Raw genomic sequence first — 72,089 nt, forward strand, 5'->3', positions numbered from 1 at the left:
GGCGCAAAAAATGAGTCCTCATACTGCCCTGTACACGTAAAATTTAAAAAGTTATAGGGGTCAGAAGACAATTTTAAACGTATAAATTTTCCTGCATGTAGTTATGATTTTTCCAGAAGTGCGACAAAATCAAACCGATATAAGTAGGGTATCATTTTAATGGTATGGACCTACAGAATAAAGAAAAAGTGTCATTTTTACCGAAAAATTTACTGCGTATAAACGGAAGCCCCCCAAACTCACAAAATGGTGTTTTTTCTTCAATTTTGTCGCACAATGATTCTTTCTTTGGTTTCGCCGTAGATTTTTGGTTAAAATGTATGATGTCATTACAAAGTAGAATTTAAGCCATCATATGGATTTTTAGGTGCAGAATTGAAAGGGTTATGATTTTTAAAAGTAAGGAGGAAAAAAACGAAAGTGCAAACAACGAAAAAACCCTGCATCCTTAAGGGGTTAAGCATATTTTCTTAGAAAAAATATTTTGTTTAAAGTAGTGAAATAAAACAAAATCTATATGAATTGTTATTGTTGTAATCGCATTGACCTACAGAATAAAGATAATGGCCCAGATTTATCTAAGTGTTTGAGAGAAAAAATTTAGGAATTTTCCCACAACAACCAATCACAGCTCAGCTAACAAGCTCTGGTTAAGTGAAAGCTGAGCTGTAATTGGCTGCTGTGGGAAAATCCCTCTATTTTTTCTCTCACACAGTTGGATAAATCTGGGCCAATGTGTAATTTTATAGTAGATTGCACTGGGTAGAAACCGCCAAACTTTGAAAAACTGTGTTTTTTTTATGTCTCTCCATAAATAATTTTTTTAGGGCTTCACCTTAGATTCTGAGGTAAAATTAGTGATGTCATTACAAGACACAATTTGCATCACATAAAACAAACCCTTCTATGGCCAGGTAGGTGGAAAATTGAAAGAGTTATGGCTATTAAAAGGCAAGGAGGGAAAAAAAATGGAAAAATAAATCATTTAAAAACCGTGTGTCCTCAAAGGGTATAGGCTATGTTTAGAGAATGTAAAAATCTGTTGTGGAATCCACGGAAGAAACTTGAGGCATAACGAATATCTGATATGGATTTAAACCCTTAATGTAGAAAACATCTAGCCACAAGGAGATTTATCAAAAGCTGTCCAGAAGAAAAGTTGCTCAGTTGCCCATAGCAACCAATCAGATTGATCATTGATCATTTTTAACAAGGCCTCTGCAAAATGAAAGAAGCGATTGGATTGGTTGCTATGGGCAACTGGTAACTTTTCCTTTGCACAGGTTTTAATAAATCTCCCCCTATGGCTCTAAAAACACTGGAATGCAGAATCCACATGAAAAAAGCTCTGTATGAACATACCTTAACAATCTCCATTTAATCTCCCGGCTCTTGGTAAGTCTGCCCCAATGCATTACCTATTCTACTCCTTCTATGAGTAGGTGGTCGTTCATTTAGTACAAAATAGGTGCACATCCATCATTCCCTGTACCAGTGCTGTGGAAATATTGTACATGTTGTTTGCCCAATCCCTATCTTTGCACAAAAATTCATACATTTTGCAGCTCTGCGCTGGTATGAGGAATTATAAATTCCCCCTCCATGTTCATTTTATAAATATTGATCAATGTTTTATCATCTGTGCAGCCTAACAGTTCAGGATTATTTGTCAGACACCACAAGGCTCATGACTTCACAGATACACAATGAATGCAACTATTAACTGATAACATATCCTATATAACATATCCTGAATAAATGACCTTTAACCCCTTAAGGACGCAGGACGTAAATGTACGTCCTGGTGAGGTGGTACTTAACGCACCAGGACGTACATTTACGTCCTAAGCATAACCGCGGGCATCGGAGCGATGCCCGTGTCATGCGCGGCTGATCCCGGCTGCTAATCGCAGCCAGGGACCCGCCGGCAATGGCCGACGCCCGCGATCTCGCGGGCGTCCGCCATTAACCCCTCAGGTGCCGGGATCAATACAGATCCCGGCATCTGCGGCGGTTCGCGATTTAAATGAACGATCGGATCGCCCGCAGCGCTGCTGCGGGGATCCGATCATTCATAACGCCGCACGGAGGTCCCCTCTCCTTCCTCCGTGCGGCTCCCGGCGTCTCCTGCTCTGGTCTGTGATCGAGCAGACCAGAGCAGAAGATGACCGATAATACTGATCTGTTCTATGTCCTATACATAGAACAGATCAGTATTAGCAATCATGGTATTGCTATGAATAATCCCCTATGGGGACTATTCAAGTGTAAAAAAAAATGTAAAAAAATGTAAAAGTAAAAGTAAAAAAAAAGTGAAAAATCCCCTCCCCCAATAAAAAAGTAAAACGTCCGTTTTTTCCTATTTTACCCCCAAAAAGCGTAAAAAACATTTTTTATAGACATATTTGGTATCGCCGCGTGCGTAAATGTCCGAACTATTAAAATAAAATGTTAATGATCCCGTACGGTGAACGGCGTGAACGAAAAAAAATTTAAAAAGCCCAAAATTCCTACTTTTTTAATACATTTTATTTAAAAAAAAATGATAAAAAATGTATTAAAAGTTTTTTATATGCAAATGTGGTATCAAAAAAAAGTACAGATCATGGCGCAAAAAATGAGCCCCCATACCGCCACTTATACGGAAAAATAAAAAAGTTAGAGGTCATCAAAATAAAGGGATTATAAACGTACTAATTTGGTTAAAAAGTTTGTGATTTTTTTTAAGCGCAACAATAATAGAAAAGTATATAATAATGGGTATCATTTTAATCGTATTGACCCTCAGAATAAAGAACACACGTCACTTTTACCATTAATTGTACGGCGTGAAAACAAAACCTTCCAAAATTAGCAAAATTGCGTTTTTCGTTTTAATTTCCCCACAAAAATAGTGTTTTTTGGTTGCGCCATACATTTTATGATATAATGAGTTATGTCATTACAAAGGACAACTGGTCGCGCAAAAAACAAGCCCTCATACTAGTCTGTGGATGAAAATATAAAAGAGTTATGATTTTTAGAAGGCGAGGAGGAAAAAATGAAAACGTAAAAATTAAATTGTCTGAGTCCTTAAGGCCAAAATGGGCTGAGTCCTTAAGGGGTTAAGGGGGAACTTCGGTGGAAAATAACTGTCTTCAAATCAACTGGTGCAAGAAAGTTAAACAGATTTGTAAATCACTTCTATTTAAAAATCTTAACCCTTCCAGTACTTATCAGCTGCTGTATACTACAGATATACTACAGAGACATTTGTGAAGTTATTTTCTGTCTGACAACAGTGCTCTCTGCTGACACCTCTGTCCATGTCAGGAACTGTCCAGAGCAGGAGAGGTTTTCTATGGGGATATGATTCTAATCTGGACAGTTCCTGACACGGACAGAGGTGTCAGCAGAGAGCACTGTTGTCAGACTTCAAAGAAATTCACAAATGTATCTGTTTAATATAACAGCTAATAAGTACTGGAAGGATTAAGATTTTTTAATAGAAGTCATTTACAAATATGTTTAACTTTCTGGCACCAGTTGATTTGAAAACATTTGATTTTGACTTGTTTCCACCGGAGTTCCCCTTTAACCTACTCAGCATTTATTGAGATTGCACTAGCTGTTTAGTAACACAATCCTCTGACTGCAATAAACATCTTGTAGGCTTCTCCACTGTAGATAGTTTCGGGTAGAGTTGCCAGAGTAACCAATTAGAATTCTTTACAAGCTCCTTTGTGTACTCCTGAGGCTGGCGCATCAGAGTCAGCAGGCACCTGGGATCTATTCAAATTATGTGTGCACGGCGAGGGAGAGAAACCTAGGCAATAGGAGAATTGGACCTTACTGTGTTATCATTTTTGGAAGCTAGTTTTATATCTACTGTTTCTATGCTTTTTTAATTGAAGCTATTTTTCTTCTCAGTCAACATTGTGCTGCACATTGCACTGGATAGCTTGGTTGTGCTGTTTCGAAATTAGTTTACATTTTTCTAGTTTAACAAAACAAATAATTCTGATTTGTTCATTATTACTAAACATGTTGACAAAAACAACATACCCAAACTTTCAAGTGTTAAAATTACAGTAAACTTCTGATGATTCTTTACTGGCAAGACTTGGCAGGTGTTTGATTATGAGAAAGCTAGAATTAAAATAAAGTCACGTTTTCTAAATCAATTTTTCATAATCATACATTTTTTTAACCCTTTCCCAACCCATGACATACATGTACATCATGGGTAGGGTGGGCTGTCAGCAGCTGACATCTGCCGGTAATGATGGACATCGGAGATCGCTCCAATGTCCGACATTTAACTGGTTAAATACTGTGATCTATTCCCTGGTATTCCCTAGTAATCACGGGAGGCTATAGGTTGTTAGGGAAGCCCGAGGCCTTACCTTGTCCTCAGCGTCTTCCCTGGCTCTGTGATTGCTTAAAGGGGTAATGGGACGGCCGTCATGCCCCCTCCCATAGACTTGCATTGAAAGGGTGGGGCATAATGTCACACGCGGGCGGAGTCGTGACATCACGATAATCCGTCTCCGTGGTCGGGAGGCAAAAGATTGAGAACCTCAAGCGCTTCCGGCAGTACTTACAGGTGGGTGGTGCATGCTAGATTGCGGGGGTCCCCAGCGGCGGGACCCCCGCGATCAGACATCTTATCCCCTATCCTTTGGGATACTGCTTTAAGACTCCCTTTGGCAGATTTCATGGATCAATGTAAAGCAGTAGCATTACATTGATCTATGTTAGCTATCTAATGATGGCTTATGATAGGCCCCTAGGGGTGCCAAAAAGTAAAAAAAGTTTTTTAAAAAATTTAAAAATATAAGCGAGTTGTTCTGTTCATAATGGATTAATCCATGCCATATTTTGCCCATTGGGATAGGGATTTCTTAGGGGGTACCTGGGATCACAGAAAAGGGCCAACGATTCTTCCCAAGGCAATTTTGCTCCAAATGTTCTCCTCAACTACTGCTTTATGCAAAAAACGGAACTAGAATTCTTAACCAAGTACAACCTGAGCCGGAGATCTCAGGGACTGAGAAACCATACATAAAACCACAGAAAATGTAATTAGCTTAGCACTCTGGGTCTGGGTAAACTTCCAGCCATGGAAGCATTCTTTGCAAGCACACCGAAGTCAGTGCCTTTGTTAACAAGTTCCCTGACAATAGTTAGCTGCCCTGTCTGGCTGGCTCTATTAAAACACTTGGCCATTGGATGTGTTCCTCAGCAAAAGGCACATTTGTGTTTGTAAGTGCAAAATTGGAGAGGCTCTTGTCACACTTATCACCAAATAGACCTAAGACGCCCAGCTGACACCTATACCCACGGTGTCTTAGAAAAATGCAGATTATGAAGTAAGAATCTGGGGCTCAAGGTCTCGGATATTCAGGAAAATATTTTATTTCGGTAAAATTTTAACAACAGTGGTACATTATGACTATGACTGATTATGACTATTAGGGGTGGAAAAGAGTAATAATTAGGGGAATACATTAAAGGGGTTATACAGCGGGAGGAGGATTGTTTTTTCAGAATTACAGAGAACATTTAAATGCAAACTATAGACTATAAACTAAATGTTTGTGTGTGCTCCAGAAAATGTTTTATATGGATTGTCAGATAAAAAAAACATACCAAGTTCTAAAACACAAAGGTTTTGTATTTTGAATTGAAATATATTGCAAAGTTTACCACAATAAAGTAAAGAATATTCATATAAGACAGGTCTCCTTTAAGAGGTGTGATTTTTTTGAATTATGTATGGTTTTCAATATATCAGATCGCATCTATCAATAGCACTGTAGAAGGCAGGATGTGTTGACACAACAGAGCATCTGATAGAAAAACCTGCAAGAACGTGCACAGACTAAGCAAGGAGCGTCATCCTTCTGTGCCATAAATATTTCTGTATAAACACTTAATGAGACCAGAGATCTCCTGGTTGCTGTTATTCATTATAATAAAGGTGGTAAAAGACTGATGGATCATTAGAGGTGTCATCTATGCAGATTGCTTGCAAAGCTGGGTAATAAACTAAGCATTATGACGTTGTGTAGTAACTATCTTGGTGATTTGCCACGCTCCTCTAAGCAAGACAAATAATACGGGTAGGCTATTTGGATGACTTCATGGAAAAACCCATTACACAATGCAAAACATTTATGAATACTGGGGCAAGCAATATTATATCGAATATTATTTCACAATGTGATTGGTTGGTACATACCAATGTATTAAAACATGTAAAGCTGCATTAAAACGTTATGTTCATGGCTGCTAACAGTCAAAGTTATATATATATATATATATATATATATATATATATATATATATGGTAAAATGATGGCAGTGGCATAGCTAGGGTTGGTGTCACCTGTTGTGGTAGAAAATGGTGTCACCCCAAAATGCCCCCTGTGCTCCTATATAAAAAAATAATGCCCCAATGTGACCCCATACAGTGATAATACCCTCCTGATACAGTAAAAATGCACCGTTGATATATTAATAAGGCCCCCTGATAAAGTTATAATGCCCCCTAGATATACAATAATGCCTCCCTCATATATAATGCCTCCGAAATATAATAATGTCCCCATGCCCCCTAAATGCTTATAATGTCCCATTACAACAACAACAAACAAAAGGTCCAAGTGCCCACGGTGTATGGAGCAACACCTCTCTTCTCTTCAGGTCGGCATACTATGAGCCGCAGGGCAGGAATCCCGAGGGGGATCTTGTAGTAACGGCTCATATGCTGCAGACTGTATGGTGATCTGTCAGCTCTATATCATGCTCAGAGCTGCGGGCAGATAGCTAATAGGGAGACAAAACAAAGAAAACTCAAGGCTGATTTCAAAGTTATAAAATGATGTTTTACTTCTAAGTGCTAGAGTCATTACCCTGTGCTGAGCTGCAGTATAGAGTCAAACCCTGTGCATCAATCATTCAGGGCAGGAAGGGGCAGGGATAGGAGGAGGCATGCATGCTGCAGCTCAGCACTGCCTCTATGACACTTACGCTAGAATTTGATAATTTTGCAAACAGCCATCAGATATAATCAGTTTTATCAGCTGTCTGCCCATGTGTGATATAGACAGATTCGCTTTAAAGACAGCGGGGGGAGGTTTATCAAAACCTGTGTAGAGGAAGATTGGCACAGTCATCCATAGCAACCAATCAGATTGCTTTTTTTCGTTTTTTAAAAAGGCCTCTAAAGAAGGAATGAAGCGATCTGATCGGTTGATATGGGAACCTCTCTTCCCTTTACACAGGTTTTGATAAATCTTATCCTGCTACTTTTCTCATATTAACCTTAAGATCTATTGGCTCACAAGGGTACAAGCAGGGTGAGAAAACACATGGGGCATACATACCAACCAGTGTGGACACCAGCAATAGCATGGAAAGCCCAAGTCTTGGTTTATGGATTAGTGTTTTCTTTTCATAAGTGTCCTTTATTGATCACATTATTCAAAATTGATAATTCTCATCCGTAAACATAGCTTCACATCATTTCAAAATTTAAAGAACAAGTAATTGAAAAAGAATCTTGAGATGTGGATGGAGAATACAGGACTGGAACCATCTATTGAGAAACCATTCAGCTGCACTACAACGAGTCTCCATGTGTTTTCCCTGGGGCCACACGTTGCATGTCTTAGGCTGGGTTCACACTACGTTTTGTCCCATACGGGAGCGCATACGGCAGGGGGGAGCTAAAAGCTCGCGCTCCCGTATGTGACCGTATGCGCTCCCGTATGCGCTTTTACAACCGGACCTAAAACCGTGGTTGACCACAGTTTTAGGTCCGGTTGTAAAAGCGCATACGGCGCAAAAATGAGCCGACCGGACCGAACGTTTCACTCCGGTCGGCTCATTGAAATGAATGACATACGGGAGCGCATACGGTCACATACGGGAGCGTGAGTTTTTAGCTCCCCCCTGCCGTATGCGCTCCCGTATGGGACAAAACGTAGTGTGAACCCAGCCTTATTTCCATGAATAGAAAGTTGGATGAAGTGTTCAGAAACATCTGCCCGTGGCTCTCCTTGACAGTGTGCTAACCAGCAAGTTCAATAATTGAATCAATATGATTCTTAGTTGATTAGGAATAAGATGTTTTCACAAACATGTCTGCGATTTTCACTGATGTTTTATTAAAGTCTATAGTGAAATATAAAACAAGCTCCATTCATTGCTTTTTTTCTGAGAATTTTTTCAAAATGCAACCTGCTCTAGATACTGAGTTTTTTTCGGGGATGTTTCCTGTTCAATTGTAAAAAAAAATGCTATCAAAATTAATATAACAAATAAACTGGAAAAATGCCACCAATAAAGCTAGGAAAAATACAATAAGAAAACACATGAAATTCCTGGCTTTTTTTCCTTTCAAGGAAGGCATAGGCCAAAGGTGGATTATGTTTAAATTAGATTTTACAGCTTAAATGGTCACTAACTTTTGAGCAAACTTTTTAGGATAAGCTGTCGTGCGCATTTTGTAGCACCATATCTGGTCTTTATATAATTTTTATATGGCAATTCTCACCAGATTTGTACTCTGCAGGATTTATATCTATTTTTCATTTGGGAATGAACTAGTGGGTGGAGCCTCTATGATGTCTCCCATACACTGCAGACACTTAGAAGATGGGATTGGGGGCCTTTGTCAGGCCCCAGGAGCCATGGTAAGGACCATCATCCCGTATTTACGGAGTGGGGTGCTGAAAATAGAGGCAGCCAACTTTGATCTTGGCAGTGTAGCAGGGGCCCAGCTGTGTGTGAAAGCTGAGCTCCTGCCACAATCTTGTGGGTACAATGGGAAGTACCCATGAGGTCATCAGGAGTACCGTATATCTCGGCGTATAAGACAACTTTTTAACCCCGATTTTTCTTCTGAAAAGTCGGGGGTCGTCTTATAAGCGGGATATTGGGGTCCGGCATAGGAATACTTAAGATTATCTGCCCGGGCCGGCTCCTGTGTGCGGCTGCAGGAGGGGGCTGGCCAGAGCATGTAAAAAACTAATAACTGTATACTTAAAAACCAGGGTGCCTCCAGCTGTTGTGAAACTACAACTCCCAGCATGCCCCGACCGGCAAAGGCTGTCCGGGCATACTGGTAGTTGTAGTTTCCCAACAGCTGGAGGCACCCTGGTTTTTAGTATACATGAACTAGTTTTTACATGCTCTGGCCGGCCCCCGACTGCAGCTGCACACAGGAGCCGGGCGGGCAGATAATCATAAATATTCCTATGCTGGACATCCCTGTGTCCCGAAAAATCTTTTCGGGACATAAGGATGTCCGCGGTTCACTAACCATTCCCCGGCTGCCGCCCGTCCTCCTCCAGTCCTCCTGCGCTTCTCCACCTCTCTATGGTTGTACGCATGGGACGTCAATGACGTCCCATGCGTACAACCATAGAGGCGCAGGAGGACCGCAGGAGGACGAGCGCCGGCCGGGGCCTGGTGAGTGACCGGCGGCACGTCATCTACAGTGTTCCGATCACCGCTCCTCCGGTCCCGAGACTGCTGCTATGGTTTATAGGCCATAGCAGTAGATTGTGACCCCGGGCCGGAGGAGCGGTGACCGGAACACTGTGGGAGGCAGTACACAGACATAAAGCCTCCAGCCATACACAAAAATGAAAATAAACCATCTCTCACCTTCCTGGGTTCCTGCAGATCACCACTTCAGCTTATCGGTCCTCCGGTCCATCTCCTTTATACTTCTGTGTGAACGAAGAGTCACATGGCGCTCAGCCTATCGCCGGCTGCCGCGATGTTCAGCCTCGGCCCATAATAGGCTGAGCGCCATGTGACGCTTCGTTCACACGGAAGTATGAAGGAGATGGACCGGAGGACCGATCAGCTGTAGTGGCGCTCCGCGGGAACCCAGGAAGGTGAGAAATGGTTTATTTTCATTTTTTTGCATCCCGGAGAGGAATACTCTGCACCAGAGTACTCCTTTAACCCCTTAAAGACCAGGCCATTTTACACCTTAGGACCAGATCTGACCACTGTCACTTTAAACATTAATAACTCTGGAATGCTTTTAGTTATCATTCTGATTCCGAGATTCTTTTTTCATGACATATTCTACTTTAACATAGTGGTAAATTTTTGTGGTAACTTGCATCCTTTCTTGGTGAAAAATCCCCAAATTTGATGAAAAAATTGAAAATTTAGCATTTTTCTAACTTTGAAGCTCTTTGCTTGTAAGGAAAATGGATATTCCAAATACATTTTGTTTTATTCACATATACGATATGTCTACTTTATGTTTGCATCATAAAATCGACAAGTTTTTACTTTTGGAAGACATCAGAGGGCTTCAAAGTTTAGCAGCAATTTTCCAATTTTTCACAAAATTTTCAAACTCATTATTTTTCAGGGACCAGTTCAGGTTTGAAGTGGATTTGAAGGGTCTTCATACTAGAAATACCCCAAAAAAGACCCCATTATAAAAACTGCACCCCCCAAAGTATTCAAAATGACATTCAGTCAGTGTTTTAACCCTTTAAGTGTTTCACAGGAATAGCAGCAAAGTGAAGGAGAAAATTCACAATCTTCAATTTTTACACTTGCATGTTCTTGTAGACTCAATTTTTGAATTTTTACAAGGGGTAAAAGGAGAAAATGTATACTATATTTGTAGCCCAATTTGTCTCGAGTAAGCACATACCTCATATGTCTATGTAAAGTGTTCGGCGGGCGCAGTAGAGGGCTCAGAAGCGAAGTAGCAACAAGGGGATTTTGGAGAGTACGTTTTTCTGAAATGGTTTTTGGGGGGCATGTTGCATTTAGGAAGCCCCTATGGTGCCAGAACAGCAAAAACCCACACATGGCATACCATTTTGGAAACTAGACCCCTTGAGGAACGTAACAAGGAATTAAGTGAGCCTTAATACCCCACAGGTGTTTCACGACTTTTGCATATGTAAAAAACAAAAAAAAAATGCTCACTAAAATGTGTGTTTCCCCCCAAATTTCACATTTTTGCAAGGGTTAATAGCAGAAAATACCCCCCCAAAATTTGTAACCCCATCTCTTCTGAGTATGGAGGTACCCCATAAGTTGACCTGAAGTGCACTACGGGCAAACTACAATGCTCAGAAGAGAAGGAGTCATATTTGGCTTTTTGAGAGCAAATTTTGCTCGGGGGGCATGTCGCATTTAGGAAGCCCCTATGGTGCTAGAACAGAAAAAAACAAAACACATGGCATACCATTTTGGAAACTAGACCCCTTGAGGAACGTAAAAAGGAATAAAGTGAGCCTTAATACCCCACAGGGGTTTCACAACTTTTGCATATGTAAAAAAAAATATATATATATTTTTCACTAAAATGTGTTTCCCCCCAAATTTCACATTTTTGCAAGGGTTAATAGCAGAAAATACCCCCCCAAAATTTGTAACCCCATTTCTTCTGAGTATGGAAATACCCCATGTGTGGACGTCAAGTGCCCTGCGGTCGAACTACAATGCTCAGAAGTGGAGGAGCGCCATTGAGCTTTTGAAGAGTGAATTTGTTTGGAATGGTAGTCAGGAGCCATGTGCGTTTACAAAGCCCCCCGTGGTGCCAGAACAGTGGACCCCCCCACATGTGACCGCATTTTGGAAACTACACCCCTCACAGAATTTATTAAGGGGTGCAGTGAGTATTTACACCCCACTGGCATTTGACAGATCTTTGGAACAGTGGGCTGAGCAAATGAAAAATGAAATTTTTCATTTTCACGGACCACTGTTCCAAAAATCTGTCAGACACCTGTGGGGCGTAAATGCTCACTGTACCCCTTATTACATTAGTTGAGGGGTGTAGTTTCCAAAATGGGGTCACATATGGGGGGGGTCCATTGTTCTGGCACTATGGGGGCTTAGTAAACACACGTGGCCTTCAATTCCGGACACATTTTCTCTTCAAAATCCCAATGGTGCTCCTTCTGTTCTGTCGTTCGCCCGCCGAGCACTTTACATCCACATTTGGGGTATTTTTACTCAGAAGAAATGGGGTTACAAATTTTGGGGGTCTTTTTTCCTATTTTCCCTTGTGAAAATGAAAAATTTTGGGTAACACCAGCATTTTAGTGAAAATTTTTTTTTTTTTTCATTTTACCATCCAACTTTAACGAAAATTCGTCAAACACCAGTGGGGTGTTCAGGCTCACTATACCCCTTGTTACATTCCGTGAAGGGTGTAGTTTCCAAAATGGGGTCACATGTCGGTATTTATTTTTTTGCGTTTATGTCAGAACCGCTGTAAAACTAGCCACCCCTGTGCAAATCACCAATTAAGGCTTCAAATGTACATAGTGCGCTCTCACTCCTGAGCCTTGTTGTGCGTCTGCAGAGCATTTTACGCCTACATATGGGGTATTTCCATACTCAGGAGAAATTGCGTTACAAATTTTGGGGGTCTTTTTTTCCTTTTACCTCTTGTGAAAATAAAAAGTAATGGGCAACACCAGCATGTTAGTGTAAAAAAAATATTAGGCTGGTGTAGACCCCAACTTTTCCTTTTCATAAGGGGTAAAAGCAGAAAAGGCCCCCGAAAATTTGTAGTGTAATTTCTCCTGAGTATGGAGATACCCCATATGTGGCCATAAACTGTTTCCTTGAAATACGACAGGGCTCCGAAGTGAGAGAGCGCCATGCGCATTTGAGGACTAAATTAGGGATTGCATAGGGATGGACATAGGGGTATTCTACGCCAGTGATTCCCAAACAGGGTGCCTCTAGCTGTTGCTAAACTCCCAGCATGCCTGGACAGTCAGTGGCTGTCCAGAAATGCTGGGAGTTGTTGTTTTGCAGAGGGTGTATATGTAGTGTTTTACCCTTTATTATGTGTTAGTGTAGTGTAGTGTACTGTTTTTAGGGTACATTCACACTGGCGGAGGTTTACAGTGAGTTCCCTGCTAGGAGTTTGCGCTGCGGCGAAAAATTTGCCGCAGCTCATACTTGAAGCAGAAAACTTACTGTAAGCCTGCCTGTGTGAATGTACCCTGTACGTTCACATGGGGGGGGGGGGGGGCAAACCTCCAGCTGTTTAAAAACTACAACTCCCAGCATGTACTGACAGACCGTGCATGCTGGGAGTTGTACTTTTGCAACAGCTGGAGGCACACTGGTTGGAAAACCTTCAGTTAGGTTCTGTTATCTAACTCAATATTTTCCAACCAGTGTGCCTCCAGCTGTTGCAAAACTACAACTCCCAGCATGTACTGATCACCGAAGGGCATGCTGGGAGATGTAGATATGCAACACCTAGAGGGATCGCAACTACAACTCCCAGCATGCTGGGATTTGCAGTTTTGCAACATCTGGAGAGCTACAGTATAGAGACCACTGCAAACTGTCGCCCTCCAGATGCTGCAAAACTACAAATCTCAGCATGCCCAGACAGCAAACAGTTGTGTGGGCATGCTAGGAGTTGTAGTTTTGCAAGATCTGGAGGGCTATAGTTCAGAGACTACCACATAGTGGTCTCAAACTGTAGCCCTCCAGCTGTTGCAAAACTACAACTCCCAGCATGCCCAAACAGCTGTCTGGGCATGCTGGGAGTTGTAGTTTTGCAACATATGGAGTGCTACAGTATAGAGACCACTATGTAGAGGTCTCGGACTGCAGACCTCCAGATGTTGCTAGGCAACTTACCAGCTTGCTGCACGACATCGCCGCCCACCGATCTCCGACGCCCATCGTCGCCCGCAGCCTCCGCAGATCGGTAAGTGGACTCCGGCGCCAGTCATTTCCCCGTTCTTCCCCGCCTATTGTGGGTGGGCAGAACGGGGGAAAACGAAAGTTAACCCCCCCGCCCCCGATCTGCTATTGGTGGTCGCGTCTAGACCACCAATAGCAGGGATAGGAGGGGTGGCACCCCTGCCACCTCACTCCTATCTCTTCAGGGGGATTGTGGGTGTCTTAGACACCCGCGATCCCCCTTATATTCTGGGTCACCATAGACCCGTAATCGCGCAAATCGCAAGTGTGAATTCACTTGTGATTTGCTCTGATCGCCGACATGGGGGGGTCTGATGACCCCCCCTGGGCATTTGCGCGGGGTGCCTGCTGATAGATATCAGCAGTCACCCCGGTCCGGTCCCCGCCTGGCGCGCGGCGTGGACCGAAATTCCCATGGGCGTACAGGTACGCCCTTGGTCCTTAAGTACCAGGGAGCAAAGGCGTACCTGTACGCCCTTGGTCCTTAAGGGGTTAAGGCCAAAATGGGCCTGGTCGTTAAGGGGTTAAAGGACATCTGTAGTGCAAGATAACTTATCCCCTATCCCTATCCCCGGGATCTCCTTTACGGGGCCGCAGCAGTATTCTGGAAAGGGGGCTTTCCGTCCCCGCATGATGCGCCGGCCGACTCGCCCCCTCCATGTACCCCATAGAGATACATAGAGGGGGCGTGTCTGTCACTTCTTTCTGCTGGGGATGAAACTTCACTTCCTGCAGACTGCCGTGGCTCTGTCCAGGAGATCCTGGGGGGCCCCAGCGCTCAGACCCCCCGCAATCTATAACTTATCCCCTATCCTTTGGATAGGGGATATGTTATTTTGAGCTGGAATACTCCTTTAAGGACATTACATCAAATTTGGATCAGCCTATAGTGTGGTTTTCCACTTTGATTTTGAGTGTGACTCCATATCCAGACCTCCATGGGTTGATAAATTTGATTTCCATTGATAAGTTTTGTGTGATTTTGTTATTAGCACATTCAACTATGTAAAGATGAAAGTATTTCATACGATTAGTTCATTCATTCAGATCTAGGATGCGTTATCTTAGTGTTCCCTTTATTTTTTTTAAGAAGTGTAGTAGAATCAAACACCCACTCCTGACTGATATACCTGTCATGAGACATTAAGGATGGTTATCATATGAAATCATTTATTATCATATAGTTGTTTGGCTGCCTTTAAATCATAATGATCCACACAAATGGCCCTGAATAAAAACTGTTTTAAAGGGGTGCTCTGGTGGAAAACAAATGTTTTCAAATTAAATGGCCCCAGAAAGTTAAACAGATTAGTAAATTACTTCTATTTAAAAATCGTAACCTTTCCAGTACTTATCAGCTGCTGTATACTAGAGAGGAAGTTGCGTAGTTCTTTCCAGACTGAAAACGGTGCTCTCTGCTGACACCTCTGTCCAGAGCAGAAGTTTGCTATGGGGATTTACTTCTACTCTGGACAGTTGATAAGTACTGGAAGGATTAATATTTTTAAATAGACTTGGTTAAAGGGAAACTGTCAGCAAGTAAGAAGAATCTAACCTGCTAAGGGCTAGGTTTACACTCCTGCAGGGCTCTGTTGCTAAACCCGCTTAAAGGACAGGAAACCTGATATACCCCATTAAAGTCACTAGGATCCAGAAGTGTCAGTTGTTATATGGGTCAGTTCGGCTTACTTGTTTAACGCCTAATTGTACCTTTAATATGCCTCTCCGATGTGTAGTTCTTTTACATGGAAACTGATTTATATGTTGTGGGGCTGGTGTAAAATCTGCCACAACTCCCAGTTCAGCATATTCCGTTCCCCTATTGGCCTTGAGATGATACGTCAGTGCAGGACCTGCCCGTTCAGCCAATCACTGGCCGCAGCCATTTCCTCTCTCTGCTGGGGGCAGGTCCTACTGAAATGTCTCACACTAGAATCAGGGAGAAGAGACGAGCAGCAGGGATAGGAAGTTTAGGTGAGTTTTACTTTTATTTTTACAACATTTCCAGCAAAATATATAAACTGTTATTACCACTTTAAGGCAGGGTTCATATTTGAGTTAAATCTCAGGCTTGGAGCAATCAATTGCTGATCGGACACTCAGGAGGCAGGTAAGGGACCCTCCTCGTGCGTACTAGCTGATCGGGACACCACGGTTTCACCGCGGATGTCCCCATGAGCCCAACTAAGCACCCAGGAATGCTTTATTTTTACTTTAGACGCGGCGATCAAACTTTGATCGCCGTGTCTAAAGGGTTAATACTGGACACCACTGCAATCGGTGATGTCCGGTATTAGCCCCAGGTCTCGGCTACCATTAGCCGCCAGGACAGGCCCGATATGACGCAAGGTCATTGCGTGACCCCATTTTATATTGCGGGAGCGGGTGCAGGACATACAGATATACGCCCTGCGTCCTTAAGACCCTTTGTAACGTGGTTGCAAAGAAAACAGCTCCTGAAAATCCCAACACTATGGGTCCCCATACCTACTGGGACACCAATCAGTCCTGCAGCAGCATCAGGCTTGTCCATAAGTCATGGACAAGAGATGACTCATGGACAAGGCTGCATGAGCAGACACACCAATCACCTCCCACCAAGGAGGGACACGCCCCCTTTCCCCTGATAGGATTTCTAACACTGTGAGCTAATGAATAGAGGTATTTTTTATAATAAATATCGGTTATAGAAGCATAAAAACTAGATGTACATGGTCAGGATTAGGTACTGAGTAACATGTAATTATTATTTTTTTTGTGGGATCTGACAAGTACGCTGTAATGAGATATTCTGCCCCTAGACATATTATCCCCTATCCAAAGGATAGGTCCTGCCGCTGGGACCTGCGATTTATGGGCCGGCACTGTGGCATTTTGAACATGAAAGCTTTGGGCTTCTGTGTCCGTCATGTCAATGGGAGGGGGCTTGACGGCTAGTACATAGCCAATACTCACCCAAGGGCGATTCAATAGAACTCTTGTTTTCCCATATATCCCATAAAAGGTTATTCTTTATTAGTCCTAAACACACTAAAGGTTAAAAAAAAGACACTATAGGGGAGATTTATCAAAGGATTTATACTGTTTTTTCCCATCTAAATTTGTCGCACAGAAAGTCGCAGTCTAAATATGTGCGTCTTTTGCTTTAGAGGATTTATAGAACATGATGCATGTCACGCACCTGAATGCGGGCTGTCATGAAACTAGATGTAGATTCTGTGTGGCTGATGATTCGGACCGTATCAGGGAGCGGAGTCTAAGGTGCCGCTGGTCTTCACCAGAGCCCGCTACAAGGCAGGATGGATTTGCTGCGGCAGGCAACACCCAGCCCCCAATACGGCTCGACCACACCAGAGCCCGCTACAAGGCAGGATGGATTTGCTGCGGCAGGCAACACCCAGCCCCCAATACTGCTCGACCACACAGGTAACAAAGCAAGCAAGGTACCGGAGGAAAAAAACATAGCAGGAAGGTCTGGAAACATGGGTAGGCAAAACAGGCAATGGGAATGCTTTCTCTTAACCAATGAGCACTGAAGATCCGGCAGGGGGGCGTGGGAGGTGCAAAAACTTATAACATGGTGACAGGTGTATTAACTAATTATGGGCACACTGGCCCTTAAAAATTTCAAAGCACCGGCACGCGCGCTCTGAGGCATGGGGAAACGCGTGCCGGGGCTGAGAGGAAGCAGCAGGAGAGGAGTGAGGTAAGGGACAGGCCGGGATTCGCATGCGGGCGCGTCCCGTGATGCGGATCCCGGCCCCGCCGGGAGTCAGGGACACGGGGACGCTGCGCAGCATGTTACAGTACGCTGCGCAGCATGTTACAGTACCTCCCCCCCTTTGGTCTCCCCCTCCTTTTACGGCTCAAGAATCTTTTGAGAAGATTCTGATCCAGAATGTTATCCTGTGGCTCCCAAGACCTCTCTTCAGGACCGAATCCCTCCCAATCTACAACAAAGAAACGTCTAATGAGCTTGGAGTCCAGAATTTCCTTGACAGAATATACATCAGAGGTGCCAGAGATGGGAGAAATTTCCTTTTTAGTGAAGCGGTTATAGATGACAGGTTTCAGGAGGGAGATGTGGAAAGAATTTGGGATCCGGAGGGAGGGAGGAAGGCAGTTGTACCGAATAAGCCACTGGATTAAGACGTCTCTTGACCTTGAAAGGCGCCAAATAGCGTGGTCATAGTTTATAGCAAGGTACTCTGAAGTGGATGTATTTAGATGACAGCCATACCTTGTCCATGGGTGAAAATTCAGGAGGAGGACACCTTTTCTTGTCCGCTTGGGATTTCATATGGGTCGAGGAACGAAGAAGGGAGAGACGAGTCTTCTTCCAAATGGTGGTGAAGCTCCGTACTAGTTCATCAGCCATAGGGACTCCGAAGGAGGAAGGTAAGGGTAGAGGTGGACGAGGAAGACCAAAGACTACATAGAAGGGTGAAGTTCCTGTGGATTCTGTATCCCTATGGTTGTACGAGAACTCAGCCCAGGGTAGAAGATCAGACCAGTCGTCATGGCGGGCGGAGACAAAATGGCGAAGATAATCCCCCAAAATCTGATTCACCTTCTCAACTTGACCATTAGACTGGGGGTGATAGGCAGAGGATAAATCCAAATTAACTTGAAGTCGTGAACAGAGTGCCCTCCAGAATTTTGAGATGAACTGGACTCCTCGGTCAGAGGCAATATGTGTCGGCAATCCGTGGAGACGGAAGATATGGGAAAGGAACAGTTTGGCTAGATGTGGTGCAGATGGTAAGCCAGGCAAAGGCACAAAATGAGCCATCTTAGAAAATCGGTCCACCACTACCTAGATTACTGTATTGCTGCTAGAATTAAGATCTGTAATAAAGTCCATAGCAATGTTAGACCAGGGCAGATCAGGAACAGGCAAAGGATGCAGTAGACCGGCAGGCTTGGCACGTGGTGTTTTGTACCGGGCACAAACAGAGCAGGAACGAACAATGTCCATGACATCCCATTTCAGAGTGGGCCACCAATACTGTCGAGAAATTAGTTGTAAGGATTTACGGATACCAGCATGACCAGCCAACAAAGAAGAATTACCCCATTTCAAGATCCGTAGTCTCATACAAGGAGAAACATGTCTTCTCAGGGGGCAGATGCTGAAGACTTGCTGGTGCTGCAGAAATAAGACGATCCGGAGAGACAATATGTCGCAGATGGGGTTCCAGGTCTTGTACTTTGGAAGATCAAGAGCATCAACCTAAAAACTCTTCTCTGCAAGGCAAAAATGAATAAAAAAAGTAAAATCTGGTGAAGAACAGGGACCAGCGAGCCTGACAAGGATTGAGACAATGAGCAGACTGAAGATAAAGCAAGTTCTTGTGATCCGTATAGATGGTTATAGGATGCACAGAGCCCTCTAAGAGATGACGCCATTCTTCCAAGGCCAACTTAATAGCCAGGAGCTCTCAATCTCCTATAGTATAATTTCTCTCCGCTGGAGAGGTCTTCGAGAAGAATCCACAAGTCACAGTCTTACCCTTGAAGGATTTTTGTGTCAAGACTGCTCCTGCTCCGACAGAAGACGCATCCACCTCTAAAATAAAAGGCATGTCCGGATCAGGTCATGACAACACTGGAGCAGATGCGAAGGCAGATTTTTGAAGGCTTCTTCGGCCTCTGGACACCAGACCTTAGGATTGGCAGCTTTTTTGGTTAGAGCTACGATGGGGGCAACCCAGGTGGAGTAGTGGGGAATAAACTGTCGATAATAATTGGCATAGGAAGCGATGAATGCGGGCTATCACTAAACTGGATGTAGATCCTCTACCTGTGTGGCTAATGACTCGGACCGTATCAGGGAGCAGAGTCTAAGGTGCCGCTGATCTTCATCAGAGCCCGCCGCAAGGCAGGATGGATTTGCTGCAGCAGGCGACACCCAGGTCGCTACCCCCAATACGGCTCGACCAGACAGGTAACTGGGCAAAGCAAGTTACCGGAGGATGAGGCAGAGGCTTAGTTAACGTAGCAGAAGGTCTAGGCGGCAAAGGTTCGGAGTCCAAAAAATTTTGCAGGAAGGTCTGGAAACACGGGTAGGCAAAACAGGCAATGGGAACGTTCTCTTAGGCAATGAGCACTGAAGATCCGGGAGGGGGGCGTGGGAGGTGCAAAAATTTAAACATGGTGACAGGTGCATTAAAGGAGATGTCTGGCGCAGACTTTTTCTATTACGTCCTGCCCGGGCTGCAAAAAAGACAAAACAAACTTTCACTTACCTCCATATGTTGCCCCGGAGCTCCGCAACAGATGATCGGCCGGCCAGGTTGTTTACTTCCTACTTCCTTTAGCTCGGTACGTCACATGGCACTTCAGCCTATCACCAGCAGAGGCGGGACATCGCTGCGGCCGATGACAGGCTGAAGCGCCGTGTGACATACCGGGCTAAAGGAGGTAGGAAGCAGACAGCCAGATCAGCTGTTGCAGAGCTCCAGGAGAACATATGGAGGTAAGTGAAAGCCCGGGCAGGACGGAATAGAAAAAGTCTGCACTGGACATCTCCTTTAACTAAGTATGGGTGCACTGGCCCTTTAAATTTCAAAGCTCAGGCACGCGCGCCCCCTGAGGGACGGGGACATACGTGCCAGGGCTGAGAGGAAGCAGCAATAAACAACTTTGATAAATCTCCTCCTATCTACCTATTCCTACATGACACAATACTAATTTGCGCTTAGCCACCTGGCCTACTAAGGTCATAATGTGCTTATGATTGCCGTGCCTACACTACACGGGTATCAAGGTTGTGGGGTAGATGCGCTGAGTATCTAAAAATCTAGATCACTCCGGCCCCCTCAACGGGGGAGATTTATCAAAAACCTATGCAAAGGAAAAGTTGCCCATAGCAACCAATCAGATTGCTTCTTTCATTTTGCAGAGGCCCTGAAAAAAATGAAAGAAGTGATCTGCACAGGTTTTGATACATCTCACCCAACATGTTTCACCACCTGAGTTTGTCAAGAGGTAAGAGGGCGAGTGTGGAGGTTTTATAACTTTCTATTGTGATGTAATGGGGAGGTCTGTGTATGTTACAACCAATCACAAGCCTATCTAAGGCATTATCCAGTCAATACATACCTCTAACTCCTATCCAATCACAACACCCATCATCAGTTTGATTACTCATTGGTCCGAGGGTCGTTGACGTGTTAAGCATTTAGCACTGCACGAACACTTAGTGCCGGTGCCACAGTTAATACACATCCACTTCTTCCAATCTCTACAGCACATTAACTGTGGCATCGGCACTAAGGCTAGGTTCAGACTACGGAATCTCCGGGCAGAAAATTTCCGCCCGGAGATTCCGAGTTCCGCCTGCGCCGACTGAATTAGTCGGCGCTAGGACCGCACGGACACCGCTGTCTCCTATAGACTGCTATGTGTTCTGCTAGGATTTCCGCCTGAAGAAAGAGCAACCCCTTTCTTCAGACTGAAATTTTCTAGCGGATTTTTCATCCGGATTTTCCGCTTCACAAATTCCGAAGTGTGAATTTGTGAACGGAAAACCATTCACTACACTATGCATTATAGTAAGCGGAATTTCTGCCGGAAATTTCAAAGCGAAAATTCTGGCGGAAATTCCGTAGTCTGAACCTAGCCTAAGTGTTCATGCAGTGCTAAATGCGTAACACGTCAATGACCCTCGGACCAATGAGTGATCAGACTGATGATTGATGTTGTGAGGTAGAGGTATGTATTGACTTAGGAACACATCAATCAAACTGATTGTGATGATGATTGGCTTAGATAGGCTTGTGATTGGTTGTAACATACACAGACCTCCCCATTACATCACAATAGAAAGTTATAAAACCTCAAATCCAGTGTTTTAACACTCAGTGCCCGCTTACCTATTGACAAAGCCACTCAGATGATGAAACATGTTTAGGGGGGCTGAAGTGATCTAGGTTTTTTAGATACTCAGCACACCTACCCCACAACCTTGATACCCGTGCACTGTAGGCACGGCTATCATAAGCATGTTATCACACTAGTAGGCCAGATGACTAAGTGCAAATTAGTATTGTGTCATGTAGGAATAGGTAGACAGAGTCTTGTTTGAACCTTTTGTGTGTTTAGGACTAATAAAAGAATAACCTTTTATGGGATATATGGAAAAACAAGGGTTCTTTCGGATGCCCCTTTGGTGATCTATGAGTATTGGTTATAAATAACCCTCCATATATTGGTCTACTTTTTGTTTATTGGCTAGTACATAGCCGTCATGCCTCCTTCCATATACATGAATAGATGAGGTGTGACGGCTGTGGTCGCCAATCATCCGGCACGGAGCGGAGTTCGCTCTTTGTCCTGGATGACTGATGCCGCGCCTGAGATCGAGGAGGTCCCAGCGGCCGGACCCCCGCAATCAGAGGATAGGGGATAGGATGTCTAAGGGCACAGTAGCCCGTTAATGGGGTTTCCTGTTATTGTCTTTTTACTAGAAAACATTACAAATACTTTATGTTGAGTTTTTATGATGTTTAGTTTTTCCACGCACATATCCTAATAGAGCCTGATATAAATAATGTGTTAAAAATAAAAAGTTTCTCTCTCTCTATGCTTTAGCTGTATAGAGAGAAGCTGCTGCCGGGTTACCATGCTGCCCCTTATCTCGGCCCCGCACAATGACAGGGTCAGTGCACACGTGAGTTCCCTTCAGTTGTCAGGGGCCGGTCAGCCATTTTCTATGAGACGCTTTGTTTTCCCAGCGGCCATGTTCTGGATGGGAGGTCTCGTTGCCCTGCCCCTGTCAGGCGTGTAGATGGCAGTGTCGGCTCGGCCGTGTGTGCAGGCAGGGGCCGCGCCTCGCTCCCGGAGGAGGGGATAAAACATGAACGGTGTATGGCGCGGCGGCTTGTTCGGGCTTCATCGAGCCGCGTTTGCTTGTAGTCCCGGAAGGCCTCTGGCGTGTCGCCGCTGGCTCAGCATGCAGCACCGCTACACTACCGAGGAGCGGGGGCGGCCCAACACTGCCGAGTATCGGCTTTACTTCAGTAAGTAGGCGCGGGACCTGCAGAGGGGTGTTCTGAGCCAGAAGCCGGGCGTGCAGCTGTCACTGATCATTGGAATCCCCCTCTCCTGTTGTAGCACATGAACCCGGCGGCGGCTATAAGTCAGCCCTACCACAGTGCTGTGTGCCAGTGTGCTGCCCGCCCTGGTTGTATACGTGCTGTTTCTGTGTCACACCTGCTGCTGCGCTTATTGTAAAACGGATACAAAACGCTAGTGTGCCAAATGCTCCTCATGAAAGACTTCGAAGTCTAGTAGCATTGCCTTTGACATTGTGAAGGTGGACCTCACTCCCTCGTGCCGCCTTCCTGTCTAACCGTCTGATATAAAGCTATATTCAGCAATGTGGTGCAAAACTACAACTCCTGTCATGGTAGACAGCATTGATGATAATCTTATGGACAGTGTCTGCACCTGACGGTGACCTCTCCAGCAGTTCAATGAAAAGTATCCTGAAGTAGTGTCTCCCGAACAGTGTGCCTTCAGCTGTTGCAAAACCACAACTACCAGCATGCCCGGACAGCCAAAGGCTGCCTGGGCATGCTGGGAGTTGTAGTTTTGCAACAGCTGGTGATACACTGCTTGGGAAACACTGCTGTAATAAGCCAGACATACTACACAGTACTATGACTCATATGGTGGAGCGAACACTTCAATACCTGTTTTATCTGACCAAGACGTGTTGGTGTTGTACACGTGAACCCTCCACTATACACCTGTCCTGTTGTCCTATCCCCCTTGTATCTAATATGTTAGATCCAGTTACAGGGGAACAAGCAAGGCTCAGGTCCTGCAGGAACACATGGGAACGGAGTTTCTGCACTTTTTCCACAGCAGGATTAGGCTGGGTTCACACGACGTTTTCTCCCATACGGGAGCGCATACGGCAGGGGGGAGCTAAAAGCTCGCGCTCCCGTATGTCATTCATTTCAATGAGCCGACCGGAGTGAAACGTTCGGTCGGCTCATTTTTGCGCCGTATGCGCTTTTACAACCGGACCTAAAACCGTGGTTGACCACAGTTTTAGGTCCGGTTGTAAAAGCGCATACGGCGCAAAAATGAGCCGACCGAACGTTTCACTCCGGTCGGCTCATTGAAATGAATGACATACGGGAGCGCGAGGTTTTAGCTCCCCCCTGCCGTATGCGCTCCCGTATGGGAGAAAACGTAGTGTGAACCCAGCCTTACTTGTTCCTATTAGGAGTCCTGCAGGACCAGCCCTTGAGTGAAAATCTTGGGTGATTTCCCACACTAAACCCATACCCTCCCCCCCCCCCCCCAAAGGACTTGACCCCCTGAGAACAAGTGATTCCTTTTTTCTGACCTCTCCTCACTGCTGTTTTTGGAAGAAATTAACTCTAACTTTTTCTATTCTTGGAGAACTCCTTTAGGGTACGGTCACATGGGTGGATTATCCTTGAGTTTCCTGCTGTGTTTTGGAGTCACGGTGGGTGTTCCATGCAGTCTTTTTCACAGCAGATTACATCGACATAGTGGGGTCTGCTATGTCTTACTTGCTGTGGAAAAGCCTCAGCAGTTGAAAATCTGCAGTTGGAAACTCACAGGTAATTCACCTCTGTGAACATACGCTTAAAGCAGTGTTTCCCAACCAGAGTGCCTCCAGCTCTTGCAAAGCTACAACTCCCAGCATGCCTGGACAGCCTTTTTTACCTGTTCGGGCATGCTGGGAGTTGTAGTTTTGCAACAGCTGGGGGCACCCTGGCTGGGAAACACTGCCTTAAAGAGTACATGTCGTCAAACCATATTTTCTAAACTAATGCTTCGCTATTATATTTCCTAACTACTCCTCTAACACCCCTCCTGCCCTTAAAAAAAAATTCAGAGCTTTTAAAAGCTCTGTATCATACCTTTCCCCTTCTTCACATTGTGTGAGCTCCCGGCAGGAGAAAGGGGGCATTCCCCAGCAGGCGCAATGTCACTGAAGTATACCTCTTAGGCTCAATGTCACTTTACCTCACCATGTTCCTGACGCACTTCCTGAATTTGGTCTCCTGCCAGCCCAGGACGAAACCAAACTAACTGTTAGAATTGTAGCAGGGAACAGAACAGAGTCACCTAGTGATTGTTTTATTCATTCACATTAAAAACCTATAAAGGTTGAGAATTTTAACAGCAAGTTAATAGCAAAGTGCCTTATAATTACATAAGGAACAATATATTGAAAGTTTAGTTTGGTGACAGGTACTCTTAAAACCACATTTTAGGGTTTGTCCACAATACGGACATTCAACCAGCAGAATTCCACTACATCAATGTCTGCTTAAAGCGGGCGACGCCAAATGCTTTCAACACTAGGACTGTGCGGACATTGCAATCTCTATAAACAACAATGCTGTCCCGGTGGAATCCTTTGAGCAGACATACTTTCCACCTGTGTGATTCCGCAGCCTGAGCAAAGCAGCACTGAAAACAATGGGACTTGGCTACAAGAGTAATTTGGCCAGTAGAATGTCTGCAGCGTGGACAAGTCCTTAGTCTCCTGCCAACCCTATAGACTTTTTATCATAGGTCACTGACGGGGAGTTTGCAGTGTTCTTTTATAGAACTCTCATCCTGTCTGTAGCACCGTACGGTTTTTTGGAAAATATTTTAAGGTGGAAAACAGACAACCTAATTTTACTTTTCATTTCATAATCATGACGGCACCACCATGAGATTGTCCCCTGTAGCTCTAATAGGAACCAGAAACACAGAGGTTAAATAGGCCCCTCCCCATCTACCCCTCAGTGTTTTCTGTTCCTAGATGCATACACTGAAAGGGGAGGTTCTTACCTCTTGTGGAATGTTTTCTGCTTCGGACGGGGCTGCCAGGCAGCGGGGGTTTCGGTCACGATGAGTCTTCCTCCCTCTGTGGTGCTCCGGGTCGTGCCTCCTTAGGGTTGTTACCTGCCGGTCCCTTCCTCCACCGCGGCTTTCGTCTGGGTTTATGGGGCACGAGTCCTGTTTAGGCTGGTCTCGGAGCTCCCTAGCTGCCAGGGCGCGTGCGCATCTGACGTTGCGGACGTGAGTGCGTTCTGGCATTGGCTGGGGACCGGAAGTTCTTCTCCCAAGATGGTGGTGCCCAACGGAATGCTGGGGAAGCGTGGAGGGGTGCCACATTTGAACGGAGGGGTATAAATTGCTCCTCTGTTCCATCATGCATCCCTCTGAACCATGGATGCATCTGCCGCCCCCCGCTCTGCTCATCTGGAGCGCTCAGCATTAACTGTAAGTAGCTAGCCCTTAGGGGGTTCACTTTTATACTGCTTCTTGCTTATGTATCACTTGGTGTCTTGTATAGCAGTGGTTTCTTTGGGATTAGCACTGTATTGCTTGCAATATGCTGCTTTTTTCCCCATATATTCTAAGTAGCATATAGCTTTGATTCTTATGGGTATTCCTTTTCCCACTTAGGGAGACAAGGAGGCCCTGAAGAAATCAAAAGAAAGAGAATCCTCTAAAGAAATTTCTAAGGAAACTTAAAAAAAAAAAAAAATCCTAAACCCCTTTGTAAAGCCTGTGCTGACAACATTTTTATCTAAGAATCTTCATCCTTTATGGATGAGCTTCGTTTACTGATAAATCAACAAGTACAGTCTGGCATAGCTACTGCACTGCCTAGTTCTTCAGCTCCCGTTACTTCTGATACACCTGTGGCTGAACCTCCTCCTCATGATAGCATTAAAATGCTTATTACAGATGAGTGGCAAGCTCCGGAGAGGCGCTTGCAGATCCCTAAAGAATTTCGCAACCGTTTCCCCTTTGACCCCAATGACGTAAATCTGTGGAGTGAGCCTCCAAAAATGGATGTGCAACTTTCTAAAGTTAAGTACTGTGCTTCCATTTGAGGATGCGGCTCACCTTAGACACCTTAGACTGCAAAATTGATGGTCTTCTAAAAAGATCCTGGGAAGCCTCATTGGCTCTAATCAACCCCAATATTGCGGCTACTACTGTAGCCAGGTCTCTCTTCATTTGGTTAGAGGAGTTAGAGAGCCATTTGCTCAACAAAACATCTAGGGGAAAGTATATCTTCCATCCCAATGTTGAAACTAGCCACAGCCTTCTTGGTGGATACATCAGCTGAATCAGTTAGATTTGCAGCAAAAGCCACCGCCTTATCTAACGCTGCTAGAAGGGCCCTATAGGTTAAAAACTGGCATGGTGAATCTACCTCTAAGGTTAAACTTTTGTGCCATCCCCTTTCAGGGTAATCTTGTGTTTGGCTCAGTCCTTGAAAAAAATTCTGGAAAAGGCAGCTGACAGGAAAAAGAGTTCCCTATTTAAAAAAAACCTAAACAAAATAAAAATTTCCGTTCCTTTAATAGGATCAAAGAGTATAAAGGAAAAGGTAAAGGAGGTCACTCGAGCTATCCCAAAGGAGTAAGAAGCAAAGACTTTATCCTCAATCCCAATTCCGAAAACAAAAAACAATGACAGTCTTGTGGGAGGGAAAGGATGTCTCTATTCAGTCACCAGTGATCTCAGATCACAATAAATCCTTTCATTCTAAATTCCATATCTCAGGTATACAGAATAGTGTTTATCAGCCTTCCTCCTCCAAGATTTTGTTTTACAAATCTCTGATCAGAGACCTTAAACGAACGTCTTTTTTTCAGGCATAAAGGATCTTTTGTCTCTAGAAGCTGTCATTCCAATACCAATCTTGGAACAAGGTCTGGGTCACTATCCCATCTCTTTCTGGTGCCCAAGCCAAACGGTACCTTCAGAACAATTATAAATCTCAAAAATCTAAAGTTTATTTCTTACAAAAGGTTCAACATGGAGACCCTGCAGGCAGCTATATCTCTGATACAAAGAGACTCCTGGATGTGTACTATCGATCTAAAAGATGCCTACTTTCACCTACGAATTCATCCCTCTCCCCAAAAATCTCAGGTTTTCAATACAATCACTCTACCCTTCATTTTCAATTTCAGGCCCTTCCTTTCGGAATATCCTCCACCCCAAGGATATTTACGAAAGTAATGGTAGAGGTGATTGCTCACCTGAGACAAAAAGGAATTTTTATAATTCCTTACTTGGACAACTTACTGATTATTGCCCAGTCAAAAGAAATTCTTCATCAGCACTTTCTTCTAACTTTGTCCTGTCTTCAAAACCCCGACTGGATCAAAAACTGGCAGAAGTCAGACTTAATTCCAGCAGGAAAGAAGCTGTTTCTGGGCATGATCTTAGACTCGGAGAAACAAAAGACCTTTCTCCCAGAAGACAAGATTCTCTCCCTTCAGCTGAAAATAAGATCTGATATGGAGAAAATCTTGTCCCATAAGAACAGCCATGTCAGTCTCTGTATCAATGACCTCCTGTATACCAGCAGTACCTTGGGCTCAAAGCCATTCGAGACCTTATCAATCCCTAATCTGGAAAGTGTGGGACAGATCCCAACTGTCCTTTGAAAAGAGATTACAGATACCACATCAGGTAAAAGCATCATTAGCATGGTGGCTGAAGAAAAAGAATCTCTCTATGGGAATTCATTGGATTCTCTCTTCTGCTTTGACAACACACGAGTCTTTGGGGTTGGGGTGCTCACGTTGAGCACCTTCATCTTCATGGTACCTAGTCCCAGAAAACCCGATGTCACTCCTCCAACTTTTGGGAATGGAAGGCAGCATAAATGGCATTAAAAGAAAACTGTCAGATATTTTCTCCTGCACTATCCGCAGGTACTAGTGGATAGTGCGGGAGACTCTTATTAAAACGAGCCTTACCTTACCCGGATCCGACCGGCCGTTCTCCCACAATTATAGTTTTATTCTATGTGTATATCTTGCTGTAACTGGCACGGGCGGGGCTTCTGCAGGTTAACTGGCACGGACATCAGCGCCGCTTATGAATATTCATCCCCCTCCCTCCAATTCTCCCTCTCTTCGCCGCTCCTAACTGGGAGGATGAATATTCATTTACGCATCGCTGACGTCAGTGCCAGTTAACCTGCAGAAGCCCCGTCCGTGCCAGTTACAGCAAGATATACACATAGAATAAAACTACAATTGCGGGCAAACGGCCAGGCGGATCTGGGTAAGGTAGGGCTCGTTTAAAAAAAACAATCATATGAAGGTGTATTCCGACAATACAACCACGGTGGCCTTTCCCAACCAGCAAGGGGGGACGAGACGTTCTCCTCTAAGGGATCTCTCCTCAAAAATGTTCATATGGGCAGAGAAAAGATTTCTTTCCCTTACAGCCATACACCTGAGGGGTGTAGAAAATCAGAAAGCAGACTTCCTAAGGTGGAATCAAGTGTATCCAGGAAAATGGGAACTAAATTCTAAAGTTTTTCAGTCACTGGTGAGAGTTTGGGGGATTCCGGAAATAGATCTATTTGCCAGCAAGAAAAATTGCAAAGTCCAGAACATCTTCATTCTCAATCCAAGAGATAAACTTCTTGCAGTAGATGCCCTTCAACAAGTTTGGGACTTCTCTCTTGCTTATGCATTTCCTCCTCTGCCTCTCATCCTGAAAGCACTCCAAAAGATTTAATTGGAGAAAGTTCGTGTCATCTTCATAGCCCCTTGGTGGCCCAAGAGAGGTTGGTTCAGTCTCCTTATTCTTCTCTCTGTAACAGATCTGATCCAGCTTCTTTAGGTGAAGAATCTTCTGACACAGGGACCTCTGTTATCAAGACCTAGAAACCCTACAGTTAACAGCATGGCTCTTGAAAGGCAGATCCTACTAAATAAAGGACTTTCTTGTAAAGTGGTTAGTACTTTGTTAAAGTAAAAAAGGTTCCACTTCTATATATTTAAGATACTGGAAGAAATGTATTTCATGGTGTGGTTCAGTCGGAACCCAGAAATCCCTAGAATACTAGACTTTCTCCAAGAGGGGTTCAAAAAAAGTCTAAAAGTTCAGACGGCAGCTTTAGGATGCTATTTTGATTCCTCTTTAGCTGAACATGAATGGATTAAAAATGTTTTTCTGCTATTTCTAGATTAACTCCTTAAAGGGGTAGTCCAGTGGTGAAAAACTTATCCCCTATCCTAAGGATAGGGGATAAGTTTGAGATCGCGGGGGGTCCGACTGCTGGGGCCCCCTGCGATCTCTCTGTACGGGGCACCGGCTCTCCGCCGAGATAGCGGGTGTCGACCCCCGCACGAGGCGGCGGCCGACACGCCCCCTCAATACATCTCAATGGCAGAGCCGGAGATTGCCGAAGGCAGCGCTTCGGCTCTGCCATAGAGTTGTATTGAGGGGGCGTGTCGGCCGCAGCTTCGTGCGGAGGTCGACACGCCCCCTTCCCGCGGGCTGTCGGGGCTCCGTACATGAGATCGCGGGGGGCCCCAGGGGTCTGACCCCCCGCGATCTGCAACTTATCCCCTATCCTTAAGATAGGTGATAAGTTGTAAACCACTGAGTCACCACTGGACTACTCCTTTAAGGACTCAGGGCGTACCTGTACGTCCTGAGTCAGCTCCCGTTCTATAACGCGGGGCCACAGGGTCGGACCCGTGGCTGATAGCGGTGCTGAGCGCTATTAACCCTTTAGACGCGGCGTTCAAAGTTGATCGCCGTGTCTAAAGTGAAACTAAAGTGCTGCCGGTTAGCTCAGGGGGTGTTCGGAACCGCGGTGTCCCAAACAGCTGTAGGACACGAGGAGGGTCCCCTTACCTGCCTCCTGGTGTCCGATCGCCGAATGACTGCTCAGTGCCTGAGATCCAGGCATGAGCATGTGCAGTGTAATAGCGCCCTATGGTGGCTATAACATTGCAAAAAAAAGTTAGTAAGGATCATTTAACCCCTTCCCTAATAAGTTTCAATCACCCCTTTTCCCACTTAAAAAAAATCCAGTGTAAATAAAATTAAACATATGTGGTATCACCGCGTTCGGAAATGTCCAAATAAAAAAAATATCATTAAGTAAACCGTAGGGTCAATGGCGTACGTGCAAAAAAAATGCCAAAGTCCAAAATAGCGTATTTTTGGTCACTTATTATATCATGAAAAAAAATGAACAAAAAGCGATCAAGAAGTCCAATCAATACAAAAATGGTACCGCTAAAAACTTAAGATCACGGCGCAAAAAATGAGCCCTCATTCCGCCCCATATGCAAAAAAATAGTTATAGGGGTCAGAAGATGACTATTTTAAACGTATACATTTTCCTGCATGTAGTTATGATTTTTTTCAGAAGTAGGACAAAATCAAACCTATATAAGTAGGGTATCATTTTAAATCATATGGACCTACAGAATAAAGGTGTAATTTTTACCGTAAAATGTATTGTGTAGAAACGGAAGCCCCGAAAGGTTACAAAATGGCGTTTTTTCTTAAATTTTGTCGCACAGTGATTTTTTTTTTTCCCGTTTTGCTGTAGATTTTTGGGTAAAATGACTGAATTCATTACAAAGTAGAATTGGTGGCGCAAAAAATAAGCAATCATATGGATTTGTAGGTGCAAAATTGAAAGAATTATGATTTTTTTTAAAGGTAAGGAGGAAAAACCAAAAGTGCAAAAACGGAAAAACCCTGAGTCCTTAAGGGGTTAAAACCTAAGATTTTCAAGGGCCCAACAAGGGCAAGAGAGCTTCATAAAGCTCAATTTCTAGGTGACTGAAGTTATCTATCCAAGAGGCCTTTAAATCTTCCGGTAAGCAAGTCCCTGAAGGTGTTCGTACTTACTCAACTAGGGCACTAGCTGTCTCTTGGGCTGAAAAAGCCTCAGCCTCCATTGAACAGATTTGCAGAGCGGAACATGGTCATCTCCGCATACCTTCTTCAACCATTAAAAGTTGAATGTAACATCTTCCCAGGATTTGTCTTTCGGCCGGAAGATGTTGCAAGCCCCTAGGACCGCACAGGAATGTGCTGTCTCATAGACGTCTATGCATTCCGTGCAGACTCCGCACAATGAATTAACGTGTTCATTCTTTGTGGGGACACGGAAATAGGAATTTCTGTGCCGGAAACATTTGGCATGGAAATTCCGCCATATGCACATCGGAATCTCCGTGACTGAATCCGGCGTGGAAATTCTGCCATGTGAACATGGGCTTATAGGTCTTGAATGTGGTGACAGTTAATAAAAAGTGATTCTATTGAGCCAAATTACTAAAACTAGGTAAAGTTTGGTATCGCTGTAATAATACTGACCACACTAAAACAAATTGCAACATTTTTTTTTCATTATCCCCTCCTGATTTCTTTTTTAATAAAGTTTAACCAAGCTATTTGAACACTTTGCTTGGTAACTAAGGGGTTCAAGAGCCTATTACAAGGCTGTACCATCATGTGAGAGGGATCACTATAGGGCTGCAACGATCTTAATCGATAAATTGATATTATCGATAAAAAACAATAACTGGATTCGTTGTCAAAGATTCCAGCCACCAATTAATTGAGCTCCACTTCCTTGACATTTGAAACAAATTTTTTGGCTCAATGGGGCACTTCTGCAGGCAGCAATGCCTTCCATTTGCTCCCCAGCCAACTCCCAGGCTGTGAATATGAAGTTACAGTGCTGTGATGTTATATTCCCCGCCAGGAGCTCTGATTGGCACCAATTTACCATTCAGAACTCCCGGTGGGTAATATGAAATCACTGCACAATAACTTCATATTCCCCGCATGGGAGCCGGCCAGGGGGTGGAACGCAGTGGCCTAACTTCCGTACGGAGCACTGAGGCATAGACACAATCAGTTAGGGCATAATGCGATCTAAGAAGTTTTCTTACTTTGCTGGTCCCGCTGATTGATGTACAGGGCTCACATTATGCCCTAAATGATTGGGCCTGCACCTCCGTACCTGGTACAGAGGTGTCAATGTTTCCCAACCACCCTGCCTCCAGCTGTTGCAAAACTTAAACTGCCAGCATGTACGGACAGCCTTTGGCACGGTGTCAAGTAATAAAAGGGGCGTGGGTAAACAATAAGAAACCTTGTTCACGTGTTTTTATATGCCTACTGTATATGTCTTTTAAAGTAAAGGCCCAAAAAAAAAAAAACATATTTTCTGGTTATTTTGCAGTTTTTCCCCGATTTAATAGTCTACTTTAATTTCTGCAGCGTATTTACTGTGTTCAAGCAGAAAATCTGTAATAGAGGCAGATTGGCAGATTTTAATTCAGACCCATTAGTCAATGGTAGCAATTATGCCGCAGAAATTCCGCAGGTAATCCGCCCATGTGAACGTACCCTTAGAGAGAATTATGCTAAAGTTACAGCATGAACAAGGAAAACATCTTGTGTTTGTGTTTTTATTTCCAGGCACTTAAGCTTTTTTCCTTACTCCAAAAACACATACTGATATACACATAATGATATGCTATATAGAGGGGGATTTCTCATTACTTACAATAGAAAGCTGGCAATTTGTGCAAAACACAGAAAAAAATCATAAACTTATGAACAAAATAGGTATTGGCAAAAATTAGCTTTTTTTTATTTTTAATTTTTTTGCGCCAGAAGACCTGCATACAAGCCTCATTAAATGCTCCCTATTATAGTGTTTTTGTACCTAAGACTGGGAAATAAATTGTGAGCTCCACTGGGGACAGGAACTTATGTCATATGGAATTCTCTGTACAGTGCAGAATATGTTGGTGCTAATTCAAGAACATGAATAAATATATGGGGAGTATCAGGCAGTGGTTTATAACACCATTCTGTGACGTTGGAACACTAACCTTTTCACTGTATAACTATTCTTGGCTTGGAACGTTGGCCTTGTCAGAGACTGGGGATCGTTGTCTTCATTTAGAAAAGCACAGAAACATAGTTGGGTCTGTTCAGTTTTGGCTTTGTCTCAGTATAATACAGTAGGCAGCACTTTGACACTGAATGAGATCATTTGACCGGGTTGAACATCTTGCTGCACACAAGTGTCAATGCTCTTGAATAACCTAAATAAGTTCTTGCTCAGCCATGCAGAAACCAGCAGAAGAGACGGTGTGTCTGCCAAATGTGGGTGTCCACCAAATTATAGCAGAAAAATATATAAGGAAATTTATAAACTTGGCTTTATTCTACGATCACTTTGAACCCTAAAGTAGATAAATCAATCATAGATATTTGTGCATAAATTTGGATCGTGGAGAGGATTGGTTTAGTCTTTTTGGGTTCCAAGGCTGATGAGAGCAAGCACTGCCTATAACCTGGGCATAGAGGCTGGACTGAAGACATTGGCTGGTAGGGACCACACAGCTAAGGATTTGGGACTGGTTAGGTGTCCCCACTACAGGAAATAGCTGAGTTTTGTAGCTTTGCTCTCCAGAAAGAGGCATAGAAAGGCTGTCTGTGCTAGGCTATTTAATAGACATGGGCTTATGCAGGGAACTCGCTGGGTGTGAGGTCATTCAGCACTGGGGTTCTAGGTTTGAATCCAACCAGGGCAGTATTAAATAGACACAGGCTTATGCAGGGGTCCCGCTGGGTATCATAGGGTTGCTTTGGCAAGGGTATGCCAAGTATGGAATGTCTCTTCATGCCCAATCTGAAGAACAGGGGGGGAGTGTTCTGCTTTAGTTACATTTTAAGAAACCACATTTTTCTTCTCTGCTAGGGTATAAAGTGCATACGCTTTTACAAAAACAAGCTACGGTTTTTCATTCTTGATCAAGGTTTACGAATGTGTTGGATGCATTTTTTTCCAGTTGCATAGGGGATGCATAGAGTTCCCCACATGCAAACAAATCACAATGCTGTTTTTAAACAGGTGCATTAATCTTAAAAAGATGAGCCACAAAACTGCAAGAAGCACTGCGTTCTGACAGCTTTCAACTTTCTGTAGTGCTTTACAGGAGACCCACAACATTCCAATAAGTGTACATAAAATATAGCACTGATGGTGTCGTACTCTAAGACTGCAACTAAGAACACAGGCATCATGGTCCCCATTGTTACAGGATGTATGAGGAGTCTAACATGATCGGGTATGATCCTAAGGTGTGTCTTCTCAAGGTTCTGAAAGCATTCTGGTATTCGATCTACCTCTAGTTTATGCAAGTTGTCACAGTTCCGGAAGTAGGATATAGGAAGAAGTCACTGAACAGATCATGAAAATTCTTGCTTCAGCAAGAAACCTGTCAGAATGAGACTGTTGTGAAAAAAACACGGAACACCAAGACAACCAATGTGTATAACCTGTAATGTTAGAATAGACCTCTGCTCAGCTAGTGCACTACACATTGGAAGACACACTGGTAGTCTTAGAAGCACTTCAGGATTCAAGTGTGTGTTTATTAAATAAAAGTAAAAAATATTTGTCTTCCTTCTTAATAAGATGGCAGTGTTTGTAATGTTATGTTCTCTTTATGGTTCACAGAGAATGAAGAAGGTAAATTCATCTCACCTTTTCATGATATCCCACTGTATCTAAGGACTGAAGAGGTACAATCTCTGACATTTACTATATATTGACTGTAAATTAGATATCCGCCATCTCCATGTCAGATAGTTGTAAGTTACTTCTATGTTTGTAGAGCAGACAAGATGTATTCTGCTTTTAAAGATATTCTGTTATTCACCCTATCTAAGAGTGATGTAAACTAGAATTCCATGAGGCTGCACCTGATATAGTGGGATTTCACAAAAATTGCATAATGGCAAGTAAATGACAGAGCACTATAGTCAGGGTGTCTGTCACTGCTACACACATTCCTGACAGGTCAGCACAAACCTGGTGACTTATAACTTTTAAGAGTTTCTTATTAGGAAAGGGAACTTAAAGGGAATGTGCTACCTAGATATTTTTAGTGATTATGAAAAAAAATCCTTTAGAATCTAAACTATTTTCTGCTGTATTTTTGTACATTATTATGTGGGCACCCATCTTGCCTGAGCTGTTTTAACATACCGTATTTATCGGCGTATAACACGCACTTTTTAGGCTAAAATTTTTAGCCTAAAGTCTGTGCGTGTTATACGCCGATACACCCCCAGGAAAGGCAGGGGGAGAGAGGCCGTCCCCCTGGCTGTCGGTGCCGCTTCGCTCCCCCTGGCTATCGGCGCCGGCAATGGGGCGCCGACACAGATAGTTAGGGGGACAGAACGGGCAGCGGCGCCGATAGCCAGGGGGTGAGAAGGGCCGGCAGCAGGGCTCTAGACCCCAGGAAAGGCAGGGGGAGAGAAGCGGGCAGCGACGGCCTCTCCCCCCTGCCTTTCCTGGGGGTGTATCTGGTATACACGCGCACACACGCACCCTCATTTTACCATGGATATTTGGGTAAAAAACTTTTTTTACCCAAATATCCTTGGTAAAATGAGGGTGCGTGTTATAGGCCGATGCGTGGTATACCCCGATAAATACGGTATATGCTTTACAGCTAGCCCTATGGACCAACAATAGAGAGATATCCCATTGACATGAATGGGAAAGATTACTGGGTGTGCTCCATAACTTTTCTAGAGGTCAGAAGGGGGTGTGCGAAACTGAGAGCTTAATCTATATTGTTTTCTCTATCTAGGTGTCACAATGCAATGCCTTGTTTATCAGTCATTTCGGTGATCTTATAGGTCATTTTAAGTGAAAACTAGCCTTTCCTATGTGAATTCTCACCATGCTGCAAGTAATGGTGTTGCTCTGTGCTGTGAGAGAACAGTGTGATCTTTGCAAGAAATATAGTAGCTATATATTGAGGTAGATAGACCTAAAAGATTTTTAGGATTTAGATTTTTTTTTTTTTTTTCTTATTCCATCTCCTAATTCCATCTCCTGATTTCCCCATTTAGACATGGCTGCTTTCAGATATATATTTGTTTGGCTGATACTTTGTGTGTTAGTTTCTTGTAACAAACTCCAGATTTATTTTTTATTTTTTTCCAGGACAATAATGTGCCAGCAAAAAAATCGAAGTCTAACTGGACTAAGGTAATGATAACTAATCTATATGCTTAGAGCACAGAGACCATCCAAACCAATATTTATTGTGTAGTAAACCGGATGAGCAATGTTGTCTTGTCCTGAATACAGGTTATGTAGGTTTAAATGCAACATCTCCTTGGTAGCATATTACTGTTGGAAACATGTCTCTTGCAGGTAATTCATATTCTTAGAACATCTACTCCAGATAGACACTGGAAGTAGTATGAAAATGTAAAAAACATTACATCACGGCAACAGCACAGTGCCTGTGAAATTCCAAACATGCAAACAAACACAAGTGGATGAAATGTCAGGATTGTTTCCTGAAGTAGATCCATACTGTAATGTATTCTGAGCCGTATGAAACTATCAGATGATAAAAAATTGAAGAACAATAAAATGTCAGGGGCTAAGTTGCTATGGGGTCCTTATTTCCTGCTGCTTTCTTAAAGTCTTAACACATTCTGCGGTCTTGTCTGGCCCTCACATAAGCCCCTGGAAGTGAAATGCCCCTATTTTTTTTATCATAGTAGATGGATCTTTGGTCAGATTGGCAGCCTTGTAATACAGGAAAAGATGCTCTTTGCAATAGAGCCCAGTGATGGCCAAAAGCTCCAGCTGCTATAAGACCCTGTTTATATTGCATAAGGTCTGTTTGGACTGAAAAAACTTCTTACAACCGCCACAACTTTGCCTAAAATGCATTAAATATCTGCTATGTCGTGTTACATTATAAATGTTCTCTAAAACAGGATTTTCTTTTTTTTTAAATGATTGGACATTTACCTCCTTGTACTTGTAGGTGGCTATATTGGGTGGAATCTCTATAGAACTCTATTAGTGACATTTTTACACTTAGTAGTTTAGTAAAGTAGTTCATACTTTTTTGCGGGATGGTTTAAAAACCACTGTTATGTGACTGGTTCTTAAAACAAAGGATTCCAAGCTGGCATAAAGGATTATGTATTGAACCCTAAACTGGCCCTGTTGGTATGGATTTGGAACATCAAGAAGCATAGTTCACTACTTTAGCAGCATGATAGAAGTGGTGTGTAGCACTTCCACACGTCTTGTTGTTTTAAAGGGGTTCTCCACTGGAATTTTATTTGTATTTTTTATAAACTGGTGCCAGAAAGTTATACAGATTTGTAAATTACTTCTATTAAACAATCTTAATCCTTCCAGTACTTATCAGCTGCTGTTATGATCCACAGGAAGTTCTTTTTTTTTATTTTTATTTCCTTTCTGCCTGACCACAGTGCTCTCTGCTGACACCTCTTTCCATTTTAGGAACTGTCCAGAGCAGAATAGGTTTCCTATGGGGATTTGCTCCTGCTCTGGACAGTTCCTAAAATGGACCGAGTTATCAGCAGAGAGCAATGTGGTCAGGCAGAAAGGAAATTCAAAAAGAAAAGAACTTCCTGTGGATCATAACAGCAGCTGATAAGTACTGGAAGGATTAATTTTTTTTAATAGAAGTAATTTACAAATCTGTTTAACTTTCTGGAGCCCGAACAGCTGACAGGACAGCGGGAGGGCCCCTACCTGCCTCCTCGCTATCCGATCGCCGAATGACTGCTCAGTGCCTGAGATCCAGGCATGAGCAGTCATGCGACAGAATCGTTGATCACTGGTTTCTTATGAGAAACCAGTGATCAATGATGATCAGTGTGTGCAGTGTTATAGGTCCCTATGGGACCTATAACACTGCAAAAAAAGTGAAAAAAAAAAGTGAATAAAGATCATTTAACTCCTCCCCTATTAAAACTTTGAATCACCCCCCTTTTCCAATAAAAAAAAGTGTAAATAAAAATTTAAATAAACATATATGGTATCACCGCGTGCGGAAATGTCCGAATTATAAAAATATATCATTAATTAAACCGCTCGGTCAATGGCGTGCGCGCAAAAAAATTCCAAAGTCCAAAATAGTGCATTTTTGGTCACTTTTATATCATTTAAAAATGAATAAAAAGCGATCAATAAGATCTATCAATGCAAAAATGGTACCGTTAAAAACTTCAGATCATGGCGCAAAAAATTAGCCCTCATACCGCCCCATACACGGAAAAATAAAAAAGTTATAGGGGGTCAGAAGATGACAACTTTAAACGTATTAATTTTCCTGCATGTAGTTATGATTTTTTCCAGAAGTCCGACAAAACCTATATGTCTGTCAAACCTATATAAGTAGGGGATCATTTTAATCGTATGGACCTACAGAATAAAGAGAAGGTGTCATTTTTACCGAAAAATGTACTACGTAGAAACGGAAGCCCCCAAAAGTTACAAACCGGCGTTTTTTTTTCAATTTTGTCGCACAATGATTTTTTTTTCCGTTTCACCGTAGATTTTTGGGCAAAATGACTGACGTCATTACAAAGTAGAATTGGTGGCGCAAAAAATAAGCCATCATATCGATTTTTTTAGGTGCAAAATTTAAAGTTATGATTTTTTAAAGGCAAGGAGCAAAAAACGAAAATGCAAAAATGGAAAAAACCCCGGTCCTTAAGGGGTTAAGTACCAGAATCATTCCAACTTTGTGTATCTCGTACAATAGATTTATCAAGTTACATTTTACATTTATGTTGAGATCTGATGTCTAAAATGCTCACCATTACTTTTCTATGCTTTTAAAGACCTACACTTTTTTCTTTTTTTTTTCCCAGAACCTGTTTAACATGGTGGTCGAAGTGCCACGATGGACAAATGCCAAAATGGAGGTGACTAGTTGCTGCTTGAAATCCACTTCCAAATTGGGTGCAGTCAATTCTGCAGTGTTGGAGAACAATTCTGAAGTGTTGGAGAACACTTCCAAATTGGGTGCCGTCAATTCTGCCTGCAGCATTTTATAGCCCTAGTAGAGCTAAACAGATATAGTTTTTGTTGGAAAAGTTCCTTTATAATTTAGCCATTTAAAGGGGTACTCCGGTGAAAAACTTTTTTTATTTTTTTAAATCAACTGGTGCCAGAAAGTTAAACAGATTTGTAAATAACTTCTATTAAAAAATCTTAATCCTTCCTGTACTTATTTGCTGCTGAATACTACAGTGGAAATTATTTTCCGTTTGAAACACAGAGCTGTCTGCTGAATCACGAGCACAGTGCTCTCTGCTGACATCTCTGTCCATTTTTAGGAATTGTCCAGGGTAAAAGGAAATCCCCATAGCAAACATATGCTGTTCTGTTTCACAATGTTTTTTTATTGAATTTTATAAACATAAGAAATGTAACATATAACATATTATGACATCAGATGTGTCAGAGTTTACATATGAACATGCATAATAACCTTGACTGGTGGAGCATAATTGTTCATCCAAACAGTGTTACGCATATTCACAAAGGATCTATCAGGTCCAAAGGGACCTTAATTGAAATTTGAGAGCAAGATAATAACAATAAGAAGGAAAACAATAAAACAATAAAATAGTAAGTCTCCATAACTTCTACAAAATCAATCAAAATTGCTGCATCAGGCAGTTGTCTGGTATTTGGTAGAATTCAGAATCGAGGTCTCGCAAGGGTCAGCCGTCTTATGCACTCGAAGAACCACTCTTTTGTGTGTAGTAAGCAAAATTGTATCATTACTTCGTTTAGATAGTAAGGGTCTATGGGGGTTTATAAAGCTTAATCCAGGATTCCCATGAGACTGTACACTACATATGCTGTTCTGGACAGTTCATAAAATGGACAGAGATGTCAGCAGAGAGCACTGTGCCCATGATGTCATCAGACAGTTCTGTGTTTCAAAAAGAAAATTCCGCTGTAGTATTCAGCAGCTAATAAGTACAGGAAGGATTAAGATTTTTTAATAGAAGTAATTTACAAATCTGTTTAACTTTCTGGCACCAGTTGATTTAAAAAAAAAAAGTTTTTCACTGGAGTACCCCTTTAACTCTGCTCTTTCTATGCCCAGGGGGTGTATGTAGGTAGGTGGTCTTACTTAATAACTTGCAGCCATGCCTTTTAAGTGTGCATACAGAGATAAATGTCACTCATTGAGTAGAACCACCCACTTGACACCTAAACATAAAATAGCAGGGATATACACGAATAAATAAATTTATAAGACAACTTTAAAAAACAAAACAGAAAAAACCTTTATAAAAGTCTGCTCAGCTACTCCTGCTCTGTAACATGCTGCTGGCAGATTGGACTGCGTCTTCGACATGGCAGGATCCCTTTAATCTCTTTTACTGCAGCTATTTCCATGACCCCTTGCTGTGCTGTTTTTATTCGATTCTCCCTTTTCTATGCATTACTTTTCCATTATTAGATTGCAACAAAGGAGTCCTTAAATCCAATTAAACAAGATATAAAAAAAGAAAAACTTCGATATGTGTCAAATATCTTTCCTCACAAGGGATACATTTGGAACTATGGCGCTTTACCTCAGGTAAAAAATGTAGCTTTCTTTACAGGTTTACCTGCGACATAGGTTGTAAGTGAATTCCTTCCATGAAAACTACTGTAGTTTAAAAGATTTTGGATGTTGCTGCATTGATTTTATCTAATTTTGTTTTTCCTGTCCTGTATTACAGACCTGGGAAGATCCTAGTCATAAAGACAAAGATACAAAATGCTGTGGAGATAATGATCCTATTGATGTCTGTGAAATCGGCTCAAAGGTGCTTTTTACTATGTAAATAGTTGTTAGGTTTTGTCATAAGACTTAGTTCTTAGCGCTACGAATCCTGAACAGTAGGGGTTTAGTGTGTTGGACCTGTGCCATTAGATAGATGTCCTTACTTAACATCTGCAATATAGTTGAATAAAGATAAATCCATTGCTAATGTAAGTCTAACAAAATGATTACATATGCACAGGGTATAGGCTACATGCAGCCCATGCTATAGCATAATCACCTGATAAATAAAAAATAAAGTGTATACACCATAAAGGGCAGTTGGGTGAGCCTTAACCTGTTAAGGACGTATGGCGTACCTGTACGCCCTACGCCTGGTCCCGGTGTGACCCCGCATCACACCGGGTCGGTCCCGGCTGCTATTCGTAGCCGGGACCCTGGGCTAACACCGATCATTGTGCCGCGTGCTATTAACCCTTCAGACACGACAAAGCTGACCGCCGCATCTGAAAGTGAAAGTAAACGCTTCCCAGCAGCTCAGTCAGGCTGATCGGGACATCGCAATAAAATCGCAATGTTCCGATCAGCTAGGACGCGAGCGGAGGCCCCCTTACCTTGCTCCGTCGCGTCCGATCTGGGTTTAATTGCTCCAAGCCTGAGCTACAGGCTTGAGCAATCGAGCCCCTATCTCGCTGATCCATGCAAAGCTATGGCTTTGGAGGGATCAGCATAAGAGATCAGTGTGTACAATGCTATAGCTCCCTATGGGAGCTATAGCACTGCAAAAAAAGTGAAAAAAAAGTTAACAAAGGTCATTTAACCCCTTCCCTAATAAGTTTGAATCACCTCCCTTTTCCCATAAAAAAAAAAAAAAAACTGTGTAAATAAACATGTGGTATCGCCGCGTGCGAAATGTCCGAACTATAAAAATATCATTAATTAAATTGAATTAAAATTCCAAAGTCCAAAAAAGCGTATTTTTGGTCACTTTTTATATCATGAAAAAATGAATAAAAAGCGATCAAAAAGTCCAATCAATACAAAATTGATACCGAGAAAAACTTCAGAACATGGCGCAAAAATGAGTCCTCATATCTGCCCGTACATGGAAAAATAAGTTATAGGGGTTAGAAGATGAGAATTTTTAACATATACATTTTCCTGCATGTAGTTATGATTTTTTTTCCGAAGTACGACAATATCCAACCTATATAAGTAGGGTATCATTTTAACTATATGGACCTACAGAATAAAGATAAGGTGTTATTTTTACTGAAAAATGCACTGCGTAGAAACGGAAGCCCCCAAAAGTTACAAAATGACATTTTTTCTTCAATTTTGTCGCACAATGCATTTTTTCCGTTTCACCATGGATTTTTGGGTAAAATTACAAATTTCACTGCAAAGTAGAATTGGTGGCGCAAAAAATAAGCCATCATATGGAATTTTATGTGCAAAATTTAAAGCGTTATGATTTTTAGAAGGTGATGAGGAAAAAATGGAAATGGAAAAACCCTGCGTCCTTAAGGGGTTTTAATACATAGCTTTTAAAAGCTTGCACTAAAACGGGTATTCCTTAAAATAGTGCTCTTATGTGATAACCAAAACCATTAAAATATCCAATGACAGTCCGATAGGACCCACAAAGTAGCGCCTTAGAAATGTTGGACTATTCCCAAACGGGCAGCTACAGGTCCTATACTAACTGTATAATTTAATAGAGATACAATACATTTGCACGAATCCTTTATACTGCCACTAAAGCAAGAGGATTCTTACAAGATTGATGTAAATCTAAGACCTAACTCAAAGAGAGAGAAAAAAAAAAACAGCTGGAGTTACTGAAAGCTTATAAAAGTATGGATGTAATGGTGCTGATGTGAAAATGACTTGTCGGCAACCTAGGCCATTGTCTAGTGAATGACATAAAGGTAAGAGAGGAGTAAAGCAATGCAAGAATTGATGTCACTCGTAGTTCAAAAAAATATTTGGATAGGTTTTGGGTAAATCAGCGTACAGGAGCATAGACGCAGAGCATTTAGCAAATATGTATACTTTGTTGTTCTATTAAGAACTAAAAGGACCACAAAGACAAACACCTAACAAACCCCAGAAACCAAGAGGAGGGGAGGGGGAGGAGAAGGAAGGAGAAAGAGAGGGAAGAGAAGACAGGAGAATCAAGGTGGCTGGTGATCAGAAAAGCGGTCCCAAGTTTCCCAAAAAGGAAAAAAAATTAGGGGATAGAACTATTTAGAGAGGCCGTGAGGAATTCCAAGGAGCGGATCTCACGAATACGGGCTAACAGGTCTGACTCAGAGGGAGGAAGGGTCTTCTTCCAATGCTTAGCAATAAGGGTTTAAGCTGCCAAGGCAATATGCATGAAAAGCTTGAATGGCTTCTTAGAAAGGGAAGCGTGAGAAAGGTGAAGGTAGACAAGAGGGTCCAGAGGGACAGAGACTCCCAGTGCAGCAAAAATGAGGCTCTGCACTTTTTTCCCAGTAATCCACTATGAGAGGGCAGGACACTGTACCCAGCCCCACCCCACAACGCCAGCATTGAGGAGGGATGTCAGGGTTTAGTATATTCAGTAGTTCCGGAGTGTGAAACCAGCCCATAATCATTTTATACTGGGTTTCCTTGTAGGCAGTTCAAATGGAGGCCTTAGAGGCCCTCTCCCAGACAACATGCCACCGAGGTAGGGTAATGGTAGTATTCAGGACATCCTCCCAACGGCCCATGTATCGGTGTGCTGGAGGGTCACCATTAGGGGGCTGAAGAAGTAAGGAGTAAATATAGGAGAGAAGGCCCCTCGCCTGAGGCCCACCTCGACACAGCCATTCGAAACTGGTGGGCAGAAAGGCCACTGCAGAGCCAGCCATGGAAGACAAAAAAGTCTCAATTGTAAATAGTGGAAGCGCTCAGACGAGGGGAACTCTCAACGAGCCATCAATTGGTAAAAGGGCAGGAGGGAACAAGACAAGGGGTCCACTACATCAGCCCAGCAGAGAAGGCCCGAGACCCCCCACTCGTAGAGGGGAAGTCAAGGTGATAGAGGAAAGACCGTATAGGGGAAAAGGGATAAAATTTTGAATTTCACTGAGCAGTACCCCATACATATTTAGAGAAAGAAATTGTGCCCAGTAGAGGAGAGAGAGAGAGAGATAGTAGACGCCAGAGCTGACCAGAGGAGAATATTAGGATGGATAAGAGCCAACCAGAGCTTCTCCAGTTCCATCCAGCGGCTGTATGCGTGATATGAGGACCATGCTGCTAGATGGCATAGGAGTGCAGCCCAGTAGTATTTTATCATGTCGGGAACCGCCAGACCCCCCCAGAGCCCTACTGGCCATCATGACAGACAATGGCAGACGTCTTACCGTCCCAGATGAAATGTAAAATTGACAATTGAAAAGAGCGAAGGGCCAATAAAGGCACTCGGGTGGGCAACGTCTCGAAAAAATAGAGTAGTTTTGGCAGGATCGTCATTTTAACCTATATGACAAAAAAGGAGATATATTGTGACCGCCATTTCTCCAAAAGAGCCTGAAGTTCCCGGAAAAGGGGAAGGTAATTAGTAGAATAAAGAGGAGTAGTGAGAGGTGATATAAACCCCTAAATACTTGATAGCAGAGGTAGACCATTTAAATGAATACTTAGAGCACAAAGGAGTAGACAAGGACATAGGGAGAGCTTCAGATTTATAGAGATTGACCTTGTAGCCAGAAACCACACCGTAGACATGAAGAGCTTTATAGAGGCTAGAGAGAGAAGACAAAGGACGAGAGTGTAAGAAGGACATCATCAGCGAATAAACATATCTTAAATTCCCTGTTGTGTAAGGGAATACCAGTGATGTTTGGGTCCCCCCTTATCATTGTGGCCAAAGGCTCAATGCATAAGGCGAAAACCAGGGGGACAACGGGCATCCCTGACGAGTCCTATTAAACAAAGGGAAGGTTGGGGAGGAAGCATGAGGAAGTTTGAGAGGCAGTAGGAGAGGAATAGAGACCCCGCAGTGCAGTCAGAAAGTTGCCTTTGATACCGAACTTTTGTAGGGTAGAGAAAATAAACGGCCATCCTAGTCTATCAAAGGCCTTTTCCGCATCCAGAAGAGTAAGTCTTATAATACAGGTACATGAATCCATCTGGGCCGGGGGAGTGACCAACAGGAAGGGGTTTGAGAACCTCCAAGAGTTCATCCCCAGTAGTAGGTGCTTTGAGGACCTCACGATCCGCCCCCGACAGAGTAGGCAAGCCACATCGGGAAAGATGGGAGTCAAGGGCAGATGCACGCTCCACCGGATCAGATGGAAGCTTAGAGGGAAGGGTGTAGAGACCAGAGTAGTAATCAACAAAGAGGCAAGAAATATCAGCAAGATGAAGGAGGACCAGAGGAGTCCTTCAGGGCAGAGGGAGATTGAGCAACAGCACTCGTAGGCACCTGGCTAACATGGTACGTGCTTTCTTGCCTTTCTCATAAAAATGCTGGTTAGCATACACTAGCTGTCGCTCAACTCTATGGAGAGCCAGGTCACCCAACTGAGCACGGGCAGTCACTAAGCGCTTCAAAGTCGATAAAGGAGGGGGAAGACGGTAAGAGAGCTTCTAAGCGTACAATCTGAGCATGAAGTTCCCGGGAGCGAGACAGAGCGTCACGCTTAAGTCGCGCACCTAGGGCAATACGGTACTTCCTTTTATAATTCACTTATCAATTTTTCTTTCAGTCTTTTGACAAGAAAAAAAGGTATTTGTGAAAATCCCCTTGTCTTTACAGCTGGGTCCACTTTTGAGCTATGGCTCAAAAAACATAATAAAAAACTGACACAAAATAGTGTGTGTGCGAATCCCCTTTAATCTGTTTTCATTAAGGATTTCTAGTAGTAGCTGCAAGCAGACAGAATTTTTTTCTTTAGGGTGCATTCACACCGTGTTGGCTATACGTCAGCCGCATCCAACGGGAGAATTAAAGAAAAACTGCTGGACCCGTGCTGCACCCCATTCACTTCAATGAGGCGGACTGAGTCAGCGTCTCTGGTCTACTCATTTTTGAACCATATTAGTTTTGTTGGCAGACTAAAAACCGTGGCAGATTATGGTTTTCAGTCTGGCAATAAAACCGGATACGGTCCAAAAATAACCCGACCAGTCACTAGCTGACTCCGTCCGACTCATTGAAGTGAATGGGGTCCAGCGGGTATACGGCATAGGAGTGTTTTAAATTCTCTGCTGGATCTGGCCAAAGCGTAATGTGAATGCACCCTTAGGATGTGTGGTAATGGGGAGCATGGAATCTAGAATAAAGCAACAATAATTTTGGCTCTCCATGGATTAAAAGAATAGAATGAGTAACTGTTTTAGAGAAGGATTCTAAATCGCCAGCTTGCAGATGTTTCCTCTGTAAAGTGGACATTTACTGATCATTGTAGATGTTGCACATAACAGATTATATACCCAAAGGTGGAGTGTATGCAGCATTGATCGTTGCCTCCTATCTTCTGGTGACGTTTCACACTGGAAGAAGCCGCTGCAGTAGCATTTAAAGCGTACCTCTAATGGTTTTTTAGACAAAGGACTATAGTGCAGCACTGTGCACAATAGTAAATTGATAGAACTCAAAACAAGAATCAATGCTATAACAGATGCACACCCAAAAGGATAATTATCATGCTAAATACCAAAATTTTATTAGATACACAAAGTACAAAATCAGCAAAAGAAAAGACTCGCAGATTAAAAACACTTAAACGATCAAACCGAGCCACGCTACAACAAGACCTGTATTAACATATGTAAATTGCCGATCACATGGTCAGTCACATTGTGTAGTCTGGAACATGTGATCTGATTACCGAGTGATATGTAAATCGACATATAGGAAGCAAGGTGCCGGTGTGTATGCGCCAATGACGCAGATAATGTTGCCAGAGCACGCGCTGATGACGCTGAGGACAACACGTCAAAGCGCCATGCGCTCAGATAATGCACGGTGTTCTGTTCTCTAGCACTGACACACAGTACATGCTGACATAATGCTCGGCGCATTACACACGCTGGTGACATTGAACCTTGACCTATGTGCCAGATGACGCCCATTTTGGTGCCCGCCAAGCCACGAGTATGATATGACACTTAACCACACTTGACAGGTATTTACCCTACTTTATTTAGTATATAAGACACAGTAATTTGTAACACCTCTCCACCCCTGAGGAAGTCACATGTGGTGACTGAACGCGTTGGGTCCTTGTTGGATAGGGGCTTATTCGCTTCATTGCTCCTCCTGTCCCGGTTCTGCCTGGTTTGTTTTCCCCCTATGAGATGGCTGCATACCAGCCTATTCCATATTCAACACGGCCTATATATATTTTTTGTTTCTATACACTGTTGACTTTAAGCTGGTCTGCATAATATTTTGATTCCTTTTGTAGGTTTCTCTATATACACCATATCACTGTTTTGTAATCTTGTTTTGCAATATTGTGTATGATCTATTCTCATTGGGGGGTATTTATCAAAGGATTTGTGTTTTTTTTTTTTTTTTTCCCGTAACTTTGGTGCAATGCATTGGCGCAGTGTCTTTTTGCGCCAAAGTTTGGCATATTTTCTCCACTATCAATTTTTCCAACTTTTTCAAAATCACACGGTCCTGTGTGTGATTTTTACTTTGGTCAGTAATTCATCATTTGCGCCAATCGATCATTGGCGCAATTTTGCACCTTTTTTTGGCGCATATCATCTCCAAGAAATTTTGTACATGGAAAACACACATAGCAATGTCAGAAAATGTAAAGGTGTCAAAATACATAACAAAATGTTGTGAAAGCATCGACACCTCCAGGGCTGCGCAATACTATCCTGCGACATAGCCGTCTCTGAGGGACCTTTACTCTCTGTTGAGCCAGCTTTTGAGATGGCCACACAGGTTCAGGAAAGATAAGCACTAAAGTAACCAAAAAAAAAAAAAAAACCACTCAAGTTAAAAATAAAATCCATTTCACATGGTGGCTATAAACCCCACAAAAGAAAATAACTCATGTCGCTTGCTGATATACTGCAGGATGGACCCCGAAATGGCTGCTCTACAGGGTAAAATACGCTGTCCTCTGTGGCGGTAAGTTCTGTGTAAAAGGCGCTGTGAACAGCTGATTTCAACATTTGAGCCAAAATTACTAACAACTTGCACCAAATGATAAATTTGGTGCATGTCCACACAAAAACAAAGTGGGGAAAAAGGGGTAAAAAGAAACTGTCAACAGGCAAAATTGATAAATACCCCCCATTGTGTACACATTCAGGGGGACATGTATCAAATTTTTTTAGCCCTGTTTTGTGTGTATTTTTTTGCGCAAAATTTAGCGCAAGCTCTTTTTTTGTGCAATTTTTTTGCGCACGTTTTGGTAGAGCATGTCCTCCAGATGTGGCTGAATCAGGGTACCTTGGAGTGACATCTATAGTATACATGGATTTATTAACTGCGTACTTTTCCTTTATACCAAAAATTTTGCCGCACGTGCTGTTTTTTTTTGCCCAAATATAAGTCATCTTGGACTTAACGTAGCAAGATGCTCTAAATCATAGATTCTATTTTCCAAAGAGTGGATTGAGGAGATTACTATATTTACCCGCAATTTATGAAGCTCATTGCGCTTGATTGATAAATTTAGCGCTTCTGTGCATAATTTAGAATTCGGGAAAAGGGGTAAATTGCTTCTACCATACACGCATAATGATACATGTCCCCCACAGAGTATTTATGTTGCTGTAGGAGGTAACACAGACACATGCTATCTGGACGGGGGGGGGGTTGATATTACATTACAGCCCTTGCCCTGGGGTAACATCTACAGTGTCTCCCTCTTGTTGTAGTGTGGCTCGGTTTGATCCCTTTTAAAGTGTTTTTAATCTGTTTCTTTTCTTTTGCTGATTTTGTACTTTGTGCATTTTGTGTATCTTTAATACAATTTCTGTATTCTGCATGATATTTTATCCTTTTGGGTATGCATCTGTTATAGCATTGATTCTTGTTTTGAGTTCTATTGGTGGTTTATTCAATGCTGGGTAGCACCCCTGGTCTTACCTAGGATATAGCTGAGCCCCCAATTTTACATATTTACACAATAGTCAATTGACTGAATCACTTAATTTCAAATTTGGTACATAAATCCCTGAACAGGACGCTGTTCTCCCTGTTGCTCTTTGCTGAATATTTTCTGCACTGCATTAGAGGTTTGCTTTAATAACTCATTCTATTAAGTCAGCCAATGCCTTCCCTTGTCCTACCTATATGCATTTCCAGCTACCACAAATGTTATGATCTAGCAGACACCCTGTGAGCCACATTTTGGAGAACCCTGCTATCTTGCATTGGTGTACACACTTTGGTGTGAACTGGAGAGGGTGAAGAGGAGGGTGACAAGCATAACTGATGGTATATTATTAAGCTTGGGGTTATTTCGTTTAGAGAAACGACGTCTTGGGGCAATTTGATCACAATGTACAAATATATGAATGGACAGTACAGAGATCTTTCTAGTGATCTTTTTATACTTAGGCCGGTAACCATGACAAGGGGGCATTCTCTACGTCTAGAGGAAAGAAGGTTTCACCATAATCACAGACAGGGATTCTTTACTGTAAGAACAGGAAGAATATGTAACCCTCTGCCACATGATGTTGTGATGTATGACTCAATAAAAAAGTTCGAGGGGCCTGGATGTATGGATACTAGAGGTTATGGATACTAAATTTATGGGGATAGAATGTTGATCCAGGGATTTCTTTTGATTGCCATATTGGGGTCGTGCAGGCATTTTTCCTCCGTGGCAATTGGCATCAGCCTCATGGTCTTTTTTTCCTTTCCTCTGGATCAACACAGTAAGGTTTTAGGTTGAACAGAATGGACTCTGGTCTCTTTTTTTTTTTTTTTTTTCAACCTCAAAAACTAAAAAATGTTACTATATTTCTTTGGGGTGTAGTTATCAGTTGCAATTTTTTTTTTTTTTTATATAAACCTTGTCAAAACACCAAATTGCACAATTTGTACGCTAGATGCAGATGTGGTGCGATTGTTTGCGGAAAGGGGGTGGCGGTACTGGTGAATTGGGTGTGCTCAATTGCTTGCCAGGTTTATGACAGTTTATGATGGCAAAATGGATTAAACTGCTGTTAAAATCTCTACTAGCTCAAAGCTAGTAGAGATTTCAGCATGGGCCCATGGGTTTGCTGGATTTATGTAGAGGCATCCGCCTTTACTTAAATATAGCAAGCCTGTCTGCTGGGGTTACCTTGATAATTATCCCCCCTTTGTGCTAGTTCCCACTGAGAAAATAAACACGTGCAAGATGCGTACAGCTGTGCTGCTACCTATATGGATTCAGTCAGTCGTATCTTTAAACAGTAATAGAGATAAGGTTTTCTCTGTGACTGCTTGCTAGGAAAAGATTAGATGATCAAATTAAAACTATTCCGTAATAAAATCTTAATGGGATGCATCATGTGTTGCAGGTTTGCTCTAGGGGAGAGGTAATTCAAGTAAAACCGCTTGGAGTTTTAGCCTTGATAGATGAAGGAGAAATGGACTGGAAGATTATTGCAATCAATATTGAAGATCCTGAAGCCGACAAATTCAATGGTTGGTTAAATTCTGAAGCTATTACTTTACTGTATGCGGTAAGGTTGTATATAGGGTTTTTTCATTTTTTTTTTACATTTTTGTCTATATGTTACGTTTTTTACTGCATATGCATGTTGTGATTTAAGGATCTATGCACCTTCCCCGAACTCTGACACAGCAACATTAAGAATTTAAAATCTCATTCACATTGTTGGCATTATGTGTCTCAGATTTTCAATATGCAAAATTTTAATGGAAAATCTGCAGCATATACAACCTGTGTGAAAGTACCCTTAGGGTATGTTCAGACGCGCGGATCCACAGCGTATTTTATGCTGTGCATCTGCCGCTGAAGGACCGCTACATGGGGCCTTTAGATGTGCCTGCTGGGAGCAGCAATACGCCGCTACAAGCAGACACACTACGATGTGCGAGTCGCCGCGTGCATGCGCAACATACTGGCACATCTCGGCAGCTCTCAGCCTAGCTCATGGAGCAGGGGGAGCAGCCGCAATGTGTGCGAGCACACTGCGCATGCACGGTGTCTCACATCGCTTCATTGTGTCTGCTCATAGCGGCGTATTGATTCTCCGAGCAGGCACATCTAAAGGCACCATGTAGCGGTCTTTCAGCGGCGGATCCACAGCATAAAATAAGCTGTGGATCGGTTTGTCTGAACGTACCCTTAAGCTGCATTTCCACTTGACAGTTTTCTTTGGAAAATGGACCAATACAGTTTAAGGCAAAGCCAAAAGTGGATTGGTGAGGATGGAAAAGTCTTTACTTTATATTTCCCATTCCTTTTGAATTCACTCCTGGCTTTGACTCAAACTGCAGAGGCAGTAAAAAAAAAAATGCCAAATGGAAATGCAGCCTAAGGGTAGGGTGACACCGCATCTGCAGCATATTTGATGCTGCGGATGCACTGTCGGCAGTCAGAGTGAGGGCAGAGTGAGCTCTTTGTAGCAGGGAGCTCACTCTGCAGACACTGACTGCCGGCAGTGCATCCGCAGTGTAAAATATGCTGCAGATGCGGGACCCTACCTTTTTAGGGAAGAATTAATAAATGCTTTCACCAGAAAACTGGTGTAGAATTCACAATTTTTTTTGCAGCACTCTAACTTTTTAGTTCAAAACAAAGGGAGAGTTGCAAATTACACATAAGAAATAACGCTTAAATTTGCCCCCCAAATAAGCAATATTTTCCAATAATTAATTTGGAAACTTTTTAATATGTGGTCTGGGCTGCAGGAAAAGAGTTATACTTGCATGTCCCACTTCCTTACTACTGCCAGTTTCTTGAACTATTGTTCCCTGCTTTGAGTCCTCCTACTACTAGTTCCAGTGCTGTGCTATGTGGACAAAAACTGTCTGCTCAGCCAGTCACTATATCGGACATTTAAAGGGGTACTCCCACCCTAGACATCTTATACCCTATCCAAAGGATAGGGGATAAGATGTCTGATCGCGGGGGTCCCGCCGCTGGGGACCCCCGCATTATTGCATGCAGAACCCACCTGTGTTCTCACCAGAACCGCTGGAGGGTCTGAGTCGCAACTCCGGGAACGGAAGTCCGTGACGTCAGTTCTCCGCCCCCGTGTGACGTCACGCCCGTCCCCTCAATGCAAGTTTATGGGAGGGGGCGGGACCCCCGCGATCAGACATCTTATCCCCTATCCTTTGGATAGGGGATAAGATGTCTAGAGTGGGAGTACCCCTTTAATCCCTTTAGGACACAGCCCACTTTGGTCTTAAGGAGCAGGCCAAATTTCATTTTCATTTTTTCCTTTTTTTTAAATCCATAACTTTTTATTTTTTCACCTACAGACCCATATGAGGGCTTGTTTTTTTTTTTTTGCGAAACCACATTGCAGGGGTTCCGTGAGCTTCACTGAGCTACCGGCAACTTCTTAATTTCACTTTAGACCCTGTGATCGCCATTGATCACGACTTGCAAGGGGTTAAATGCCTGCTCCTGCACTCACAAAATTCACTCATTGTCATCCTATCGGTCACAGAAATTGTGGAAGTATTACATAAATTTTTTTTTTCTTGTACTGGTCTAATCTGGTAAGCTTTTGTAGAATGGACCATCTGAAAGTGACATGTTTCATCTCTTCACTGCTTTATTGGCGTGTTACAGACATTGATGATGTCAGAAAGTTAAAACCAGGCTATCTCGAGGCTACTGTTGATTGGCTAAAAACTTACAAAGTGCCTGATGGAAAACCTGAAAACCAGTTTGGGTTTAATGGCCAGTTTAAAGATCAGGTGGGTCCAAGGAATACTGCTTGTTAAGGATAATAGCTCTTTAAATGGGCACTGTCAGATTCAAAAACTTTTTATATGTTGTTGTTGATGAAAATTAAAGACCTTTTGTAATATGGTTGTTTTAAAATGTTTTAAGAAAAAAACAAAAGCTCCTGAAAATCCCACCACTAGGGGTCCCCATACCTACTAGGACACTGACAGTCCTGCAGAAGCATCATGCTTGTCCATGAGTCATGGACAAGAAAAAACTCAAGTACAAGGCTGCATGAGCAGACACACCAATCACCTCCCACCACCACAAGGACAGATCCCCTGAGAGGATTTAGAACACTGAGCTAATTAAGAGAGATTTTTATAATAAATATAGGTGAAAGAGGCCTAAATATTAGATGTACATGGCCAGGATTAGGTACTGAGATTTTTTTTTTTTTTCTGTGCGATCTGACTAGTACGCTTTTGATCCCAGCAGTTGGTACACTTCTGCATGCACACCGAATATGCCTGTGAGATTACCTGCCAAACAATGTGTAGCTACATCATTGGTAGGTGGTAATTGCTGCAGAATGCCATATGCATACTTTGTTGATAATCTCACAGGCACATTTGGTGTGCATGCAGAAGCGTACCAACTGCTCGGATCAAATAAACCTTACAATCTGCCTGTTTAATCCATAAGCCTCACAACCAGTTCCAGTTGTAGTTACTTCTATCGCCTAGGAATTTATTAACTAGACAGGCTGGGTTCACTGTAGTATTTTAGTTTGTACTTTTTTATTAAAAAAACAAAAACTTGGCATCATAGGCTTAAAGGGGTGTTCCGGTGGGGAAAAAAAGTGTTCAAATCAACTGGTGCCAAAAAGTTAAACATATTTGTAAATTACTTCCTTTTTAAATATCTTAATCCTTCCAGTACTTATCAGCTGCTGTATACTACAGAGGAAGTTGTGTAGTTTTTTTTCCAGTCTGACCACAGTGCTCTCTGCAGGCCCCTCTATCCGTGTCAGGAACTGTCTATAGCAGGTGAGATTTGCTATGGGGATTTGCTCCTACTCTGGACAATTCCTGACACGGATAGAGGAGTCAACAGAGAGCACTGTGGTTAGACTGGAAATAATGACTCAACTTCCTGTGGAGCATACAGAAGCTGATAAGTACTGGAAGGGTTAAGATTTTTAAATAGAAGTAATTTACAAATCTGTTTAACTTTCTGGCACCAGGTGAATTGGCGTACCCCTTTAAGAACAAAAAAAATCCTGGAATTTCCCTTTTACAAATTACCTGTCACGGAAGGAAAAAAGGCAAGTAATAGTTATGTTTCTTCAGCCTTTTAGCCCAGGATACCATGTTATAATACTGTGTAATATGTTTCTATTACCTTCATACATGGGACCCACACCCAGAAGTACTGCAATGAAAGTTTTTTTTTTTTAATTATTTTTATCTGAATTTTCCGAGCATTCTATGCAGCCAATGACCTTTTATAAGTCACATTGTCTCCAGGGGGCATGGCTAATGAATAGCAGGGTAGAAGAGATATACTGAAGTAATGCTATACACACTCCCACTGCAGCATATCCATGCTCCTCTGGAGACCAGGTGACTTTTTTAACATATTGTCTCAAGCTGATGGAATACTGGTAAAGGTCTGAGACAAAAATAAAAATGCACTAAAGCACTTCTGGATGTGAGTCTGTGCATAAAAACGGGACAAAGTGGCACACAGAATTATAAATTGGCATTGTGGGCTCAAAGGCTGAAGAAGAAAAATCCTGGAACACCTGTTTTAGAAATAAAATAAATAAATAAATAAATAAATAAAAATAGTTGAAAAAAGTTGCACTTTCAGAGTTTTAATTAACACTTGCAGTTTTATTGCCCTATAGAGCATCCACAATTTTGAGCCACAAAATGTCTGTTCTAAAAAGTCTGCTACATGCATACAGCACGCTGTAATGGATGCAACGGACCCATTCAGTTACATCCTGCTTCATTATCTTCATGAATCTACTATACTTTCTTTTCTGTATCTTTTAGGGACTTTACATTGCCTTACACATAGCTTTGTCTTTGCATTGTCTTAGGCGTTTGCAGTTGAAGTAATCAAAGAAACTCATGAACATTGGCTAAACATGGTTCATAAGAAGTCGGAGTGTGGTGATATAGTGTGGTAAGAATTTGTATATCTCTAATCTTGGACCTTATGCCCTTGTTCTCAGTACTGTTTCCATGGACATCCTGAACTCCTGGAGTAGGTGTGCAGTTTACCTAATGCTGGTACCCTTTTTCTTGACTTTCATAGTGATAGTCTGGTTTGAAGCCTCAGGTCATTGTACGGTTTGGCATGGCAGCTGGTCATGTGAGAACACTCGCACATAAATATACTATGGGCGAGATTTATCAAAACCTGTGCAGAGGAAAAGTTAACCAGTTTCCCATAGCAACCAATCAGATCTTTCATTTTTGAAAAGCTGTCTAAAAAATGAAAGAAGCAATCTGATGTCTATGGCCGCTGCCCAGGTTTTGATAATTCTTCCCCTATATTTGTGTGTGTATTTGTGTATATATGTGTGTGTGTGTATTTGTGTATATATAATATGTGTATGTATTTTTGTGTGTATGTGTGTATATGTATGTGTGTGTGTGTGTGTGTGTGTGTGTATATATATATATAATAATAATAATAATAATTATTATTATTATTATTATTATTATTATTATATATATATATATATATATATATATATATATATATATATATATATATAATTATTATTATTATTATTATTATTATTATTATTATTATTATTATTATTATTATTATTATGTGTGTGGAGAGAGAATACAAAAGAGGTTCTGCAGCACTTCAGTGGTGAAAAAATATGTATTTTATTTACCCATCTCTCTGATACAACCTTTATCTGACCTCGCGTCTACTTTCCCACTTGAAATACACGCTCTTTTCACCACTGAAGTGCTGCAGAAACTCTTTTTTGTATTTTGCTAATTGTGACAGACTGTGACCTGGACTGTCTGCTCCTGCTGGCACCCACTACACCACGGGTTGTCCCGCTTCCTTGCTTGCGTGTGTGTGTGTGTGTGTGTGTGTGTGTATATTATTATATTATATATATTATATATTATTATAATATATTATTATATATTATATATATATAATATATTATATATTATATATTATATAATATATTATTATATATTATATATATATAATATATTATATATTATATATTATATAATATATTATAATATAATATAATATATTATAATATAATATATTATAATATATTATAATATAATATATTATAATATAATATATTATAATATAATGTAATTTTTTTTTTTGGCCTTTATTAATGGGGGGGGGGGGGGGAATATTTCTAATTCAATTTTACATCATTTTAGTTGTTTAGAGGCTTTTTGTCCGAAAACTCTTCAGCTAAGACTGATTTCAGGAAGCCCCTTCCAGCTCCTCTCATGAACACTTATATGGCAGTGTCTTCACTCTCAGTGCACTAAACAGGACACTGCTATAGTACACAGAAAGTGGAGAGTTGTCATATCATTGCAGACTCACTGCCTTAGCAATGTACATCTGTTTCCCACTGCAGCCACATAAATAAAAGGACAATAATAATATAAAGTGTGTGTATAGAAGTAATATGTGTGTGTGTGTATTAGTATTTAATAGTATTTAATTATTATTATAATTATTTATAATATCAATCTATGAGCATATTGTTAGGTGTTGTATTTATTTATGAAAAAACAGCTTATCTATGCAGCTCAATTCTTATAAAATACACATGAGATTTTGAAATATACATATTTTTCCCCTACAGTAAAAATGTTCTGATCAGTGATAGTCCTTTCTGCTGCAGTGAAGAAGAAGCGGCTGCTATAGTCCAATCTGTGAGTAGTTATTTTATTATTGTAGTGTTGCATTGTTGTAAGGATAACACCATTCTCATATCCAGCATTCTTACTATTTGAGAATCACTTTGATCCTTGATCAGTAACTATTGAGCCAAAAAGTGTAAAATCCATTCCGTTTAGAAAGACCCTTTTATCGAATAACTCTCTTGTACATTTAAACACACTCAAGACATTTTGCAGTCCAACTAGTTAAATATTTCCAACAACAGTCTAGAAAAAAGTTTTATTTGTAGAGTTTCCTACATTCCATCTGCTTTCTCAGAAGGTGGTATGTCCTAGCATGCTTTGGTCCCTTTACGCTTCAGCAATTAAAGGACATCTGCAGTGCTGGGCAAAAAAACTTTTTTTTACCTAATTTAATAGGTCTTTAAAAGACCTTTCCAACGATGTCTCCCCCGTCAAAATTGGCCCAGCCGTTCTCCCGTTATCAGCACATGAATTACTGAGAAGTGAAAATAAAACTACATCTCCCATCATGCCTTGTGCTTACTTCCTGTAAGCTGCTGCCCTCCCCCTGTTCTATCACCCGAGCAAATTATTATATTGTAACGGCCACATCTCCCTCCCCTATACATATACCCTCCCCTTCTGCTCATCTCGCCCCTCCCTATGCTGGCTCCTCTCCAGTGATGAAGCAGCTGCCTCCGTGCTCATGTTAGTTCCTAGCTATATAGACAGACAGCCTGCATAGCTAGAATCAGCAGTGTCGGCACTGTAAAGTGGATAGTGAAATAAAAAATGGTAAAAAAACATAATTGTTTGTCTATAAAACTGTCCTGATAGGGGTCCCTCCATCTTTTTCACAACTACAACTCCAAGCATGCCCAGTAATTTTTTTATGCTGTTCGGGCATGCTGGGAATTCCAGTGGTGCCTCCAGCTGTTGCAAGACTACAAATCACAGCATGCCCTGTCAGCTTTCTGCTGTATGTGCATGCTTGGAGTTGCAGAGGTGCCTCTAGCTGTTGCAAGACTACACATCCCAGCATGCCCTGACAGCTTTCTGCTGTATGTGCATGCTTGGAGTTGCAGAGGTGCCTCCAGCTGTTGCAAGACTACACATCCCAGCATGCCCTGACAGCTTTCTGCTGTATGTGCATGCTTGGAGTTGCATTTGTGCCTCCAACAAATGCTTGTATCTCTGTAGTCTCCTGGGAGTTGTAGTTCACCAACACCTCTATTGTATCTCAGTAGTCTCCTGGGGGTTGTAGTTCACTAACTCCTCTATTGTATCAGTAGTCTCCTGGGAGTTGTAGTTCACCAACACCTATATTGTATCTCTGTAGTCTCCTGGGAGTTGTAGTTCACCAACACCTCTATTGTATCTCTGTAGTTTCCTGGGGGTTGTAGTTCACCAACACCTATATTGTATCTCTGTAGTCTCCTGGGAGTTGTAGTTCATACACCAGTGTTTCCCAACCAGGGTGCCTCCAGATGTTGCAAAACTACTACTCCCAGCATTCCCTGGGTTGGGAAACACTGGCATACACACACATAACAGGGACTACAACTCCCAGCATGTCATTCAGTAGCACCCCCCCCCCCCTCACACACAGAATCATCTCCAGTATGATATTTATTCCCTGTAGTCTATACACCACCAGCCCCTGCAGTGTAATATGTCCCCTTCACACACACACGTCCTCCCCTCCCCCCTCCCTGCTCTGTGGTTTGCTCTGTGTTTTCCCCGTGAAAACTTGAATCCTCCCCGTGATAAGTGAGGGCCTGTGTAGACAGAGCAGGGGAGGGGGGAGGAGCTGTGGACGTCCTCATTTCCCCCTGCTTGAATCTTAGATAGGGGCGTTTCTGAGGCTGAGCCTATGGCTGCCTCAGAAAGCACCCGCTCATGCATATGCATAAGCAGGGAGGACCCAACGGAGGCTAGGGGGAGCACAAACACTGCTGGGAGGAAGAGATCTCCGTCCCCAAGATGGCGGCTGCAATGTAATGAATAGGGGACGGACGCAGGACTACTGGGCTATGCTGGCAACTCTAATATCTCAGAAATGGCTGCATATAGGTAAATAGAACTTTTGTTTGGGGAACATTTGGGCAGGGATTTTTGACCACTACAGTTGTCCTTTAAGGCAATACCCCTTGAAATTTACAAACCACAATGGAAAAACACGTTTTTTTTTTCTTCTTGCAGGCACTATTGCCAGGGGAATCAAGTCCTGTGCCCCCTGAAGGTCAGTATGGATATTGTTTTTACATTTCTGGACATAGGGTTTTATTTCTTTATTAGTAAGCATAGAGGTCCATTTTCAAGGGTAATCCCTTTGTACCTGTTAGTGACTTGCTAGAAGAACATATTACAAAGACCAGTTAGTGTTTGAAATAAAATTGCCACCAAATACAACAATATCTACATCTTACATGGCCTGAATAGTGACACACATGGTGGCTTAAATGTTTTGTGGCTTGAATACTTGCAGTGTGTTCATGGGAAAAAGAGAGGGAAATATTATTAGATTCCCTTAGTAATGCAACATTAGGGTTTGGCCTTCCTATCTCCATTGAAGTAAGATTGCTCTTGAGAATTGTTATGGCAGCTGCAATGATTATTGTAGTAGTTAGAATAACAGGTGGCCATAACTTCACACTGTTGGTTTCTCTGTAAGTTATTGTAGTCTAGTAGAAATATGTTGATTCCACAGACAAACTTTTAATGCCTAATACGGTTTGGAGCATGTGAGTTCATGCATATGCCCACCAACTTCTGCAGCTCCAGGTATTACCTGGCATCATCTTTAGACTGCTTCATTCAATGTTCTTTCCAAATGCTGAATTGTAATTGTTGACTGTCTTAGTAATCTGGGACTTTTTCTTTTGCAGTTGATATATGGCATTTCATAAAAAAGTGATCCAGTTCCTAGCTATGCTTGAGCACATTAAGAAATTTAGACAATGTATCTTGGGTGTGTGTGTGTGTATATATTATTTTATTACATCATGGCTTCTGATAACTGTGTAAATAAACACATTTTCTTCTGTTAAAGTTCTCTAGTTGTTTGTCTTTTTTTAATCTCCTTACCAATCCTATACTATATATATATATATATATATATATATATATATATATATATATATATATATATATATATATATATATATAAATATAATCTCCTTTTTTTGTTATACAGTAATGGCCGTAAATGTTGGCACCTCTGAAATTTTTCTAGAAAATAAAGTATTACAGAAAAGGATTGCAGTAACACATGTTTTGCTATACACATGTTTATTCCCTTTGTGTGTATTGGAACTAAACCGAATAAAAAGGAAATTGGACATAATGTTACACCAAACTCCAAAAATGGCACGGACAACATTATTGGCACCCTTTCCAAATTTTTGGAAAAATAAGATTGTTTCAAGCATGTGATGCTCCTTTAAACTCACCTGGGGCAAGGTGTTGGCAGTAGGAAAATCACTGGTGGTGGTCTACATACCAGAACAAAAAATCCGATCAAAACAATTGTGGTACCGATTAAACTGTCAGATTTTTAAATTTTTAAAAATTAGTCTTAATACCACTCCATAGATGGAAATTTAAATAAGTTATAGGGGTCAGAAGAGGACAATTCAATTTTAAACATACTAATTAGGTGTATGTAGTTATAATAATATAATAAAGAAAACCTGTATAAATTGGGTATCATTGTAACCGTATGGACCCACAGAATAAAGATATGGTGTCTTTTTTACAGAAAAGTGCACTGGGTACAAAATAGCTTTTTTTTTTTTTTTCAAATTTTTTCCCACAAATATTTTTATTTCTGAGTTCGCCGTAAATTTTGTGGTGAAATGATTGAGGTCATTACAAAACACAATTGGTAGCGCAAAAAATAAGCCCTCATATGAGTCTGTAGGTGCAAAATTTAAGAGTTATGATTTTTAGAAGTTGATGAGGAAGAAATGAAAGTGGAAAAACCTGTGGTCCTTAAAGGGGTACTCCGGTGGTCTGTGTTTTTCCGTTTGGGACTTACCCTATTTGTTCTGTTTCATTTCTATTCTTATTGTTTAGGTGACTCTATTTCAGTTCTTTGTTGTCTTTTTATCCCCCACAAATCTCCCCCATTGAGATATATATATATATATATATATATATATATATATATATATATATATATATATATATATATATATATATATATATATATATATATATATATATATATATATATATAATGCAGTGACCAAACAGGTATAGAAACCTTTAGACCACATATGAATATGATGTTGTCAACTGACACCTTGGCTCCAGTGACCAATTGAAATGGAAAAGAGTAAGTATAGATTGCAGGGCACGAGGCAGGGAAACATTCAATGCTTCTGCTTTCTGAAGACTTGTTTTAAATTTGGCTATATGCTGTTTATTGAAGTTCAGACAACACAAAAGAAAGGAGATCATGGGAGAGAATGAAAAACAGGAGGGCATAAGCTGCGATTTTAAGTTTGGTGGGACTGACAGACGTCTGATAAGCATGTATCCTCCACAGTAGAGCTTTAAGAGTAAGGACAAAAATCAATGCGGAGAGGGATACTCCTGTCATGTACTATTTCTGATACTGCAGGGGGTGGGAAGAATGCCATTGACCTTTTGTTGAGGCTGTGAGAGAGAAATAAAGGGCCCCAATACATCATCTCATCAGGTGTTCACATTTCCAGAATCTTCAGGTCTATATATAATAAATAAATGTTGTGGTAGTTTGGGCACCATGTACAGCCCTTTTCTTTCTTACAAATTAGTGTGAGCCATATCTGTAGCAGAGAATCAGCAATTCTTTTGTAATAAGCCAACAAGAAACCATAAGGTGATGAAATGTTGCTCGGTTGCATAGACTATAAGGTGACTGAAACCAAAAGGAAGCAAGAGGATGCCTAAGTTAATAAGGTACTTATTATACTTGCAAGCAAGGGAGCCAGCTTCACTGATCCTGCGTTCCTGTGCTTGGACTCGCACTGACCCAAGTGCGTGGACAAACTGAAGAAAAAATGGAGGAATTCCGGCATATGGAAAGTTCAGCTTTATTGCAGATAAAAGCAGACATAACACATCTGGGGAAACATCAAAAGGACATCTGGACGTGTTTCGGGTGGATATGCCACCCTTTATCAAAGACTGTTCCAAACCCTGAATGGCTTCCTAAGGGTGCGTTCACATGCTATTACTAGCAGCGGATTTTTCACGCTGCGGGAAACCTGCTGCGATTTACACTACCATTGATTTGAATGGGTCCACAGACAGTCTGCAATAGCGTCAGATTTGCAGATAGTCCGCAGAGCCATTTAAATCAATGGTAGGGTAACTTGCAGCGGGAAACTCGCTGCTAGCTACTAGCATGTGAACATACCCTTATAAAGGCTAAATCCACAGGGTGGGACCTTCCTGTCCAAAGATACACATGTGGTGATTAAAACAGCAATTTAAACAATCACATGAAAAAACTCAACCAACCATACATGTCACAGTCAGATATTTGCACTTGAACCCTGTCGATATGAATCTCAGTCATGGCAGGGCGAGAAAGCACTGTTTTAAGATGGCAGAGGTGAGCGAATCAAAGCTGACGAACCCGAATTCGTTCAGAATTTTATGAAATATTCGATTCGCAACAAATGCGAATATCGGCGTTATTCTATTCCGCAAATCACTTCATTAAACTCTCATTTACTGCCATCCAGGGCATCTAAAATGGCAGATCCACATGTCAGTACATGGGGCTGGGAAGGCGGAAAGGGACTATATACTACCCGGCAATTCATTCCTAATAGTCTTTGACAGAGTGAAATTTTATGTTTAGTACACAGCTTTTTTGTACTGCAGCACTGTTGTGTACTGCTGGTGTTGTGCAAAAAAAATTTTTTTTTTTTTAAACGTACTGTACTGCATTTTTCTGCCCTCATAAGTGCATACCACATATGTACATCGAAGTAGTGTATTATTTTGTACCTGCTAATCTGTCGTGGGCCTACATACTGTGAAAGTCCAGGAAAAAGTAATCACCGGCTGGTGTTTTACAAAAATACGTATCTTTAAGCGTACTGTAGCGCATTTTCCCACCACGTCTCCACGACAGCACACATGAGATTATCTCCTCCTCCTGATTGGGACAGGAAAAAACACTGAGTGGTTAAATTCCCCACCCCTTCCTCTCCACACCAGTGTTTTTTCCTGTCCCTGTTAGGGAAGGAGCTGAGAGGTGCAGGGTTTTTTATTTATTTATTTATTTTTTTTGCTCTCCCGCATGAAGAAAGGTCCTTACCGGGCCCTTGCAGACTCGGGGTGCTGCCACAGCACACTCCCTGTCTTTTTCTTCCCTTTTGGTCCGGTCCATTTTGTAGGTCCACTCCGGGAGCATGAGGGATGCCGCGGGAGCACTGTGTAGTGTGCGGGATCTGACGGTCTCTGCAGTGTCCTTGCGCCGGTTTCAGTGAGGAAATCTTTGCCCCGCTCGAGTGCTTCTTAGTTTATTTTCTCCCAGCGAGGAGCTTGCAGATCTCCTTCCGGCTGGGATGCTGGCATCTGACGTCACTTCCGGCCGCACTGGGGCGGGGAATTTGAATCTGGAGACCGGCTTTTTTCCTATAAGAAGCACCTCTCCCAGATGGAAGTTGCTCTACCTGATTCCAGCTTTGGATAATACAAGAATGCATCATGAGCTCGCCTGCAAAAGTTCCGGATCCTCCAGTGATCTCAGGATCTGTGAGTACTGAGGGCCTATGGGTTCGCCCTGGCCTATCTTCGTTGCATGGTTTTTTGTCCTTCTCTTCCTTGTATTTGCAGGGAGACAAGGATTCTGCAGGTTCTTTGGTTAAACTGAAAAAATCAAAACCTAAGAAATGTGTAATTTGCTATAAGGAGTTTCCTGAATCTGCTTCTAAACCTCTGTGTAAATCATGCATTGCATCAGTAGTTAAAGATGACTCTCCAACGCTTATGCAAGAAATTAAATCCATGATTCATTCAGAGATACTTTGCATTAGCCTCCTTTACACCTGTTACCCCTGTGGCATCCACTACTTCGGTTAATGTCTCAGCTGCAAAAAAGATTAAAACTGTGTATTTTTCGGATTTTGAAGAAAGTGTATCTCCAGAATTGAAAGGAGAATATGTGGAAAATCCTCATGAAGAGGAAGGTTCTTCTTTGAAAAAATTCTTGTTTAATTCTGATGATCTAGAATGCTTAATTAAGTCCATCCGTACTACCTTGAATTTAGAGGAAGTTCAGGAGACTAAAGTCTATCCAGAATGAGCTTTTTGGAGGCCTAGGAGACAGGAAACCCTGTACTTTCCCTGTTCATACAAATTTGCATAAAATTAACAATGAATGGGCAAAGCCAGAAAATAATTATTTTATTCTTAGGAGTCTAAAAAGGAGTTATCCTTTTGATGACGCAGACTCTACTACCTGGGACACAATACCATTAGTAGACATCCTGGTTGCTAAGGTAGCAAAGTGTACCTCTCTGGCTTTCTAGGATGCTACACAACTTAAAGGTCCGATGGATAGAAAGGCAGAGAGTTTGCTTAAAAAGACCTGGGAGGCTGCTTCCTCACTGTTAAGGGTGCGTTCACATATCGGAATTCTCGCGGATGAACTCCGCGAGCAGAGCTTCCGCCTGGCGGCCACCGTCGAAAGTACTTCAGCGCTAGGGCCGCGGGGCACTGAGCCGTCACCATTGACTGCTATGCAGTGCTCGCGGAATCCGCGCAAAGAATTTACATGTTCTTTCTTTGCGCGGAACACTTTCAGCGGTGGAAATGTCAGTCGCTGAAATTCCGCAGTGTGAACGGGTCTCGCGGAAACCCGTTCACACTAATGTTAAAGTTCACACCGCGGAACTCCGCCCGGAAATTCCGCGGGAATTCCGTAGTGTGAACGGGGCCTTAGGCCTAGTATAGCCTCTACCTGTGTGGCCAGGACTTTAGGAGTTTGGTTAGACCAACTGGAATTCCACCTCCAGTCTGATAAACCTAAGGACCAGATTTTGGAATCCTTTCCCCTGCTTAAGATGGCATCTAATTTTTTATCAGATGCCTCTGCAGAATCGGTAAAACTTGCTTATCGTACTGCTGTTTTGTCCAATACCACTAGGCGTGTACTGTGGTTGAAATCTTGGGCGGGAGACATGACTTCAAAAAGTAAACTCTGCTCCCTTCCTTTCCATGGAAAATTTTTATTTGGTCCAAAGTTGGCAGATAAGAAAAAGGATTACCCTTAAATAAGGTCCAACCTAAAAGAATCTCCTTTTCGTCTTTTTTCCCAGTCAGACCAATCTTTCAGAGGAGGTAAAGGGAAAACGGGACATTGGTCTTACAGGAAGGGAGGTAGGGGTAGAAATATCTTTACTAACCCCGGTCAGTCCTCTTCCAACTCTAAGCAATGACGCCAGGCCAGTGAGGGCAAGACTTTCCCATTTTGCCCCAGTTTGGGAGTCTCTAATTCCCAATCCCTGGATAATAGAGATAATATCTCAGGGCCTCCGGATCGAGTTGTAATCACCTCCCCCTCCAAGGTATGTTGTTACTCAGCAGAGTCAAAAAAATCCAGAAATTGGTTCTCAAGGGTGTTCAGGACCTTCTCAGCCTGGGTGCTATCCAGGAGGTTCCTCTCCTTCAGAGGGGCCTAGGTCATTATTCTTCCCCGTTTTTGGTTTCCAAACCAAATGAGAAGTTCCATACAATTATAAACCTGAAACCCCTGAACAAATTTGTGGTTTACAAAAAAAATTCAAAATGGAAACTGTGAAGTCTGCAGTTCAGTTAATAAAGGAGGGGGTGGTGATGGCGACTATCAATTTTTACGATGCATATTACCACATTCCCATCCATTCAAATAGCCAAAAATTTGAGATTTGCCATCCGGTGGGGGTCCAGGGTGTGCCACTTTCAGTTTGTCTGTCTTCCATTCGGTCTGTCATCTGCGTCTCAAATTTTCACCAAGGTCTTGGCAGAGGTGGTTGCCCTTCTCAGGAAGGAGTCCATTCGAATTATCCCTCGTCTAGATGACATACTGATAGTGGCGGACTCAGTTCCTCAATTGGATCTTCATTTACAGAGAACAATTCTTGTTCTCCAGAAGTTGGGTTGGATGCCAAATATAGACAAATCAGATCTTATTCCCAGTCAGAGGAAAATATTCCTAGGTACCCTTTTGGATTCAAGGATCCAGACCTCTTTTCTTCCAGATTCCAAAAGGGTATTACTGCAGGCATTAGTCTTCAGATTTCTAAACCTCCATTCTTGTACAATCAGGACAGCAATGTCGACTCTGGGCCATATGACATCATGCATCCAGTCAGTAGCTTGGGCTCGGTTTCACTCCAGGTCTCTACAAAAGTGGATCCTAACCATTTGGGACAAGTCTCAGAAGTCTTTAGACAGAAGAGTGATAATTCCCACTCAAGTAAAAACCCATCTAAGATGGTGGACATTCAAGAAAAATTTAGAGAAGGGAATAAGTTGTTTTCAGACAAACCAGTTACTCATAACAACAGATGCCAGTGCAGGGGGATGGGGTGCTCACTCGGAGACTCAAGTAGTCCAAGGGAAGTGGTATCCTCAGACAGCAAGAAAATCTTCCAACTTCAGAGAGCAAGAGTTGGAGGAGATCTGCAGGAATCGCCATATCCTCATTTGCTCGGACAACATGACTGCAGTGGCCTTTATAAGGCGTCCGGGAGGTCCAAGGTACACAGCTCTCCAGTCAATTTTGCATCAAATATTTTCTTGGGCAGAAAACAAGGTGCTTTCTATCTCAGCAGTCCATCTCAAAGGGGTCTGGAACTTGGAGGCGGACTTCCTGAGCAGACACATATTAGACCCAGGGGAATGGTCTCTAGCTCCGTGGGCATTCAGAATGATTACGGAGAAGTGGGGGGTTCCTCAAGTAGATCTTTGCAACCAGGAGAAATCACAAGTTGGATCTATTCTATTCCCTAAATCCAAAGGACTCTCCACTAGCAGTAGATGCATTGGCTCAGGATTGGACATTCAGTATGGGATACGCATTTCCTCCCCTGCCTCTAATATCTCGGGTCCTTCAGAAGTTAATGAACTGCCATTGCATTCTAATCCTAGTAGCTCCATACTGGCCAAAGAGGAGCTGGTTTTCTCTATTAAAGACTCTAGCTGTAGAGGATCCCATCTGCCTTCCTCCTCAACAGGATCTTCTGTCCCAGGGTCATTCCTTTCATGGTCAGATGAAAAGCCTCAGCTTGACAGCATGGAAAATGAAAAGTCCATTCTGCTGAAGGAAGGTTTATCTGAAAAGGTAGTAAATACACTTTTATCTAGACGTAAAGATGATACCTCTATAATCTATGCTAAAACCTGGAAAAAGTTAATTTCTTGGTGTTGGGATTCTTTTTCTATCAACACTCCGGTGATTCCTAAAATTCTAGACTTCCTTCAGCAGGGATTTGATTTAGGTCTTTCCCCTAGTACCCTCAAAGTACAGGTTTCTGCTTTCAGTGCTTTCACTACAGCTAGAAGAGTAGGTGAAATTCAGGCTCTTTCTATCAGAGAGCCTTATTTCAGAATTATGGATGACAAAATCATTTGTAAGCTTGATCCTATCTTCCTCCCTTAAGTTGTCTCTACCTTCCATAGATCACAGGATATTGTGGTTCCATCCTTCTGTTCAGATCCAAAAAATGACTTAGAAAAATCATAGTCTTTTGGATGTTAGAAGAGCTGTTCTCATTTACATTAAAAGAACTATTCAGTGGAGGAAGGATGACAATCTGTTTATTCAGTTTGCTGGCCCTAATAGAGGCAAAAAAGCCTCTAGGAGTTCTATAGCCAGATGGATTAAGACCGCAATTTCAGAGGCTTATGTGGCCAGAGTTAAAGCCCCTCCTATACAATTGAAGGCCCATTCTACTAGAGCAATTTCCTCAATATGGGCAGAGAGAGCCGGAGCTTCTGTAGAACAGATTTGCAAAGCTGCCACTTGGAAAAACCTCCATACTTTTTCCAGACATTATAGAGTTCACGTTTTGTCTTCTGAGGATATGGCCTTAGTTCTCAGTGCTATAGTCCCTCCCTAAGTACATTCTTTGGTATTTCTCATGGGTGCTGTCTTCGAGACGTGGTGGGAAATGGTGAATTATACTCACCGAGAATTCCTTTTCTGGAAGTCTCCTCTCAGTGTTTTTTCCTGTCCCAATCAGGAGGAGGAGATAATCTCATGGGTGCTGTCGTCGAGACTTCCAGAAAAGGAATTATCAGTGAGTATAATTCACCATTTTCTGCCCTCATAAGTGCATACCACATACCTACATCTCTAAGTAGTGTACTATTTTTTACCTGATAATCTGTCATGGGCCTAGATACTGTGAAAGTCCAGGCAAAAGTAATCACCGGCAGGTGTTTTACTAAAATACGTTTTTTTAAGCGTACTGTACCACATTTTTCTGCCCTCATAAGTGCATACCTGATACCACATACCTACAACTAAGTAGTGTACTATTTTGTACCTGTTAATCTGTCAAGGGCCTAGATACTATGAAATGACATCTAATAGTACACACCTGCTGCTATTCTAGACAAATACTGGTTTAAGCGTAGTGAAGCATATTGTACTCCCCTGATATATGCAATAAGTATGTTAGGCAGAGTAGTGCCAGGACGTGCCCAAATTCATCAGGCACAGGCAGAGGTTGCAGCAGAGTAGGGGCGTGTGGCAACCGGAGTCACAGCGAGAGGTCTGAGCTCCCAGTGTCAGCTAGCAGTCGCGTCTCGACCAGCAACCCAGCAGCCATGATTGATCGGTTCACTCGGTCATCCACTTCATCCCAAGTGACATCCGACACCCCCAGTCAACAGTCGGTGGGTTCTTCAGACTCAACCCTCACTTGGCATGGCCCTCATGCTGCTGCTGCCACCTCAAGGCTCTGTCATAGTGCTGCTCTATGGTCTCCTCATGCTAATGCTACCACCCCCAGTCTCTGTCATTTTGCCGCTATATGATCTCATCATGCTGATGCTGCAACCTCCAGGCTATCTCATTGTGCTGCTCTATGGTCTCCTCATGCTAATGCTACCTCCTCCATGCTCTGTCAATGTGCCACCATATAGTCTCCTCATGCTGATGCTACCACCTCCAGGCTCTGTATTGTGCCACCATATGGTCTTCTCATGCTGATGCTGCCACCTCCAGGCTCTCTTTGTGCTGCTCTATGGTCTCCTCATGCTGTTGCTGCCACCTCCAGGCTCTCTTTGTGCTACTCTATGGTCTCCTCATGCTGATGCTACCACCTCCAGGTTCTCTCATTGTGCTGCCATGGATACTGCAAAACATAATTAAGGTGCTGGTCCCCAGTTTCAGAAATTCCTCTGCATTAGTGTCACTTTCAGAAACTGATGCTGCTGCATATGGTATCCTCATTCTTCAGCCACCTCCATGCTGTACCATTCAGCCACAATATGGTCTCCTCATGCTGCCACAAACTTCAGGCAGCATTCAGCCACTATATGGTCTCCTCATACTGATGCCACCTACAGGCTCTGTCATTGTGCTTCCATGTGACTCCTTGTTAGATTTGGTCCTTTGTACCCACACGCCGGGGGCCCGGGAGACTAAAATTTGGGAGTTAAAATTTAAATTTAAAAATCTTAAATTTAAATTTAAAAATCTTAAATTTCAATGGTCTCCTCATGCTTCAGCCAACTCCAGGTTCTGCCATTCAGCCACTATATGGTCTCTTCACGATTCAGCCACCTCCAGGCTGTGCCATTCATCCAATATATGGTTCACAGATGCTTCAGCCACCTCCAGGCTGTGCCATTCATCCAATATATGGGTCACAGATGCTTCAGCCACCTCCAGTCTGTGTCATTCAGCAACTACATGCTTTAGTGATGCTGCTGGGCCTAGGACATTACCTATATATGTTTATGGTAGCACTAGGTACCATACAACTTCAATAGAAATGTCAAAATTAATCTTTTATTCTTTGAGATTGTGAGGCCCTATTGTCTCCTCATCTGACGCCAACTCCAGGCTGTGCCATTCAACCACTATATGGTCTCCTTATGATTCAGCCACCTCCAGGCGGTGTCATTCAGACAATATATGGTTTACCGATTCTGCTGGGCCTGGGCCTAAACATTTTTATGGTAGCTGTGACTGGTAGACTGTGTCATTCAGCAACTATATGGTTTAGTGATGCTGCTGGGCCTGGGACATTACCTCAGCCACTATATGGTCTCCTCATGCGGCTAACCTCTCCATGCTGTGTCATTCAGACACTATATGGTTTCCTCATGCTGCCAACACCTCCATGCTGTGTCATTCAGCCACTATATGGTCTCCTCATGCTTCAGCCACATCCAAGCTGTGTCATTCAGCCACTATATGGTCTCCTCATGCTGCGAACACCTCCACGCTGTGTCATTCAGCCACTATATGGTCTCCTCATGCTTCTGCCAACTCCAGACTGAGTCATTCAGCCACTATATGGTCTCGTCATGCTTCAGCCACCTCCAGGCTGTGTCATTCAGACAATATATGGTCTACTAATGCTGCTGGGCCTGGGCCTAAAAAAATTTATGGTAGCACTAGCTACCATAAATCTTCAATTTCAATTTTAAAATTAATCTTTTAATCTTAGGGATTGTGAAGCCCTAGTGTCTTCTCATGCTGCTGCCAGCTCCAGGCTGTGTCATTGAGAAACTATATGGTCTCCTCATGCTGCCAACACCTCCACACTGTGTCATTCAGCCACTATATGGTTTATTCATGCTGCCAACACCTTCATGCTATGTTATTCATGTCATTCATGTCATTTTTTTTTAAACAGTTTTTTCTGAGTATAGTTACGCATATATAACTGCCCTCATCAGTGCATACCGCATAGGTACATGCAAGTATTGTACCATTTAGTACCTGTTAAGCTGTCAAGGTGCTCCATACCGGCAAAGTCCAAACAATAGTATCCACCGGCTGGTGTTTTACAAAAATACAGAGTTTTTTTCTGCTAATAGGCATATTACTGCCCTCATTAGTGTATACTGCATACGTACATCCAAGTATTGTACCATTTAGTACCTGTTAAGCTGTCAAGGTGCTCCATACCTTCAAAGTCCAAACAATAGTATCCACCGGCTGGTGTTTTACAAAAATACAGAGTTTTTTCTGCTAATAGTTAGGCATATTACTTCCCTCATCAGTGCATACCGCATAGGTACATCCAAGTATTGGACCATTTAGTAGCTGTCAAGGTGCTCCAAACCGTCAAAGTCCAAACAATAGTATCCACCGGCTGGTGTATTACAAAAATAGAGTTTTTTCAGCTAATAGTTCGGCATATTACTGCCCTCATCAGTGCATACCGCATACGTACATCCAAGTATTGTACCATTTAGTACCTGTTAAGCTGTCAAGGTGCTCCAAACCGTCAAAATCCAAACAATAGTATCCACCGGCTGGTGTTTTACAAAAATACAGAGTTTTTTTCTGTTAATAGTTAGGCATATTACTGCCCTCATCAGTGCATACCACATAGGTACATCCAAGTATTGTACCATCTAATACCTGTTAATCTGTCAAGGGCCTACATACTGTTCAAGGACAGCCGTAAGTAATCACCTGCTGCTGTTCTAGACAAATACTGTTTAAAGAGTAGTGTAGCGTATTGTAATACCCTAATAAATGTACTAAGTATGTCAGGCAGAGAAGTGTCAGGATGTGCACAGAGGAGTGGCAGAGGCCTAAATACTTCAGGCAGAGTTGGCAGCAGACTTGTTGCGAGTGGCAGCAGGAGTCGCAGCGAGAGGCCTGAGCTCCCGTTATCAGCCAGCGGTCGTGTCTCCACCAGCAACCCCTCTGCCGTCGTCGATTGGTTAACATGCTCATCCACATCATCACAAGTGACATCTGACACCCCCAGTCAACAGTCGGTGGGTTCCTCAGACACAAACCTCAGTTGGCATGGCCCGGGAGCAGTCCGTGTCCTCCCATTGCCTTTGTCCTATGCTGTTCCCTCTCCTAAAGAAGTATCTTATGCTGTGGGTTCAGCTCCACTATTTACTGAGGACAATGCAATAGAGGACAGTCAGCAGCTACTGGACAGCCAAGAAGG

General features: G+C 42.5%; 1 protein-coding gene across 2 annotated transcripts; it reads left to right on the plus strand.

The window, feature by feature from the left end:
- The first annotated feature begins 22,328 nt into the window (after positions 1–22,328).
- PPA2 (inorganic pyrophosphatase 2) lies at positions 22,329–60,001 on the plus strand. 2 transcript variants are annotated; one of them, XM_056566159.1, is made up of 12 exons: positions 22,332–22,736; positions 35,039–35,103; positions 36,539–36,583; positions 39,247–39,300; positions 40,857–40,976; positions 41,122–41,208; positions 50,670–50,796; positions 52,922–53,049; positions 55,131–55,216; positions 56,907–56,976; positions 59,149–59,188; positions 59,835–60,001. In XM_056566159.1, the coding sequence occupies exons 1-12, from the start codon at positions 22,574–22,576 to the stop codon at positions 59,861–59,863; spliced, it is 1,014 nt and encodes a 337-aa protein (XP_056422134.1). In that variant the 5' UTR covers positions 22,332–22,573; the 3' UTR covers positions 59,864–60,001. The 2 variants fall into 2 exon arrangements, with proteins under 2 accessions (XP_056422129.1, XP_056422134.1); XM_056566154.1 differs by having other exon boundaries at positions 22,329–22,736; positions 59,149–60,001.
- The last annotated feature ends 12,088 nt before the right edge of the window (positions 60,002–72,089 follow it).

This window comes from Hyla sarda, chromosome 1 (genome assembly GCF_029499605.1).
Source record: "Hyla sarda isolate aHylSar1 chromosome 1, aHylSar1.hap1, whole genome shotgun sequence".
Taxonomy (NCBI): Eukaryota; Metazoa; Chordata; class Amphibia; order Anura; family Hylidae; genus Hyla; species Hyla sarda.

Coding starts and splice junctions, on each gene's coding strand:
- PPA2 (XM_056566154.1), top strand. CDS start 22,574: ATGAACGGTGTATGGCGCGGCGGCTTGTTCGGGCTTCATCGAGCCGCG. Junction 35,104..36,538: donor TGTATCTAAGGACTGAAGAG/GTACAATCTCTG, acceptor ATTTTTTTCCAG/GACAATAATGTGCCAGCAAA. Junction 53,050..55,130: donor ATGGCCAGTTTAAAGATCAG/GTGGGTCCAAGG, acceptor GCATTGTCTTAG/GCGTTTGCAGTTGAAGTAAT.